The 72,089-nt window shown below is 44.7% G+C and overlaps 1 pseudogene; it reads left to right on the top strand.

The window, feature by feature from the left end:
• Window positions 1-16,182: 16,182 nt before the first annotated feature.
• Window positions 16,183-43,316, top strand: LOC142814442 (sorting nexin-13-like; annotated as a pseudogene).
• The last annotated feature ends 28,773 nt before the right edge of the window (window positions 43,317-72,089 follow it).

Genomic DNA, 72,089 nt, shown 5'->3' on the forward strand with positions numbered 1-72,089 from the left:
TGAGGGGTGACGACTTGAGCTACAGGCAAGAGTGTGTGTTTACCGCTATCGAGCGAAGACGCGTGGCAACAGCTGCGGGTGTGAAGCCGACGTGTTTCCGGCGAAGAAGTTTGAAGCTTGGAGAGTGGCCAATTGAAGACGTGAGGTTTCCTGGAAGAGAAACTTCGGCGAAGTTTCCTGGAAGAGAAACTTCGGGGGCTGCGGAACGACAACAACGCGAGACTTTGAGTGAGCGATTCTCGGAAGAGTGGACCGGATAGGTTTTCTATCTCTTTAGTCTTTAAGTGTCTTGGTTGTTCAATGCATGCGACTGCATTGTAGTGCGTATCGTTGTCTTTGTTCGTTGTTTCGAGTGTGGCTGATTGTACTGTGTAGTACGTTGTTTGATTGGTGACATATTGTACTCAAACATTCTGGAGTGTGCATACTTGTGTATTGTTTTTCGATCTGCCATTATTGAGAATATAATTTTGTTTGTTTATCAATTCTCGGCTCTGACTTGTTATTTGGGCCACTGCCGGCGTTCGCTGGCACGCCAAGAAGGACCACTGCTAAATTGTCCACGCTTTCGTGGTGCGGTTCGGGGGGCCGATACTTCGGCCCTTGGAATTAGCCCAGCGATCGCCTCCCTAATTAACGGGACTGTGTGACAAAGTAGTAGTAGTACTAGTAGTAGTAGTAGTAGTAGTAGTAGTTGTAGAATGTAGCCACCTCCACTGCCGCACTAGAGAGTGGCACGCGTGCACTCACTTATATTGAAGAGGAAATGTACGCACGGTAATCATAAACAAAAAGATCGTTGTTTCTCATTAAATAAGTATCGTTGACTACTTCTGCAACAAAAATTGCCTTCAATTTGATGCTTGATAAAAAAAACTAGTATCACAAGACGCACTTTGAGCACTGTCAAGTAATATTTGTCCTCATGGACTCATTAGGTGTGAGCCCCACGGGACGGGCCTATGCTCTCCCAAAGTATGGTACCAAGTACTCTAAATCATGAACCACCTTTTCTAAACAAAAGATTTTAAGTTTCCAGTTGCTTGTTATTTACAGCATGCTACCCATTGCACAGAATGCAGCCATATGTGAAAGCTTCGCTGAAACTAGTCATTTTAAACTTAATCGGTTGCGTTGTAGGAATCTTCAATCTCAACTTCTCGAGTAACATCATACATCATAAAGTATGCACGAACGGCTTGAAGTACGCACTAGGGACAACATGTTGTCACCGCGTTGAGCTATTAAAGAAAATTATTAAGGGGTCCTTCGATTTTTTTGTGTTTGTCTGCTATTTCATCCCAGTATTTCTTTCCATATCTTTCCATGTTTTTTTGTGAGTTGCTTACTTTCTATCTCTAACATTTTTCTTTGGTCCTGTCTATCTTCTTTTTTTGCTTCGACTTATTTATTTTTTTCTTATTCAGCCTGTTTTTTTTATTTCTGACTTTTCAGTGTTTGTCTCTCTTTATCTTTGTTTGGCTTTCTCATTTTTACATATTCTCATTTCTTGCAATGCTACCAATTGCTTTCAATTTTTTCTCTATCTTTCTTTTTTTCTTTCTCTCTACATGACACAAGTCTGAGATACTTTGCTTCACGAAATAGAATTTTGGTTCAAAGCTTGCATAGGCAGACTCACGAGAATTTTCCTCAACCGGAGCCGACTCCTTAAGTTGTTAGAGCAAAGCTCTTTAAGGACGAGGCTTCTTCGTTGTCCAGCCGTGTCGAACGCCGTAGCCGCGCCTGTCGATGATGACGAAGATATTAGCGCGTTCCAGCCACACGTTTTCTTTCTTCCATTATGGCACAGGACATGCAAGGCACCCGCTAAGTACACGCCATGACGATGACGATCACGGGCAACGACTGGCGTGTGCAATATATGATGTCTCGATACGCTCTACGATCCATATCGTATGACTGGAAACAACCAACAACGACTAGCGGACGTACCTAGACCTCGTCTTTACCAACTACCGGCTAGAAACATATCACAAGAGAGTAATAATGAAAGTAAAACGAAATCCGCAACTCAACACAACGTACTATTTTTCACCAAGAAACACTGTATATATGTATACACCGCTTAGCACTCATTTAAATGCGCCAGTTGTGAATAAGAACGGTGCCTTACTGTAGCACCTGAATGATTCCGCTGCTTAGCCCACTCGTCATCATTCACTTCGGGAATGTTCTGTGTTTCCTTTTTTCGTCAAACAAACTCTCTCGAATTCAAGCTCACCAAAGTAAACTCATTAAGTGACATAAAAAACTGGGTTAGTTGGTTAAAGTTCATTGTGGCTAAAAGCTCATAACACAGAGGAAGACGAGAAGTACACATGGCACTGAGCTTTCAGTTTTTTTCTCGTTTCAATTTTAGCAGTACTTCTATGTCGACTTGGCAGTGCTCGGGTGCTCAGTTTCTTTTTTTTTTTTAGAACGCCGAAAACCGCGTCAGATACAAGGTGTTATGTTCGTGTGGTATATATTGCGTTTGTTTTCAATAAAACTTACCTCTAAGTCAGCGCTCTCCCGGGTTCCTCGTCTTCGTCTGTGTTTTTCGCTCTCTAGCCTACATGATAGTAAACTCACCAGTCCGAACTCACACTTAAGCTCATGACACGATCTAAGTCTGAGAGCGTCCATTTGAGTCGACTCATGAGTTATTCAGCTGATCTGTGGGTATCCTTTGTCTACCTCACAGGTGTTCTTGTCAACATTGCTAAGCAGTGCGTATACGCTTGATAAAGTTGGGATCGCACTGGAATCCTCAGCAATGCACAGTAAAACTTCAGCCTGTTAAATGCCAGCACAGCTCGGTGCTTCGTGATTGCCAGCTTATTGGGTCATGCAATGTGACGAAAATGCCTTCACTGTCTTAACGAGTAGGCTTTTACTGCTTTCACACATAAGGCTGGCCTGCTGTTTTGGTACAATGAAATTTGAAAAAAAAAAGATGTGGTGTTGAGGCAGTTACATAAGGCAATTTATTTCAGAGAGCCTTGGCGCGAATTGAGCATTTGAATAATGTTTCTAAAGGGTGTCTTCAAAGGTCGCATTGTACGAGATACTGCGAGTCAACATTGCGAGAAACAGGATTGAAGTATAAAGACAAACAACACAAGCGCTCACAAAGAGTTGTGCGCAAGTCTATTGCAAAAAAAAAAATAATTGCAAAAATATAAGTGCTCGAAAAATAAAAAAAGAACAAACAAAAAGAAGAAGTAAATATGAACTGCGACATGGTAAGTCAGATTTTTCTGCTGACTGTTTATAATTACTTAACGTTAACGACTTAAAACTCACAATGACTTTTCTCGCCGTTTTCGTGTAGATAGAAACTGTCGATTAAATGTGCTACATATATACCGACCCATAGTACATGCATTTTGCCACGCGTGGAAGCAGGAAAGGGTTTGACGACGTACACGACGGTATTGTCACATTCTTCGGTTCCGGTTTACCCCAAGATTTGGTCTACCCCAACCAATTTTGGTTTACACGAAGGTAAAGGGGTGGCGTGCTGAAGATAGACATACTGAAAGTGCCTACAGTACGCAAAAAAATGCTTCGCAATTAAAACAAGACAATTTGAATTCTGGGTACATCTTGCCCAAACAGAGATCAGGTGATAATTGCGGCATATCTCAATAGATTGGAAGAGGCCTACGCACCAATGACTCTGGTCATTTTCATTTTAGCACCATCAAATAATCTCAAATGCTGAAGCACGCATCGTTTCAAAAAATTCATTAAAAAACAACAAACAATGTAGTCTTGCTTCTGTGGTGACTGTCTAACTGACAGTTAACTATCGGTGGAAGACTCAAATATATTGCATTATTCATAATCGAAACAAACGCAAGACAAATCCTATTATATACTAATAAGACTCTTTCTGAAACAGAAACATGAAGCTCGGTAAGACAAATCGTGAACAACCACAAAGCGAGAAAAGATGAAGATATGCGAAAAAAAATGAATAAAGAAAAACAAATACCATAAGGAAACTATACAGCCGAACGGCCGAAAAAAAATCTGTGAAAACTGACTGGAACAAGACGTATTGCAAAAAATCTAAAGAATACGCCGACAGGAACAGACCACACATTCGCAGCATCACAATTCGAATCCATTTCGCTGCTTGAAGGCCCTACGTCGTGCAAAGCAGTGACTGTGTCTACAGGTTAGCCCCACAAATTTCAATGCTTCCCTCGTTCAGCAACGTTCACTGCATCGCTGAAGTCACCAACCTTGCACTACTGTCCCCTGAAGTATCGATTTCTCAGTCGCACTTCATCGGGAACGACGCCCTCCTTTGGTCAAGCATGCTCGTTGGCAGACGAGATGGCCGCAGAGCATTTGTATATAAATATAACTGCATATGCTAGCAGAATTGTTTTTCACGTTCTTAATTGTGTTTGTTGTTTCGGACGAGAACGGCCACCAGCTGGTGCCAACCATTGCGGCCGCAGCCGGGTGGACGTCCATGTGAGCCGTTCCGTTGTTGCGCTGCGCGGATATCTCACCGTCGATGCTCAACGCACACCCTTTTCGTAGCTGTACGAACTCTACACAAGAGTGAAGCTCTGCCCCTGAAATGACCGAATCTAACACAGCTAGTCTCCGTTGATGCGCGTATTCGCGACTCGCTCTCGCCCTCAGCTGTATCAATCATACGATGTGCTTCTAAACAGGAGCCGGGTTTTCGACGCTGCGCCACGCTATGTCACAGCTCTGCTCCTCCCCATACTCTTCTCCTTTCTCTATTCCTCCTTTGCTCAAGCCGTATTCGGTCCGTAATTGTTCGCGGTTTTCACACAACTTATTTCTCCCATGTTTGTGCATTTGAGCTTTTGAACGTACGGTCACACGAATACTTCTCACTGCATTCTACGAGTATCGGTCCGCAGTGTTCCGCTGCTTTCTTTCACTTCATTTACACTCGCTCGAATCCTCATTGTTCCTTCCTACGCAGATATGGTGCCCCCCCCTCAATTTCTCTCACTATTCTCTTTCAATTTTTTGTATCTTTCTTCAGCCCCGCACACGGCCATCCCGTACAAGCTACGCTGGTTGGTGGGGATGCAGCATGGCAGATCACGGTGATCATTCGTGAAAGGATTCACAAAGTGCATAACTTAACGCAGCCCTAACGATCGCTGTAGCAAGCAGAATGCAATTACTGACTTCGTGGAGGATGAAGAAGAACTCCCATCCCAGTAATTGACGTTCGCCTCGTGCTTCTTCGCTTGCACATGCCCTCTCACAGCGGTACGCTGGGTACATCGTAATCTCTCCATTCCCAACTCCCCTGATGTTCTTGATGGCCCTTTCGTGTTACAGCGAAGTGCGCCTTCTATTTATACAACTTGATGGGAATAAAACTATAACACCCTGCACAGCGGAGGTTCGGCGCACTTGAGTTCGTCGACATTCAAATGCCAAGGAGCGGGAAAAAAACAACACAGAGAAATATTTCATCAGTGTAGCACGAAATAAAAAAAAGGAAATAGATGCAAATGAGCTACCATTCTTGATGAGTGTTAAGAATTATGGGGGGATACTTAGAATATAATTGATAAGATTACTTAGTAGCCTAGAATGCGCTAGTTTTGAAGATCGGTCTTTTTTATGTTTTACACATAAACCCTTGATCACCGTTTTTTTTGCGATAGCCTTCGAAACGAGGACCCTTACCCGTAATCGTTCATAGCTTATGTTCTATTGTGAGAATTGAGAATATGGGTGTTTGGTATACATGAGAGCAGTGAATATTTTTATCCAAAGTTGGAAAATATGCATCGTGGTATTTCCATGCAAAAGAAAAGCCCCTCATGTTCAACCTTGTTTACATCGCTCAACCTTGTTAGCTCGACGAAGATCACAAAGTGTCGCAAAACGAATTCTTTCAGCAATTATCTATGACCACACCTTATTGGAAGCAAAGGAATTGTACAGTAATTATGCAGAACTGGGGTAGAGCTGTGTTCATTACGTTAGGTTTCTCATGCTTTAGAAATAGATCCTGCACGAGCGATCCGAGCAGGTTCTTTTACTTGGCACTGTGTTATTTCACAATGAGCACGTTAGCCGGCAGTTACTAAGAATGGCTAGCTGTGCCTTTACGAGTCCCAAAGTATCAATTTTTTCGTACCATGGGTGGAAACTATACAAAATATATTGAATTCGAAGAGCATCTTCGCGTACTGCAACCACTTTCTGCGCCTATCTATCTATCTATCTATCTATCTATCTATCTATCTATCTATCTATCTATCTATCTATCTATCTATCTATCTATCTATCTATCTATCTATCTATCTATCTATCTATCTGTCTGTCTATCTATCTATCTATCTATCTATCTATCTATCTATCTATCTATCTATCTATCTATCTATCTATCTATCTATCTATCTATCTATCTATCTATCTGCTTGTCTGTCTTTCTGTCGTTCTGTCTGTCTGTCTGTCTGTCTGTGTGTTTGTCTGTCCATTTATGTCTGGGTGTCCTAGTAATCCCCTCCCCCCTCTTACCTTGGGGCAAAACCAAATAAGTGTGGGAGGGTAAGATGGTTGGACAAACACGACTCGCTGGTTATGATATGAATAATGTCACAATACCGTAGCACACATAAGTCAAGACTTCCCGAAAAACAGTGGCACACACCTGGAGGCGGGTATACCACTGGTATGAGAGTAAGTACCACAGGTGATGGAAGGATGGATTGATGAAAAATTTATTTGGGTCCTGCATCATTTCACCCCCGTTTTTAGGTGTAGGATTGCGGACCGCTCCCACGTTGGGACGGGAGGGCCTAGCCTAGACAATTTATATCTACCCAAGGGCGGCGAGAATACACCTGAGTTGCTTTAGCTCTTTAGCGTTAAGAAGAAGCTCCCATAGGCAGCGTTGACCATACAAAAGCAAGCAATCAATGTTCATGCTTCAGCAGGAATCAAACCCAAGCATTTTTCGTGGAAATGAAGTATTCTACCACAAAGCCGCGCCAGGCGTCGGATATAATTTTCAAAGAGACCATAATGTTCGTGTAATGCTAATTATGGTTGCAGTACTAACCATTCGATTTTAGAAACATTAAATATTGTGACTATGTAGGATCAACAATGAACTGGAGGACGACAGACAAATTGGCTTTTCAGACTCTTGTTCTTTTTCTTGTTGCGCTTGTACTTGTGGCTCATACCCATTGTGGGGGATCAGGCAATAATTGAGTGGTCTTATAGAGTTTCAGTCTATTCTAGAGCAAAGGAACTTACAAATAGAAAACGTTACAACTTTTAGAATGACAATTTGATGATCGCTGATCTCTACTTGCTATAAAGTTTTTGTAATAGTAATAGATAATAACCTATTTCAAACCTAGCTTCAAAAAAGAAATAAAAAGAGAGAAGTTGTGCGTACGTCGACGCAGAAGAACAATATTAGTTTGTTAGTACTTTCGTTTCATTCAGGTCATTCCGCACTACCTCGAAAGCTTTCGCTCTGGCAAACCCAGAAATACAGGTTCCAAAGATCAGAATGACTGGTATGGATACATTCAATCCAGTAGCACATAAAGGGTTTTCTAACTTGGACCTTCGAGCTGTAGTAGATCGTCTACATGTCAAAAAGTAATGATTCATAGTTTCTGGCTCACCACAGAAAGCGCACATTGGAGAAAGAGCCTTACCAGACCTGTGTTGGTAGAAATATATTTTATGCAACCTGCAGCGCATGCAGCCTCGTAATTGCGACTTTTAGTTTACGTGTGTCACATCAGGATCGGCGCCAGGAATATAAGTGCCGATATTCAATCGAATTTGTGAGTGATGTACCTGTGGAGCTTTTCATAATGGTACGCCTGCGAAATCGCGCAGCTGTTACATAAGCGGACGGTGGATAACACGGTAAAATTGGCCCACTTATTGCTGTCTTCGCTAAATAATCGGCCATTTTGTTTAAGAGCAACCCTTTATGGCCCGGCGCCCAAACTAATCTAAATTTTGTAAAATGGGGGGGGGGGGGCTTTCAATACACGATACGTCTTTAACATGTGCGATTCAGCATCAATCGAAAGTGCAGCGCAAAGAGACAGAGAATCTGTAATTATAACAGCCGATGAAACTTCCGCGTTTAACTTTCGCAGGGCCAGTACCACTGCCAGAAACTCAGCCACAAAAACGGGTATGAAATTGCGTAGTTGCAGTGAATAGGACCAATCCAAGTTCGAGATGAATATACCAACAGCTGACTTTTCATCACCCTGAGATGGATCTGTAGCAATAATTAAACTGTTCTATTGCTCTGCAAGTGTTCCTGCAATAAAACATCTAGAGAGTGATGGGAGAGAAATTTAGCATTAGAAAAAAATGTCGTCAAATTAATTATCCACATGGGGTGAATTATCGTCAGTCGGCCTTATCTCGCCGATACTTACATTCACCGGGTCCAGTATTCGTTGTACAAATACAATTTGTGAGGTGTGAAACCCTGGACATCTAACACCAAAAAATAAATCCGGAGAGGATATCAATACCACCTGCGACGGCTGGAGTGGTGACTAATAAATTCTTAAAAATGTCTGAATGGTCAAGATACGAAATCTGCACGAAAGAGAAGGAACTCTCGATTCCAGGTATAAAACGCAGTTAGCAACTGTTTTGGGGAGATGAAGGCATAAGCGTAGCAATTCTCTTTTTAAAAAAATGAGAGACCGGACTTTGTATGCTGGAGCACCAGTAAATAGCACGCATCCAAATTCCAGAATAGGATGAACATACATTTGATATATGATTACTAGTGTATCTTCTCTCATGCCTCTTTGGTAGTTGCTTATCCAACGTAACATGCCGACGGCTCCTGCACCCTTTCCAGCAGTGTATTCATTGTGTTGGCGCTAGTTCAAAGATGCATTAAAAAGTACAAGAAGATTTTTAATAGATTCCACCTGCGGCGTGTCCTAACTATAGTAACATAAAGAGATGTGCACGGGATGTTTCAGGGGAAGACAAGAAGAGCACATTTACTCAGATTTAGTAAAAAGTGATTGTCATCAAGCCAGTACTCCTAGGTGTTTAAGATAAGACTACAGGCGGTCGTATAGTGTCAGAGTGGTGTCTGCCGTGGCAAAGAAGGCGATATCGTCTGCATGAACAGAAGTTGTTATGTCCTGGTTACTTGAAATGATGCTCATTATCACATTAAATAGCATCGGGGACAGCACTGAGCCTTGCGGTACTCCTCTCGTTTGTGTGTGCACCGTCTATGAAATGCCGCCTTTGAAGAATTAGAACATTCTGTCCAAAAGAAGTTTGTGAATCCACGTTACTATGTATGACGGAAAATTGAGGGATTCCAGTGGATATATCAGAATACCATACTCTACAATATCGTATGCTTTAGCGATATCTAAAGTAACTAAATTTGCATATTTGTTGTCCCGTTTGGCTAACTGTATACGACTTTCTAAATTCACATGAGCATTCTATATGGAACACCAAGCCCTGAACCAGATTTGACAGGGGCTTAGAATTGACCTTTTGTCAGTAAATCTATTGATTCGAGTATAGATAATTCTCTCAATCAATTTCATGAGATTTGATGTCGAGGCAATTGGCCTTATGTTGTCCAATGTGGACATGCCGTCTTGTTTCTTCAGCAACAGTATAATTTTAGCCAGCTTTCATCTTTGCGGTATCCAAGAGCTCTTCAACGGATAGTTCACAATATTTAAAAGACCATTAGCTGATTCTTGAAGGAAAGCTTTTAACATAGAATTTGTAATTCTATCTGGCCCAGGGACAGTAATTGGTAAACAAAGTACAGTTTCAGTTAATTCAGATACGAAACTTTCGCTGAAATCATGCATAGATATCGGCATGTTGCGAATGGTCGTGATATCTGCCCTTAAGCGACGTTCTAAACCTTTAGCTATCTCTTCCAGAGAGACAGTCATCTCTTGCGGGTTCAAGATAGATGATTCTAAAGTTAAAGGTGTTGGCACTACTTTCCTAGACCGCAGATATGCAAACAAAGCACGCTTATTGTTTGATTTGGAAAGATAATCGAAATATCGACTGTCATATTCTTTCGCACGTTTAACAGTGCTCCTAAATACGCCGGCACAAAAAACTGATAGTCTTTCTAATTTGTCGGGCAATGATTGAGCAGAACCTTCTTCCAAGCGGCTTTCCGTTTTTTGTAATCGCGCGTGCATTCATCAATTCACCAACGGGAGTATGGCCGTTTACTCAAAGGAATAACGAACTCTGAATTTTTCCCACATCCCTCTAGTATGGAGCGGATCTTATATGCGATTTCCTGACTACTGTCATTCCGAAGCTTTGCAACGACCGAACGCAGACAGGTTTGAAATTTTGTATGGTTGACATATACTCACGGTTGTTGCTCTCAAGTTGTTATTTTACATACAATGTCAAAAACTATCGGGAGATGGTCGCTGTTAGTTGCAGAGTCAACCATTGACCATGACAAGCATTAATCGCACTGTTACAAAAAGTCAAATGTAACACTGATTTAGTCTGACCTAGACAAATGTTACTTGCCCTTTATTTATACATGCCCCGCCGCGGTGGTCTAGTAGCTAAGGTAGTCGGCTGCTTACCCTCAGGTCGGGGGATCAAATCCCGGCTGCGGCGGCTGCATTTCCGATGGAGGCGGAAATGTTGTAGGCCCGTGTGCTCAGATTTGGGTGCACGTTAAAGAACCCCAGGTAGTCAAAATTTCCGGAGCCCTCCACTACGGCGTCTCCCATAATCATATAGTGGTTTTGTGAGGTTAAACTCTACGAATCAATCAATCAATCTTTATTTATACATGAGAAATTTTGGTCAATGGTTCACTCCCACAGCTATCTACCACACAGGTCTGTCTTTCTGCTCTAAGAAAAAAGATTAGAAATAAAGTCACCTGTGAGCACCATTTCTTTTTGACAGGCTGCCAAAGTGCTGCTAAGGTGACTTGTACTTTGTACACCAGAGGGGAAATAACAATTCAAAATTGAAAAAAGTGGTATCCTGGAATATACAAATCTAACGCTATTATTTTACTATCAGAGTCCGACATTCTTGATGAAATTTTCGCTTTATGGCATAATTTACTTGATGTTAGTATCATTAAACCACCCCCACGTGTTTGGCGATCTAATCTAAATCCTGTAAAATAATACTGTAAGCCAAGTTTCTTGTAGAATTACAATATCGAGGTTTAGTTGGTTATAGAGGTAATGAGTGTCGGTTGTGACTGAGAATAAAGAACGGCAGTTCCACTGAAGTAACTTTTGGGGACCCATGGTGCTGAGCGCACCGCAGAGGCGCATGCCTTGTCCTTCTTGGTATCTTTTCTCGCAATAAACAACAATTTTTTTTTTGACTTTAAGTCCTCAGAGATAGGCAATCGTATACGTTTGTTAGCTCGGATCTTGATTTCCGCTTCTGTTGCTTTACTTGTGCTTCGCTGAGGTGTACAATGGTCTGGCTGCACCTGTGGTAGAAGTTGTTTCAGCTGTGGTACAAGTTGTTCAGCCTTATGAACAAATTCGGACAATTTATCCAGCATCATACTATGTTGTTCAGTGGCATCAATGGTGTCTGATTGTCGAGAAACTGTTGGAGCCTGAGCTTGCACTCCTTGCATCATCTGAGTTAAAAGGATTTGCGTTAAACAATCCCTGAGGTTAGATAATAACATACCCATTGCCTTAGCCACTGCCTTTCCGACGGCGTATTCAATGGCTTGTGAAAGGTTGCAGTCTAGACTAGACATGTGTCGTACTGCTGCACCAGAATATCCGCAGGCCCTGTCTTTAACTACATCATTAGCTTCCCTGTGCGAACAGTGACAGTGGTCTAGAATCTGTATTTGTATTTCCTGAGAGCGAGAAGAGCATTCGGAATGGTCTGCGGAGTCACTCCCTTCACAAAGGCAGCACTTTTATTATGTTGCTGAGCATTCTCTTAAGGAGTAGCTTTCGCCGCAGACGACGCAACGAAGATTCGACTTGGATCCTCCCGCACTATGGCCGAATGTTAAGCAGTTTTCACATTGTACAGAACGGGAAGCGAGAGGCTCTACGCGAAAGATAAGAAGCCATAGTTTTATTTCTGATGGGCAAAATGTGCCCACAAATGTAGCAATGACGGATTTGGTTGGTGTCCTCTCTTTATTAATCAGGCGACTGCAAGGTAAACGCACATTATGCCAGCTCCCGGAAGCCTGTCTAGGGTCACTTTTGGACTCAGCTTGGAATCGACGCCCCTTACGAGGCCTTTAGTACTCGCAAGGTGAGGCAGAATAAAAGCACTTACCGGGGTGGACGCGAGTAAAGTACACTTAAGCACATCGTGCACACAGGTCTGGTCCGGTGACCTACAAACTACGCCAACTTGTCCAAATTGGCGCACGTTGGTGATGGTCTGAAAGTGGTTCGATGTGGCTTTCAGTTCTTTTTGGACAGCCTGGGGGTTCGTGAGCCTGATGAAACCTCCATTTGGAGGCACCAGTGCGACTGGAATGTTGCTGACCCCACCGCGAAAGAATAACTCTAACAGCAATTCATTAGATTACAGTGACGCTGACCAGGTGGTTCGCGCCTGGCCAGGAGAATTGGTAGACACCCGCACAACAGATTTGGGTAGATTCAAAAGCAAAGAAAATCAACTAGATACTGTAAAAAAAACTTAGAAATAAGACCACTCAACACTTAGCCAAAAACCTCACAGTGGAACCCGGCCACAGCAAGAGCAACAGGTGATCACAGTGGCCCAGAGAAAGCACCCGATCCTGGCCCAGCCGCTTGAAATGTTCGACCTCCGTGACAGCAAGGGCTTCTTTTCTAGAAAAACTCTCTAGAAACTTTGATTTGCTATCCTAGATACATGGCACGTGCCCACTTTGGGTGATTGGCCAAGAATGCAGCGTGTAGACTCCTAAATGTTATTTTAGCTCAACTATAAAATTTATAACCAAACATAAGGAACTGAAATGGCAATTATACATAAAATATTCAATTTAACTACAAGTAATATGCCTTTGAGCCTGTATTTCTGACTGTCGTAATAACCTGACGGGAATAAATTTGAAAACCTAAATTTTAACCTAATGAAATGATGAAGAATTTTATATACCGGGTTAAAATGGCACTCGTTCAGTATTTATAATGAAATTACACTCGGCATCAAAGGCATCCTTGGGGCAGTATCCCGCGCCTGAGGCACCGAAGCTTAACAAATTTTCCTCCGATAAGTACAAGCCAATTTTTGTAAAAGGAGTAATTAGAGATCGAGTTATCATACGAGAATATCTTGCACATGTCAAAAAGTAATGTACGATATTTTCAAGTCTCTGCAGAATTGGCAGAGGGGTGATATCGTCAGACCAGCCCTGTACCAGTAAAAGTTTAATGAGGGGCACGTCATTGAAATCTGGTTATCGTCACTTCTGATTGTCGATTTCCGTGAATATTTCAGGTAATTATATTCCGTCCACGTGGTTATTGCTTCCATCCTATCTTTGTGGATAACTGATCTTCTAAACCTGATTGCGGTTAAGTATTCTACCACCAGGAGAACCTGAATTATTGGAAGATTCAGGGATGAGCGGGCTAAGGCGTCGGCCATTTCATTTAATGTTAACCCACAGTGACCTGGTACCCATACTAATTTCAGGTACTTCTTCAGCTGAGACAGAGCTAAAGAGCGTAACGTCGTGATAGCATGAGAGCTGCAAACACGCAATCTATGGCCACAACCCCCCAAACCGAGTACCCGCTTCGGAATAGCACGTGGACGGACCACTCTGCGTTTGAAATCTTCTTCTTTTTCCAGAAAGCAGGCACGTCTTCTTCGTCCTTGTCCAGACCAATTCATGATGATGTTGATGCCTCCACTATGGCTCTTGCTCACTCAGGGGGATTGGCCAAGAATTTGTTCTCGAGCTACTTCTTTGTCCTCACTACTGGCACATACGCGCATCACTATTCCCTTTAAAAAACAAAGCATCTTAAAAATTATTTCCTTAAAAAAACAAAACTATAGTCACTGAAGCAATGGCTTCATTCGAAGCACGTGAACGATTTCTGGCGAATGTCTTCGGTGCTTTGGACACTGACGGCTGTCGGGAACCATCTCGTATTTAACCTCACTGATGCGTCAGAGAAGTTTGCAAGGGCTGAAGTATCTCCGTAACATTTTTTTTGGAGAGGCCACGACAACGAATGGGTCTCGAGGCCCACACTTCGTCACCCACATTGTATGTGACGAGTCTAGGCCGGAGATTGAGTGCCAGGCGTCACCGCCCTGTTGGTCGATTATCCGCAACCAGGCAAGTTGCCGAGCTTCTTTTGCATGAAAACATTAGCTTCCATCTCATGGGTGTTGATTTCATGGGGTAGCATTGCGTCTAGCGTTGTTGTAACATCGTGGCCGTAAACGAGACTAAACTGCTTCTTCTGAGTGGTGTCATGACGAGCTGTGTGGTATGCTTATGTGACGGAATCACATTCGTGAAGTCAATCCACTTCCTTTATTCTACGTCTACGTACATGCTGGTCATGTCACCTAGGCTGCTGTCGGCCTGGTTAAGACGTTCAGTCAGCCCATTGGTCTGGGGATGGTATGCAAGTTTCTTCCTGTGTGCGGTGCCATTTAGTTGCAAAACCATGCCCAAAAGTTCGGCCATGAAAGCAGTAACTCTGGTGGTGATAATTACTGCGGGAGCTCTATCCATTATTAAGATGGCGTCGACAAAGAATGGTGCCACTTCAGTAATCGTTGCCCGTCGCTGAGCTCCTGTATCGGCGTATTGAGTGAGGCAATCGGTGGTGACAATTATCCTCCTGTTTCCACCGGTAGACGTTGAAAGGGGACCCAGGCAATCCATACCCATTTGTGATAATGGGGTTGTTGGCACATGAACAGGCTGAAACAGACCGGCTGGCTTAACAGGTGGTCGTTTGCGGCGCTGACAGTTCAAACATGTCTGCACTCAAGTTTTCACAACCATGGCAATTTTCGGCCAGTTGTAGTTCTGCCTTATCCTTTGCTATGTCAAGGTGTAGCCTAAATAACACGCAATCGGCTTCTGGCAGGCTTAGAGGATTTCTCGTTGAAGCGACGATGAAACAACTTTGCAAGTAGGTGGAAGTGGGCAGTTATATCTCTTCGCTCACGCGCTTAGTGATTTTGTTTAGTTTGCATACAAGCCGCTTGTATTGAATGAACTTCTGCTAATTAGACTTGAAAAATGCACTCTGGGTGACAAATGAGCAAATGTTCATTAAAAGTAAACAGTTTGCTGCTGTGTAATTTGTTCGAAAAGTCATGCCTACGCACATGGAAACTGGTAGCAACGAAAAAAATTCTGACTTGCTCAGAGAATGGACACACACGCTTGCTTTTACACCGTCGGGGTGGGGGGGGGGCGGCACTTTTTACCTGATGAAACTGTTACGGTATTGCCCGGCACGAGCTGTGCCTCAATGTATTCGAAGCCAAGACCTTTTATGCCGAAGGCCCTGCAATGTCACCACTGCATGAAGCTTGTTCATGTCAGTAGCGTATGCGAACACGAGCGAGTATGTTCTCGCTGCGCTGAATTGCATTCTGCAAACAGCTTTAAAGGCAGTGTTCTGAATTGTTCCTATTCAGAACACTCGTTTCCCAAATGTATAAGGCTCTTGAAGCGGCGCCCTTTGTGCAGATGCATCGTGGTACAGCTGCCTCGGATATGCGAAATTTATGCTACTTGTTGTTTGAAGAGTAGCACGACTCAACTGAACCAAATCAATGCTGAAAGCTGTTCGGAAGCATGAGTGAGTTGGGTGTGTTGGAGTTGACTTGCCTCGTGCAGAAATATCACTGGAGCAAAAGGAGCCCATCCAGCCTAGTGGCACAGCCGGCATTAGACGGCGACCAGGCAACCACCTTGAGTTCATCGCTGAATGTACTCCATATGCTAAGTTCTGGATGAGAACACACCCTTTTCTTGCCCAAGCGATGTTCGAGGCATTGACAAGACACTAGCTTCGTACATAACAGAGCATTTAGATTGCCTTGGGCAGCGTTCGGGCTGTCTTTGGGGTACAGTGGTCTTTCCTCTTCAAAGTACTCTCAGTGGATGCACCACTCTCCGTACAGGCGCATCCAGACAAGGTGATGGCCAAGAAGCTGTACGAGGCACGTCCAGACCTGTACCTGGACTCTAACCACAAGCCTTAGATTGATATTGCCCTGACGGGCTTCGAGGCTTTCTGCTGCTAACACCCTCTACAAGAAATCACGTCCGGGTCCCCACTGTTGCGTCCGAGGGAAGGAGAGAGACGCGAGAAGACGTCGTGTATAGGCGGCCGACGGGGCCGTGCCGATTCTCGCCACTTCATTACCCTCGGGGCAATGTTCAGCAGCGGCAAATTCCAGCGTCGTCCGACACGCCTGGTCGTATTGAGACAAATGGCGAGAGACCAATAAAGGCACCGCGAGGCCGCCCCAACCGTCAAAAATTTCTGCAGAATAGCGGAGAGCGGTTACCTAGTTTCATTTTGAAGAGTACTCCAAGGGATTATCCATTAAAGCAGGCAATAACAGATTTCCGTCAACGTATGATGCAACAGCTATAGTTGAGGTACGAATGTTTGTGTACGGTACTTTGTGGCAAGTTAGTGCTTCAAACGGTTGTCATGTGGCTCGAAAGTGCAACTTTAGTTGCTACAGATGATGCGGAAATTGGCTTTGGTCAATCGCTTCGCTGCACTTCGCTTCGTATCATTGCCATTGTCAACGTGCCACCACAACCTAAGCAGGCGAATAACACCGGCGCCATCATCGGGCACCGGTGACTTCTTTTTAATGAATGAGCTCTGACCAACAAGAAGTTTCTTTCCTTTAGTTACTATTTGAGTATATAATCTGGCGTTTTTTTAAAGCCCTTCGTCACATGGTTTGACGCTAGCTGTTTCTTGAATTGCACGTCATGAGAGTGAAACGTAGTTTCAGTCGAACGGCTTCTGCGTATCTGCGTAGGACCGGTCATTTCGAATGCGCCCTTTTCCGTTTTTAGATGTTCTAAGACTAACGCGGCCGTAATATTGCTATTAATGAAGGAGGTCTGCCGCTGGAAATTGGCATAACATAAGTCTGTGAATACACTGAGTGAAGTATAACGGGCCCCTTAATTCTGGTGTTCACATTCAAGGTCACACCAAAAAGGTAAACCTGTTCGTTTCTTGTAGGGTGTTGCATATATATATATATATGTATATATATATATATATATATATATATATATATATATATATATATATATATATATATATATATATATATATATATATTGTGGGCATTTAGTATGATAATCCAAACCAAGACTTCATTATATATATATATATATATATATATATATATATATATATATATATATATATATATATATATATATATATATATATATATATATATATATGTGTGTGTACTCCAACTCCAAGCAGATACAGAAGAAAGTACTGTGACAAAATAGGCTCAGTTTTTTCTCTGCGTCCACCGGAAAGAAAACAATCTGATGAGTTTTCGGGCGTAGGTAGAGCGATGTTACATATGTCGCTGAGAGCCTTGGGGTTGGCCATAGTTTTTTTTCTGGTCAACATGTAGATTTTGGCCTGCTGTTTACTCCCCCTAGGCATTTTTGTAGCTACCTTAGACAGCATAATATTGGGCTACATGACCGACTATCAGCAGCAGCTAGAGCCATCCCATGACCCTGTTTTACCACACATTCGTGAAAACCACTGCGTCGAAAACCTGCCTCAAGTTACAACAGCTTTTTTAAAGCCACCGAAGAAGAATTTTTATGCAAGGTATTTGACCTGGCATCCAACCATAGATGACTCATTATCAGAGGTTTTGAACTACTTTCTTCGTGACTACGTGTACAGTTGGTATCTCAGCCTATAAAATGATGAGGCGCTCACGAACCACAATTGTTACCTTGTTCATCAAGTCATTGTCAATTTATCAATGAGCGCCAAAAATGTAGATTGGGTCCAGTCGCTCACCACTCAGCTAGCCGCCGATTTTGCGTTTCATCTGCGTCTTTTTCGTCAAGCGCAGTCTAGGCTAAAGCATAAAATACATGATGATCTTGGAACGAAAAGCCAAGATTTTCATACGCTGTTCTTCAGTTTAGAAACCACCATTGAGCGTAGCATGTGCCGTGATGTAGTCTGCATTTTGAAAGAACGGGAATTGGAGTACCTCCAACAAGTCAGAGAAACGCTTTTTTACATCGTTTTGCCGCCAGAAGACTTTCAAAAGGAAGTCGTGAAGATATTCCTAAGAGAGCATCTTGTACACGCAGTGCTGCTGCCTGCGAAAGACTTTGTCTCAGACCCTGACTATGTTAATCCAACCATTGTCTGGATGTGTTCCAACTACATTCCCACAAGTGATGAGTTCCTGACTGTGTTGAAGTGCACTGACAACATTTAGTCAGCTGAAAGCCGTCAAGGAAATCGTCCTTCAGTAAATTGCCATTCAATGCTCAAAATACAATGAAGGCGATGAGATGATTGTGATGAAAAAGAAAATTGGCAGATCCCACGTAGAGTGGAAATTGATGATATGCGAATCATGAATCAGGGGCTGAATTCATTAAGCCTCCTCTTGGCTACGCATTTTCTTAGCCCAGAATTCTCTTATCTGGAGGAATTACTATAGCGCAGGCACGAATTTAAATTATTCGGCACTTAGAAGGGCAAGGAGGACACACGATAGCCGATGAAACGACAAGGAAAGAAAAAACTGTGTGCCGATTATATTAGGGTAGCACGCAAAGCTTCTAGCATCGAGAGTAGATGATGATAGCCTATGATTTGCTGCATCTAAGTTTTGGTTCCGCGAGCGTCTGCTATAGCGCTTACGGGATTCCACGTACGTTGTAATAGACGTCTTGGTGTGCTGTGCAAAGCCAAGCACTCACCTTTCATCAACAACGTTAGCTAAAAAAAAGTGCTTGATGGCCTTAAGCCATCGAGCAATTCATGCACTATCTCACCAAGTACAAGTAAACAACACTCCGGGTGCACCACATCAATGAAACCACGCATAAATCGGTGCATGCAATGTCTGAAAGTTCGCCTCAAATGTATTCTCCTGTTTAACGCGACCAGTTACCTCATAGTTTAATAAAGCTTTGCCTGTACACAACTAATTCGGTGTAATCGAGCATGGTATAGTGGTGAACGTAAGGGTGTTTTGTACTTAGACGTAAGAGGTTGCCTTTCTTACAGTATTCTTATTACAAGACACAGGAGCGACTTATGTGCCTGCGGACGAATTGTGCAGAAATAGAGAACAGCAGTAATCAAATGAAATTGTGAGCGTAATTTCGCTGGTTCCATGCACCACAGCATCATTATAAAGCCGGAATGCGAGAGCGTGCATACGCTTACGCTTAGATATGTGTCTACGTGAAACGAGGGAGACTCGTCGGGAGGTGTTTTATTGCTAATGTTTTTCACGAGACATGGCGAAATATTTCGTCCAGCGTTGTTTGGGTAGGCAAACAAAGCAAGGGACGTGTATACGAGTATTGAAGTCGAGAGACGTTATCATACGTGCAAAAAAGATGAAAAGAGAGAGAGAGACCTCTCGTTTTGTCTCCGCGAAAGATTGAAGCTGATAGATAATAAAGACAATTTTCTTGCCCAGCAGATAGGGCCTTTGCTTCTGGTTCCGTGTGCAAGGAAGCTTTGAGAATTCTCGCTCACAAGGAACTCACGCACCACACAATTATTTGGTTCCCTGCTCACCTCGGCTTAAGGGTCGGAGGCCTTCCCAATGTCAACGAGCTAGCCCACTCCAAGGCGCGACGCTTCACTTACCGCGCCGGGACTTGTGCTTCTCAGACAGAGGAGTCAGCCACCAGTCTTCATTTTAGGGACATTTTGACTACCTTCAACGAGATCACGAAGCATTATCAATTAGGCCATAGGTCATTTCCATTGCCACACGAAAAGTTGTCTAGGCCACAGGCAATCTCTCTTCGCATGCTTCAGACGGGAACATACCCTAGCCTCGTAACCTATAGCCATACTCCGATATTTCAGAACTTTGTCCGGACTGCCAGAATCGCAGTGATTTTAACCATATGCTCTGGAGGTGCCCCTCTTTACAAAGAAAAAGTGAAGAATTTTCTGAGAACTCCTTTCATGTAATGCTCACGAGTCCGGTTCTCATACAACCACTCAAGGCTGTCCAGAAGGCCCACGATGCGGCGGTGAGGCTGGGCCTCCCCGTCCCAACGTGGGAGCGGCCCGCGATCCTACCCCTATAAAACGGTGGTGGAATCCTTCAGGACCCCAATAAAAGTTTTTCCTCCATCTATGCATTCATTGCCCAGCAGACGTATGGGAAAGTTTCCGCAAAGACACGTTGGATGCTTCGAAGAAAAAAAGTGAAGTACACCGTTTATGGGAGCGACAGCCAAACAGAAAACGAGATGAAGTGTGACTGTCTTCAGATGTGAGAATCAATGCTAATTATGATAGTTGTGAGTTAATGAGCCAAATCCTTCCTAAATAACTTTAACGGAAACAAACTGAGTATTCATCTATTGAAAGTGACACTATAGTGAGAATGAATTCATAATAGTTGATAAGCGTTGTCAGAGGCCGATATACATTTTAATTTTATATATATATATATATATATATATATATATATATATATATATATATATATATATATATATATATATATATATATATATATATATATATATATATATGGCAAACTATGAGAAGGTAGCGTACGTTAGAGCCAGCTATCGCAACAGCATGACAGTAATGTACAAGACAAATAGTGTACGGTTATACAGCCACACGTGGCGGTTTCTATTTCTAGGAACATCGGGCAAACGCATTCCCACAATTTTTTCTATATTTGGCCAAGTTTCACCGGACCTTTTTGCATTTGGCGTCATTTGAAGCATTGACGATATATCAGCAATAGGGTGAACGCAAGCACTGCTGCAGTGGACGAGCGGTTGCAGCGCTAAGCTATAATCTAGGAGGTACTAGGTTCGATGTGCAGTGTCACTGAGCACTTTTTTTAAGAGGTTGCCTGGCCTGAGAATATGCGTGGCAGCGGGTAATAATTATTTAAGAAGGCGGCTCTCGTGCTTTCTTGTTTCACTCTCCTTTTGACCCAAAAGTGCGGTGCGTTCTCCTTCATAAACTACATAATGCAGGATTCATAATATTTTCCTCCATTCTCTCTTATCGCAAAAGTGCCCAGTGCCGAAATACCAATATATACCTGGTGTATTATTTTTCACGTGTTTGCATATTCGACCAGCAATCAGTCGTCACGTTACTTTGAAGAAAAACTAGACATGCAGTGAGGTAACTGCTTGCGGCCAAGTTGGCTGCCCTTGTCGGGACACGTTTTCGTGTTAATTTGGTGGGCATCATTACATGCAGCAAGGCCAAAGAGCACGGACAGTTAGAGAAAACACAAACAGAGTGATCAGTTTGTGTCTTCTCTCCCGCTATGTGTCATGCTGCGCGCTTCACTGTAATTTCACTAACAAGGGTTCAAATGAACTATAGCAGTTAATCAATTTCTGCTGGGAGGGTCCACTATTGTCCAGAGTGGAACAGAACAATGGCAATTTAATTTGTGTCATAGAGAGATACTCTGCTTCTGGTAACTACAATAAATTTTTAAACCGAAGTTTTTTTTTATTAACAACAATTCCAGTACAGATGAAAGATGCATGGACAAAATTCATGTATTCAGCTTGAATAGGTTTGTGACCTTAATAGTTATTGCCAACCGGTATTACGATATGCATAAATATCACACACATACACAACAGCGGGTGATAGCTTGTATATTCTGATAAAAATTCATATGTTGAAATCAACATATTCAACCAAGGCAATGTGTACAAGATTTGCCATATAGAGTAGGCACGCTCTAAACTAATCTTCACTGGTTGCTTTCATTTTACTCAATTTTTTGCTCACGACCAGTTGGCAAATAAAACAACTCCTGTTAATGCACAAGTTTTCTGTAAGGTTACTTTTATTTTTATGCACTAAAAACAAAACGAAATGTGTAATGGCTCAGAAGAAAAAGAACTAGAAACAAATTAAGCCAATTGCCAAACCTACTCATCAATGATAAATGGATTCTCATTTAAAAGATACACACACACATACATACACCGAGGTGTAAATAATAAGTAACTTACGAAAGAAATCCAGCAGCACTGTTATGTCAGCACTCGGTGTTTGTCGAACCATCTCAGAAAAGCTTGATGCATAGTTTCTGCTCCTGCCCAGTGACAAGCAGTTTTTATAAAAAACAGAAGAATAAAACCCTTGACAATGTCCTAATGAAAAGGGCTGTGCATCAATAGGTCGTACATGTCTGCAATATCACTCTGTTTATTTACATAGCTTGGCTCATTCACAACACAATAACAAAGCATGTTTGGACACTTGGGCTGAAAGTCGGCACAGCGCCAAAGAATTTTAGACGATGCATGAATAAAACAATTATTCTAAGCTACTAATCTCCTTGGTGCAAACAGTGTTTATATTGACAGCTATAGACCCCATTTCATTTACCGAAGATACTCCTGAAAAAGACTTCAATGATAGCACATCAACCCAGTTCCCATACAGCTGTCTGTAAGTCTGCATGAAAAAAAAATCACTTCACTGGTGGGCAAGGACTGTACACTAATTAGGTGAGGTGATGCTCCAGTGCACTGCATGTATGTCTTGATGCTAGCCTCAACTACGATGTTGCTCAGTACGTATGTGTAAAATCATTACTAATACTACGCCACTGCAAAGTAGTTATGTGTCATTTGCATGAAACAGAGACGACAATAAATGAACATTTACCTTTACACAGTTTAGAAAATGTAAATACATTTTAATAGAGTTTTCACAGCTTATCCTAGAATAATAATAATGATTATAAACACATTGTTACTTCCACTAACGAACTATTTTAAGATGCCAGCTTCAATATTAGAGTTTACCAGTACCTTTGTAGGGCTAAACAATTGAACAGGCACCTAAAAAAAGATAAGTAAGTGCATGCTATAGCTACATATAAATGAAATAAATACTTTTATTTTTAGTGTGAGTAAAGCTGCGTAAATGATAAGTCACTTGCATGGTACACAATTAAATTATGAACAAACCTATTCGAGCAAAGTATACAATAAAAAAGTTACACTTGCGCAGTAGAAACAGAGAAGTAAACTGTTGAAGGATGGACAGGCAGTGAGATAACAATACACAATCACTAGAATCTACTGTTAGATATACTAGGAGTGATGATCCTCTTCCTTCCAAATAAAATAATCCACATAGATTCCCTTCCCAGAGCTTATGCAGACATGGCATCATTTGTGCTACACAAATGAGAGTATACTTAAGGATTATATCGACTAAGTATAAGATTACCGCATCCATGGCTTTACTTCTTGTACACCAAAGAATGCAAACACAGTTACCATTGTCGACGATGGATGCTGTGATTTATGGCAGTTAAATGCAGAGACACGCAGTTACTTTGATTAACTTGCATGTTAAAAACTTCAGCTCAAAATTATTTGCCCACTAATGCTACAGCAGCCTTTACATTAGTGTCACAGTTTGGTATCTTCCAGGCAAAATTCAAATAACTTAGAATCCAAGCAAAGGAACTGTTGATTATAGCACTGCTAAGAAGGTAAACTGCAGCTGCACAGAATGTTAGTACGTATACACTTCAAACTGCTTCTGACATTGCTCTTTGTGCTGTTGTAAAGTTTGAGCCGGAGAACAGTTACTGGCAGTCCTTTTCTACTTGTAAGTCTTCTGTGCTCTGTTCTTGATATATTGTGCATGACCGTGGAGCACCGGATTCCTTGTTACTGCTGAAACTTGGCAAAATACATATCATTGTTACAACCATGCTACATGCAAAAGTGTATAGTTGTTAATCATCTGCTCATATTTACAGATGTAGTATTTTCAAAAGTCAATGACAAGCCTCAACACCCACACACACAATGAAGTCTGAAAATGTATGTTATCATTATACAAGAGCAAGACTGCAATGTTATAGATGAGGGCATAAAACTTCTGCCACGCATAATAAGCCAATAAAGTTTCATAATAAGCCAATAAGTTCACTAAGAAACGCAAGTTAGACTGCATTACAACACAACAGGTAATGTTTATAACTTCATGGCTGTCTAACGTAGCCAGCTCACCATACCGTGTATAGGATCAAATGGGCAGTCTAGAAGACACAAAGTATTTGTGGATTATGAGTGTGCTTGTTGCTCACATCTGTTATTCCATATAAAGAAAACCATTCAAAAATGCACTTCATCAGGAGAAAAATCATACGCAACAAACACAACGTGCTCCTACAGGTGCCACCAACACTCACCATTATTGTTTATATCAGAGTCTTGCCAGATGGATATGCTGTGTTCTGCACAGAACACCAAATGAGCGCTCTATGACTTGGCTTGCATGTGTGCTGGCTGCATCGCACTGCTGCTGTGTAGGCTAGCCACAGACAGATCAAAAGCCATGGCTTTAAAACACACTGGACGTCCCCTTTAGAGATCAACAATGCATAATTAGGTCAGGTACAATTTGTAGATAAAATATATCAATATTCAATTGTAGTGAACACGTTCGGCTGAAACACAACATGCCCCAGCACTGCGAGAGAAAAAGCTACTACATCATGTGAAAGATGCAGTTACTGGCCCTATGTCGTCTGAGACTTGTTCAATAGGTAATTCTCCATTCAAGTTGTGAACAGTCAAGTGATTTTCACCCACTTGCTATTTCCTTCCAGACCACTTGATTCACACAGTGAGTCACAAGCTCGAGAGCTCAATAAAGAATCAAAGTATTTGTGCTCGTTCAAAACGCATGAGCTTTTGAGCCTCAGATGATTGAAGTTTCATTCATAAGCTGCAGGCTTTCAACTTTCAACATTCTCAATTATCTCGCAATTTAGTTTTATTAACGTTCAATAAGCATTATGTGTGAGAATAATACAGGTATCCACTGCAAAGAACTATGCTTGGCTTTTCAATTTGTGCACAGTAAGTGGTGTTCACTTAATCGTATGTATTAAAGAAAAACTAGCCTTGCTGCCAGATGTTAGGCAGTTTTGTGCCCTCGAAGCTCCAAAGCAGATCGTAGTCCTTCCAGATGAGGCTGCGATGCATGCTTCCAGGCCACATGCAGGTCTGCTGAATGATCACAGTCCCAGCGGTGACATAGACTGGCACAGTTAGGGAGCACGTGTCCTTTATATTTTTGTACAGGTGCTCCATGTCGTGATGAGACTTGATGTGCCAGTGTGTGCAATCGACGCATCGCAGGACCTTAACAAACTAATCTCTGCGATCTGTGAAGTACCAAAAACGAGATATTTAAAAACAATCAATAAAAGCACTCGCTTCTAATACTTATTTGACGAAGCTATCACTTCGTGAAAGTGACCAAATCTGCTGTATTCGCTTTGAAACAAACTGAAGCCTCACGTAAAATATACGTACCGCATTATATATGTCCTGGTGAAGTATAGTGCTACCACAGTGGTAATCATTTATAGAACTATTTTTTCAAACTAACAAATTCCTCAAGCGCAACCTGGCTTCTGGAAAATAAATTCACATTAACTTTCCTGCTATAAAACGTGGTAATTCAACAGGCCTATCCTAATAATGAAACAAGAGCTCACATAATATATCACAAAAAAACTGATGTATTTGCCCGCCTTTCCATAATATATGTATGTATATACCAGTAGTATTAAACTTTCCACGCTTAACCTAACATAGGGAAACATAACATCTGATCGGCTTAAAAACTCACACACATTATAGTACTGTCTGAATAGGAAAAAATTTTGTTCTGCAAGGTCAACGCACCGATGGCAGCATTTAGTATCCGTCAGTGTCATGGGGAACCAAGAGTGCTCGAGGGCCAACAGGCAGAGGACATCTGCAGACTGGAACCTACCGATGACAGCAATGAAGGGCACGCCAGGCATGCACGTCACTTGATATAGTGTAAGAACTGGCCATAACCGGCTGTTGTCAAGGCTCTAGTGCCGTGAAAAATGATGGCCAGACGAACTCGGAAACTTGTAGTTAGCCGGTACAGGCCAACAACTTCACCTAAAGCAAGGCACCGGTAAAATCTTTGCTCTTTCTGGGGGCTGGAGGGAAGCGTGACGTTCTTAGGCTCTCGCCGCCACATAGAACTCTCAAGTTCTTAATGAAGAAAAGTCTAAGTGCGCTGCCAAAGTAACACGATCCACAACAGAATGTAGCATCTCGCAGCTTTGGTTCATCACAACACAGCTCTATAACTATGGTTACCGCAAAAAGGAGAAGTGGCAAGTTAACAAACAAAAGCACCAAGCTCCACCACCGCAACTTCACAGGGCAAATTAGTTATCAACGCTGTCTTTCGATTTTTGGTCACACGAGCACAGTTTCTTCACAAGTCTTGGAAACTTCAACACAGCACCACTACTCAAAACTAACATCGTTTCACTCCCGAACACTAGATTGCTCGCAAGAAAATAGAAGCGTACAGGCTAACCAGTAGCGAAGCAAGAACCGAACAGAGCGCGTAGTTCATACGTTTCGGTACGTACTTGGGGTCACTAAAGTAACGTGCCAAAACGCGGTCAATGCAAAATGTTGCACAGCAACCAAATGAGAGGCTGGAAAGTCAAGCAAACGAACTATTACCAGCCCACAAACACACATTGGAGGCGTCTCGAGTGCTAGTTGCCGTCGATAACGCGGCGCCGATCCCCGCTTGATAAACACACCGACGCACAGGCTTCGCTGCGTTTCACCGTACACCATTGCACTGCCGCAGCTTTCCGCACTGCTTACACGCACCGAAAGAGCTGCCGTAATCACAAAGCGTCTGGTTGAACGCTGAAGTAACTCGTAGGAGAAGCGTTTGCTGAAATTCGCACCGACCGATATGCTGTTCATGATGCCATGTTGTTTTCGACGACTGCGCAGCACGTAAAAGAGCTCTTAGAAAGTACTTGCACTTTTTTCATGGCTGAAAAAACTTGCTCTTAGGAGCGAGGGGCCGATATGACGAACACGACAGGCGTGCCAGATGAAAGAAGTGTTTTGGCAACGTCAAGGAGTGACATGATGTTTAGGGTATTGCTTCACAACCAATCACAAGCGGTGCCTGTCGGCCAAGCCATCGTCTGCTCGCGTCTGTCGTCTGCTTCGATCAGAGCATGCGGTGGGGGATTCGCCTTCGCAACGCAAATATTCGCAGGTCAAGTGGCCGCTGCGTCGCACAAAATATATGTCAGTGGCTCGCTCTATCTTTGAACGATGTTCGTGTGCCAAGTTAAACGGCCGGTAATTGTCGCAAGGACGAATTCATCCAAGGTTTGCTCCAGAATATTGAGGGTTTGCGTATTTGCGTATTTGCGGTGTCATTTAAAGTTACTAGGGTCATTTTACCCAACTGCTTGCCATATTATCACGGTCCATATCAGTTTCTGAACAGTGAAGGTGCAAATGCTTGATTTGTTTGTAGTTCCATGCGTAATCACGCACACCCCCAATATGCTTCGGTTTACAAAGTACGCGCCGTTCCAGATCGTCCCAAAGTCTATCGACAGCTGTATTTCAGAGATCGCACCCAGCCGACAGTTAGAGCCAATCGAAGTCCACTATAGTACAAGCTTTATCAACCACTCAAAAAAAGTTTCTCTCATTTGTATTTCCAATAGCGTGCAAGGATAGCGTGCTCTCTTTAACATATCTGGTGGTAATTGCCACTAATGAGGCAAGAATCTCGAGTCATACGTTTAATTGCATGAGATGGGGCGCAACACAACAACATAACAAATAACATTGATCCTATGCCGTGCCGCGTTCGAATGCACCGACCATTCACGTAGCACATTGGCTTTTTTTTTCCACAAATCTCTACATGCATAATTTCTCGCCATTGACGCGACTTTACTGCGACTTTTACTGCGACTTTACTGCGACTTAGTGTAACGCGACTTTACTGCCATTACTGCGACTTCGAACTGCGACTTCGAACTGCGACTTTGAACTTATTGGACGACGGTGGTTGTCAAAACCATCCACTACGTAGAAGTGAAACAACACACAAAACTCAAAGCACCGAAAGAAATAAAAATGCACCAGCAGTCATGAGGCACCCCTTCATGGGCGTGAATTAACTCAAAACCAGCCAGGGCACCAAAGTATACTGCCGCAGCGGCAGGTTCCAAGTAGCCACACTGTTCCGAAGAATGTTTTGGAGCACTCTTAAAATTTTTTTTGCCACGCTATTTTTGCGCAAAATTTTGCTTCGCGAATTTACTTATGATCACTTTTCGGTGACGTAAGCAAATATAGCAACTGCATCACTATCACTTACATGTTCCCGGACGGTCCGAGCACGCTTTATTTCAGCGGCCGATGTCACAACCATGGCCTCTTACGACGTTTTTTTCGTTTCGTGAATCGACTTACGCAACAAAATTTCTCTTGCGCAAAATTGTTTTCGTAAGAGAGTTTTGTGAATTCAGCCCCTTAAATGTTAATATGTCTATTTGAGATCAGCACAACGTTACGAGGTGGAGATAAATGATGCGTACATGACTTTTGTTTCAAGATTACCATGTTTGGACAAGTCATTTACATCACGTGATAACAAATTTAGTATATGTGGAGCTAGCGAAACGGCCGTGAGCACGCTGTGAGTGTGGTATGTTGTAATGTTCTTACATGACACGCTTGGCAGCAAGATCATGTTTGCACCAGTAATATATTTCATCATCCATTGACGTCACGTAACATCGAATTCGGGATAAGCAGAGCTAGCAAAACGACCGTGAGCACATCATGAAGGGCCCAATATGTTCCAATGTTGCGTTGATGCGCGTGAATGTTGGGCTCAGCAACGCTACTTTACAAAACGCGAGTACTCAATTGTCTGACACCAGGCATGATTAGCGTCCGTCGGCGTGGCCCAACGGCAACCGGCGCAAAATGCAACATGCTGCATTTCATGCCGATGCCATAGAGTAACATTACTCGATGCTGATGCGTTACCTAGGTAACACTGCGTCTCCCTCTTTTCGTGACAGAGGGATGCTGGACGCGCTGAAACTCGCATGCGTCGAAGCAATGCAGAAAGGCGCGCGCCTACGAGTATATGGCAGGACCGGCGCCTGGCGTTGGCTTGATGCGAGAAAATGAACGCCGGTGAGAGCACGCACCGCGTCATGTCGAAATGTATTGGCGCCTTGACTGTGGAATGTAGTCATGCTCTCACATGACACGCATCTCATGAATAATATGTTTGTACCAGTCACATACTTTCGTCATACATTGGTCTGACATAATATCAAATCAAGCATATGTGCAGATTGGGAAATGGCCGCGTGCGATTCATGAGTGTGGTACAGTCATGTTGTTACATGACACGCATCTCATGTTTATCATGTTTACACCAGAATCATACTTTCGTCATGCATTCACGTCGCGTAATAACAAATTTGGTATAGGTGAAGCGAGCGAAACGGCCGCCAGCGTATTATGAGCGTGGCATGTAGTCATGTTGTTACATCACATGCATTTCATGAATATCATGTTTGTACCAGTCACATACCTTCGTCATCCATTCATGTACCGTAATACCAACTTTGGTATACGTGACACTACCGAAGTGCCCGTGAGCGCATCATGAGCGTGGCATTTAATCATGTTGGTACATGACACGCATGTCATGATTTTCATGTCAGGGTCTGTCACTTGTGTGCAATCGTGCAATCATGTCGTAGTATACCAGGTTTACAACTGCACATGTGAGCGAAGCCACAGCAAGAGCTGCAGGATCATGCAATGGAAATCAAAACATTGATAACAAGCATGTAATGATTTTCATGTTATGTCTAGCGAAATATGTTCTTCATACAGTAAAGTTATGCCATACAAAGTTTGGTATTGATACCATTATCGAAACGTCCAGGAGAGCTAAAAGTCGTAGGCGCCTAGATAGATAGATAGATAGATAGATAGATAGATAGATAGATAGATAGATAGATAGATAGATAGATAGATAGATAGATAGATAGATAGATAGATACGCTCCAAGTCGCCGAAGTTCCCTAAAAATTGCTTTGAATTTAAAAGCCACTGAACAGCTTGCACTACGTAAAAAAGCTTGTCACGAAAAGGCTGCCGCGTCTCGATGATGGAAGCCTTGACACCGATTCCACGGGCCCGCCTTCGCAAATTGACTGGAATAAGCTGACCACTCCAGGATTGAAGGTATTCCAATCGCCCTTTGCTGTTGTCCTGGCTAATATTGCATTATCAAATTTCATTCACTACATGACCGGTATTGAAGCACAAAAAATGGCAGCATATCCACGAAGTGAATGATGGAGATTGGGCCGAAGCATTCGTCCGTGAATTCGTTCTTGCTTCCGTCCGTCTATGCGTCCGTCTTTTGTGTGACCGTCCATGCGTTCATCCGCCTGGTCGTGCGTGCGTCTGTTCGTGCGTTCGTCCCTGCATTCTTCCATGCATCCGCCCCTGCGTCCGCTCTTGCGTCCATCCACTGTTCTTGTGTCCGTTTGTTCATCTATTCAAATATCGAAGTACCACCATCTCGCATCCTTTCATTATATAATCCCCATATAGAAGCACCGCCATCCAGCGGACATTCCAAGGACTAAACGAGAGGTGGCACACGCACACTTTCTTATGGCTTGCGCTTTGGGTCTACTTCCCACCTTTAACCTCCTCGAGTTCATGGTATATACTATTTCACTGTATTCATGGCACTGCGGCCCAACGCTCGCTAAACCTTTCTAAAACCAAAAAGGTTACGCCCAGGGAGTATAACGTAGCAACTTTTTCCTGTCAGATAGTGCTCAATGTACATGCCAATGACTGCTAATGGGGAATGAGAGACAGAAGAATTCGGCTTTTACTTTCTTACGGCTTGCGCTTCGTATCTACATCCTAAATTTAACCACCACGAGTTCATCCATGGTATACACTAGTTCACTGTATTCATGGTACTGCGGCTCAATGCTCGCTAAATCTTCCTAAAACTAAGCAGGTTACACCCAGCGAGTATAACGTAGCAACCCTTTCTTGTCAGATAAAGCTCAATGTATATGCCAACGGCTGCTAATGGGGATCTTAGCGTGCGCGTTAACTAAAGCCGAATGCTCCCTCTCTCAATTCCAATTAGCAGCCATTGGCACGTACATTGAGCACTATTTTTTATTGTTCAACAACGCACAGAAGAAATCTCTCACTGGCACTGCCTTGGAGACGAAAATGTTATACTTGTTACATACTACAACGGCTACGAGGGACGAACAGGTGCCGTTATAAGGAGCTTCGCCCCTAATATACATTTATTCTACCTCCATGCTGAGGGTTTTAAAGTGTCAGCGTAGCAGCTGCTAAGCCAAACCCATACTGACAATATAAACACATTTTTTTTTAGTTTCTCAGGGAGCCCGCTGCGAACATCTACGACACGTATATCTCAGAGACGGCCACAGGCCACATCAAGAATCAACGTTAAAGAAGTACTGGCTAAGAAGCTGCTTGGAAAACTTCGAGTGGAGACACCAGATAAGTTCTGGTTTGATGATATCCAGCAGAAGGTGGCTCAGATCGTGCAGCAGGAGCAACATTTTCCTAGTTTCATGAAGTCCTAGGGCTACATCAAGTTGCTAGCTGAGCTTGCACTCCTGAAAGATTTTGGGTCCAAGCCAGATGAAGAAGATTCCTTCAGTGGAATCAAGTCCACAGGGAGTGGGGATGTCTGTGGGAGTCTCAACTCCCTTGAACCGAAGGAAGAGCGTAGTGAATTTCTTAACAAGAATATGCCCCCATCAGCACCTGTCCTAGCCGCCAACATCAAAACAGCAGAGTGCCTGCGTTATTGCCAGCATATACAACACAGGAATTTAGCGGCAGTCCAGCACGGTTCATGCTATTCATGCAATATCCGCGACACGCCGGGAACCGCAGATCACGGAAGAGCGTTATTGCGTCTTCAGGAGGTGCAGCTTCTCTGACCACTTTTGTAATCTTGTCTTGGAAAAGTTTCCAAAGTTGTATAAGTTGCCTTTCCCTGGAAAGAATACCTTATCAACCTGAGTCGTCAGGTCTTAGAGCAGAGGCAATCACAGCTGAACGAGTTTTTCCAGCAGATCCTGCAGCCTGATGTTTTAACGTCTAATACAGGTCTTCGCAACTCAGTGTGGCATTTCCTTGAGCCAGACACCTATGAAAATAGAAAGAAGCAGTTCGCAAGAACAATGGGCTCTCTAGTCTAGTCGTGGGCACGAAGAATGCGCAAGAAGATGAAAAACGCCCCTGAGAACATGCTCGACGGTCTGCGCGACAGCATCATAGATGTTTTGCACAGTCGACCCACCGCTTCACCCATGGAAGCCATACAGGGCAGTGGGAAAGTGGCTGCTGGCATTGACGCTGAGACACAAGACAACATTCCTCTGAGATTCATACAGCTGCTCATGGACGAAGTTGGTGCAGAAAACTGAGGCGCAAAAAACATATCGTGAAGCAGGAAGAGCAAAAGAGAAGAAAGGACAGTGCCATTCTTCTGCTCTTCCTGCTTTATGATATGTTTTTTTGTGCCTCAGTCGTCTGCACCAAGTGTGCACCAACTAACCCAAAAACAAGTCCTCATAGACGAAGTGTTTGATCTAAAGAGCAAGAACCAATGGCTTAGGTGACGAATTGTGGTCATCCTAAGGGAGATAATCAAAGCCACATTTGAAGACACCATAAACAGAAAAATTGTCAACAATTTGGAATGGATGTCATCTACTGAAAAAATCGCTGAATACATCACACCATTCAAGAACGACCTGTGACCCAACGGCTTTGCGGCTGAGATAAGACCAGAGAGGGACCAGAACAACAAGATGAAAACGAGGGTGGCAGCCAAGATGATCATGCTGTGCAGCTTCACAGACGAGCTGAAGCACGTAATCGGGAGTGACATGACGCGGAAAGCTATGCTGTGCGTGTTTGAGATGTTCCAGCATGCACGACTCAATGAGAGGCTCACCTATGTCCTGCTGGAGGACTTCCTGGCAACCCTGTTCCCATAAAACCGCTTCACCGAGTTGTTCCGCAAGATGCACGCTGAGTCACCCACAATATCGACTACCTCGCTGTCTTCCACATCCGATCGGGACGTCATCAGCATCGGCGCCAGGCGCATCGAGGTTCAGCGACGTCTATGCCACATTACTGTACGTCGGTCGACGGCATTAGTTGTTACTCTCTACGACCCTCGTTTCCCCTGAATCTCTCTTGGCTTCCACCAATCTCTTTGTTGCTCATTTAATATCACCGTACAATTCGTTTCTTTGTTTTTTTTCTTCTCATACGGCGTTGTTGTCGGCAAGCAGAAAAGCCGTGTTTACCCGGCTATGCGCGAGTGTGGATTGAAATTTGTGATAGCTCACGCGCACCTTTTGTAGCGAGCCCTAAATATGAATCCGCCTTGGTGTGAGGCCTTGCCTCCATTCTTACGTTGCTCCAGGATGAGAAGCGTGCCTCTCACTTCGTTGTCTTGCAAACATTGGCAATAGTTTAGTCACTGACTTTGCTGGAACTGTGAACTGACAAGAGTCAACAGTGACGCAGCACCATTAATTATTTTTTTTCTTTAGACACTTGGAAGTACAAATCACGGTTCTCTCGTTTATTAGAGGCGAAGCTCCTTAGGGTGTGGGTCTGTCCTTCCTCCATTGTTTTCGTACGTAACCACCGGTGGCACGTACCTTCTCTAAAGCGGGTATGTGCAACAGGGGATGCGAAATGGGAGATAGCGGTACTTGAAGTGTTCACTAGCTGGACGCACGGACGGACGCATGGACGGACAGAGAGACCAGCGGACGAACGGACGAACGAACGTATGGGTGGACGCGCGGATCGGCTATGTGCCACAGGGGTTGCGAGACGATGGTAGTTCGAGTGTCGACTGGATGGACGTACGGACGGACGGACAGACGTACTAAAATACGGACGAACAGATGGGCGGACGCGTGGACGTTAGGTCGAATGGAAGCAAAAACAGATGTATGGACTCGCAGACAGACACACGGACAGACGAACGGACGCATAGATGAACGCACAGATGGTCGCGCGGACAGACGGAAGCAAGAACGAACGGATGGACGGAAGCACGGACGGGCTGATGGACGCTTTGCCCCACTCATCGTCATTCACTCTGTAGATATTCTGTGATTTTTCACGCGTGAAGGTTTTTAGGGTGTGGGTCCATCCTCACTCCGTTATTGTCGTACGTAGCCAACAATGGCACATACCCGCTCTAGAGCATGTATGTGCCCCAGTGGATGCGAGATGGCAGATGGTAGTATTTGCATGGACAGACGCTGGACTGACGGAGAGACAGGCTAGCAGACAGACAGATGTATGGACGGACGCGCGGAGTAGGTATGCGCCACAGGGGATGCGAGATGCGAGATTGTGGTACATTCAGTGTTCACGAGATGGACGCACGGACGGTCCGACAGACATCTAAAAGCCGGACGGACAGATGGACGGACGTGTGGACATACGGACGGATGGACGCAAGAACGGACGGACATAGGAATGGATGGACTCAAGGATGGACGCACGGACAGACGGACGGACGTACGGACAGACGGATGGATGCATGAATGAACGCACGGATGGTCACGTGGATGGTCAGAAGAGCGAACGGGCTGACGCACACTTCGCCCGACTCATCATCATTCACTCCGTGGATATGCTGTGATTTCTTTTGCTTCTCGTGAATATATAAAACGAACTTGTATCGTGAATGGCTGTTGCGCGGTAGACCCCAAAACGTTTTGGCATGTTCCGGCGCCTGATGGTTTCTACGAGAACAGTGCACACGTTTTTTTTCTTATGGAAAAGATTGTTTGGCTCTGAGGCAACCTCGGGCTCGGAGTGGTTGTTGGCGTAGCCTAAAAATCAGCAGGTAAAAAGATTTTTAAATGGGAAGCCGTTTCTTAGTCGGTCTATGTCAGGCATCTGGCGTGTACCGCGGGGGCGTCCGCGCGCGCTTATCATAGCCCCTAGCAATGGGAGCATGTGGTGCGAGAGTGTTGAGTAGGGTAGGTTGAGTGCTTCACCACTTCTCTTACCGTTTGCTCTCTCTCCTCCCTGCGGCCCACTATCCTGTCCGCTCGCGCCTCGCTCTCTACCATTTCCCGGCTGTGCATTTATTATCTGCAGAACGCTCAACGCATGGCAACCATCGTGGCACGCTAATGGCCACACTCTCGAAAGGGCGCCGCCGTGACTTGCGCCTAGCAGCGGCCGCCGTGCCTCATGACGAAATACTGTCGTTCTCGGAGTGTGCCCTGAAGGAATCCATAATGGCTGTTGATTTTAGTACAAGATGGGAAAAGCTTGCCTCGTTTTGTTTAATGCACTCGTGCCCCGTGGAATTTTCGTCTCCGCCTGTGCACCGTGGACTGCTCTCGCGTTCACTGAGAAAAAGGTGGTTGGCGTGGGGTTCGACAAATTTTTGGTCTTGCATAGTCCCCTTTCCCCCATATGAACTATATGAAGAGTAGGAACTGCAGTGATAAGCTTCGGTCCACAATACCAACTTTTAACATTGTGCCGATTCTAGGAAGTATCTGAGAGAGTGCCTCTTTACTCCCTCCGGTTTGGCTGATACAAAAGCAATTGATTGGCTGAATATTTAGTAAAATTGTCTCACTAACCAATTACTATGCCAGTAAACTAACTGGTTATATCCTCTTTTCTTGGAATTTGGAAAGCCATCGAATTTTCTGCACAAAGTTGGAGCTTAAACAAGTAATAGCTGATGGTCACTGCTAATCGAAATGCAGAGCTTGTGCAGGCTGTACAACTGTGATCCCTTGTTCAAATTTCAAATGTTGTGGCAAGCCTCTAAGATGAGTCTACGGTAGCCAATATAGCTTTGCATCAAGATTGGCATTTTCCGTGATTTATTTATCCTAATGATGTCATTGCAGTCACTGACCAAGTGAAAATAAAAACACACTAGAGACACCCTGAGATCTGTAAGAGCCTTTTGATTACTACTAAGAACCTGTACTAGTCTCGAAGCGTCTCTCGTATGTTATCGCCTAAACTTGTTGATAAGCTGAAACTTCACTATCATCTTTTCTCGCCACCTGAACTCTCGTCAAACTCTCACCTACAAGCTGACAATGTCCTTATAGTGCATTGGTCATGCATGGAGTTAATTTATTGAGTGCGTTATTAGCAGTTTTGTTGTGTTATTTCTTACAGATTCCACCTATGAAGAACTGTCTGTAAATTCGTCTAATTGCTACAACATGATTTCAAGGCTGTGTATATTCTATTACAGCAACATTAAATTTATATTACATTGATTTTTGTATTTTATAGCAGTTATTGAGATTAAGCTTTCATTAAATATCTTGTTATTCTAAACACATTCATATTTGGTTTTTGTATATATACAATGAAATATGAGACTAGAAATATAGTGGAAATCGGCTTCTCATTTTTGACATTAAAATTATATATATATCGTTGTGGATCCAGTGGAGTACCACATCTAACGACTCGTCGACATTGGTAGTGCTTCCAGAAAAGTGATTATCTGCAACAGTATGGTCAAAACTGAAGTTAAATGAGACAAGTTTATTAGGAATGAGGTTAATTGTTTCATGTAAACCTCAAGGTATCTTGCATTTTTTAAGCCCCTAGTTGACACAACTAGCAAAAACAAGTGATGTACACAGTTGTGTACAAAGCGTCTAAAAGGGTTATACACAATTTAAGAGGATTTGTGCAGGCAACTAGTAAGTGCTCATGTAACTGATCTATTTGTCCTTTGATCACATGGCATTTGCAGGCAATGCAGATCACTTTCGTTGTTGCTAATGTCACTGAAATTCTAAATTCTTACTGCTTTGCAGGATGGTGTTCCACAAAATATGGCACTGCAAAAAGTAAAGCATGAAAGATCATTTGGTGAGGCTGCAGCACACTGCCCAGCTAAAATTGTCCTCAAGATCTGGAAGGTGTACAGAAGGTCAACATCCAGTGCGTTGCAAGAGTGCTGCACTGACCGACCGGCTACGCTTTTGCGCCCGGCACCCTATCACGTGACATGAACCACCCCTGGCCCTTCAAAAAGAGAGCGGCAACGCCTCCCTCGATCACTTGGCAGCAGGGACAGCATACGACGGGGATGCTCATTGCTGTTGTTTTCCCAGGTTAGGCATTTGCCCTCCTGTTTTGTATAGTTCATTCGCAATCCTAGTGCTGTCTCTGTTGCCTATTTCAAAGTTCGTACTTGTTTGCCCACTGTTGAATCTGTGAACTGGCCTTTTAATCATGGATACTGAGTTCGCGGACTTCAAACGCGACATTAGGAAAGAAATCAGAGAGTTCTAAATAAAAATATAAAACAACAGTGTGCTGAAATTAGAAAGGAAAACGCTGCTCTCAGGGCGCCCCAAGAGGCAAAGCGATGTGAGATAGACCGTTTGAGAAAGGTGGTGCAGAAAAATCCCAGGCGTCTAACTGCTCAGGATCTATACTCTCGAAACAAAAATATTGAAATTAAAGGGATACCACGTGCCCCTAATGAAAACCTTGTGAAATGGCTTGCCAAAGTTGGTGACGTCTTGGGGGAGCCAATAAGTGAACAGGACATAGAAATATTTCACCGTTTGCCAGCGAGGAGTGCCGCTTCGCAAAGTAACACGGCACCAGACACAGGTGTTGCAAAGAACAACGAGGTACGCCCTCGTGCAAGCGCTGTTATCGATCGGGCTAGCAGAGCAGGCACTGACGCCCCCCTGAACGAAAACATTGTGGTTGTTTTCAATCGCCGAGCTAAGAGAAATGTCATCGTTAAGAAAGCACAGAGAACTCAATTTACAGCTGAGGAACTGGACTTCATAACTAAATAGTCTGCTTTCGTAAATGAGAACCTTTGTCCCCAACTAAAAAAGATTGCTGGGCATGACGATTGCTCAGAAACAGGAAATGAACATGCGCTTCGCGTGGGCAAGTAGTGGCAAAATATTTGCGCGTAAAACTGAAATATCTCATGCAGTTCGAATCACAAGTGAAGAAAGCTCCATAGCTTTAAGCACCAGTCGCGCCATAGCTTTAAGCATCTATGTCGCATCACCCGCCACAAAACTGCAGTTCGCGCATGTACTAAAGATGAACATTATCTGAACACACTCTATGTTGACGGCGGAGAGTGTTTACACCTGAATCATTTTTTGTATTGTGGTGTGTACTAGGAGAGGAGCACCTACAGAATTTGAAAAGTGCTAGCATTTCAACGTCAACAAAACTGTCCTACGTTTATAGCACTCTCATGTAAGAGATCCCTTTAAAAGAACAGTGAAAAACAAAGGAAACTCTTAGGCAGGTTTGGGTTCAAATATCAGCCCCCCCCCCCCCCCCCGTCCCGAATACAAGTGCCTTACCACCAGTCTATATGCGCACATGCTAGATGAACTTGAATATATGAAACTCAACTATGCGAATTAGTTTTACCCATGGTCCAAAACAACGGTAAACGAACACTTCCTGATAAGACATTACTAAATTTCATGAAAGTGGAATAAAAGCCTTCTGTATGAAATCATATATATTCTGCCTGGAAAACGGCACACATCAGGAAAATTTAGACTGTAAAAATGTGATGCTGCGAAACTTATTCAGTGCTTCTTGGGGGCACGTTTTAAAAGCCCATTCATGACACTGAAAGGAACATGAAGCAAGATAACAGATGGCATTCTGAGGCTGCCAAAGATAACATTATAGAGAAGGCTGCAACTATGTAACAAAAATCTACGCTTACATATCACATACGCAACTCTTAAAAAAAGATTGCAAGCAGAACTTTTTTAGAGACTGAATAAATGTGTATGTGACTGAATAAATGTGTGAATAGAAGATACGAATATATTTTTAACAGGAAAATCAGTGAACGAATTATTAACACATGCAAATATACTGCTGATTAGATTAGAAAAATGGACAAGAGAAAATGGTCTAAAAATAAATGTTGCAAAGACTAAGGCTATGGTATTTCATGCTAAAAATAAAGCAGAAATTGTAAAACAAACGATCTTTTTAAATTCCACCCCTGTCGAGATAGTCCGTTCTCTTAAAATATTAGGAGTAGTATTTCAAGAAACATTATCATGGGATCACCACATACACTTCTTAGCTACGAAGGTCTCTCAGGTAGTCGGCCTTGTGTACCGAAACAAGCACTTGCTTCCTCGGAATATTTTGTTGTTAATTTACAATACCTAATTTTTATCAAGAATCAATTACTGCCATCTAGTTTGGGCTCTAACTTCTAAAGAAAACATAAACAAACTTCATATGTTGCAAAAAAGGTTTGTACGGGCGGTAGAGAACGTGCCACGTACTTATCATAATCGTTCTTTATTTGAAAAATACAACCTAATGCCAGTAATAAAAATGTATGATTTTCTTCTGTCCAAGAAATATAAGCAAGACATAAAAAACTCTAACCCGTTTCTAAAGCAGTTGGCAGATTTAATACTCAACCAGCCTAAGTATTATACCCGGAAAAATGAAGTGTGGACTGTTCGAACCTTTAGAACCACATACGGTCTTCAATTGTTGGGAAATAAACTTCCAAGGTTACTAAATGAACTTAGGGATAACGAAATTGACTTAGAAAAAATCACCTCTAAACAACTGCGGAATCATTTCCTCCAGACGTCATGATCACTCGTTTCTGTTACTTGTAATTTTCTAAAGAATGTATTTTTGTATTTTGTTTTTGTTGACGTGTATTTTGTATACTGCTTTGTGTTTTTTTCACGATATGTTTTTTGGTGTCTTATTTGTTTTTTCTATTTTAGGAAGTGAGTATGCATTTGTGGTGTTGCCAAAGCAATAAATTAGGCATATTTCTTTTATGATGCTTTTTTCTGTGTTTTGCAAGGCAAATGCGCCTGTATTTCACATTTGCGAAATTATTTGTTTATAGCATTATATGTACCAATATGGTACACCTGTACAGTGTTGATTGCTCATTTTTGTCGTATACACGTTTGTATGCTTCACTCGGATGTATTACGCAAATGTTTCCTTTTTTTAAGGCAAATGCGCCAACATTTTTTGCATCTTTTGAAATAGATTTTTTGTTGTTGTTGTTTAAGCATTAGACGTTTCGTTTTATCACACATGTACAGTGATGATTTCTTTCTTGTCATAGACCTGTTTTTTTTTACGCGTATGATCCCGAATGTTTTTACGAAAGTGTTACCGCTGCTGCGATGTGTTCGGGGATGGGGAAGGGGGGCCTGTGGCCTTGTCAAGCTGGCATCACGCCAGCTTTTTCTGCAGGTCTCCTGCATCATGTATCCTTGATGCGAAATAAAGTCATTATTATTATTATTGTTTAGGACATTTCAAATGTATACTGGTATTTATCGGAACACTACGAAAATGATGATGTAGGTAGTTGTATTAAACATGTGCCTTGAATTACCTTTCCCAGATTATGTATGCGGATAGCCCCGAAAAGCTGGAAGAGGCTATGAAGAACCTCGAAGACAGCTGTATTACAGCATACGTATCACGTGTGCAAACATTTTTACCCCAGAAGGAGGAATGGGTGCTTCTGTATCGCACGAAATTAAGAACACGCGGCCACAATACAAACTATTTTGCAGAAGCCTTCATTAGAGTTTTAAAAGACATTGTGGTATCTAGAACTAAAGCATTTAGAGCTGTTGCGCTGATCGAAACTATTTCGGATGTGTGGGAACCATACTTTAGGAACGGCATCTTAAAACATGCGACAGCCATGTCCTCGCACACCAGCTGCTATATGACAGTTTAATCAAGAAGACACCTAAAGACAGTGAAGCGTGTGTGATTTCTCATGAAGAGAACTGTCTTTCAGTGCGATGTTTCGAGAATAATGGCGAAACGTATGAAGTGTGCGGTGACATAGGCGCATGCACTTGTCCATCTGGAGGCACAGGTGCCTTTTGCAAGCACCAAGCACTTGTGCACAAGGTATTTGGTGGAATTTTCCCCACTTGCCTTGTGCTAGCAACACATGACCACCATAAATTGGGAAAGCCCTTGGAGATGCGAGCCCAAGCGTAGAGTTTTTTGCAAACTCCAGGGATACCGTCAATGCACAAGGTGAGCAACACGACCCAGTGCCTCAAGATAATATGACTGCTGCTGCTCCACCCAAGGATGAAGAGATTACAGACTCTGAGCATGTTCTTTACACAAAGTCATGTGTGTCAATTTCCCACCTTCAACAGCAAGAAAATGAGGTACGTGTGAGCTTCCAAGCTCAAGTAAAGTAATTGTGTGTGTGAGGTTCATACATCACTGTAATCTGTATAGGAAGCTAGACGCAACTGGCTTAGTGGTAAGTAATTGAGACCTGCTTGGAACTCCTGACATACAAGAACTGCATAAACTGATTTGTACAAAAATGTGCGATAGCTACTACCTTGTGCATGTGTATAAATTGCAGGGATAGACGATCTACTGAAACCTCTATTTTATGCACATTGTCTCAGCTTCTGCTTATAAAGCCATACACATGACGAGGATGTGCTGTGGATTTTTATATGCAAAGCAGCTTAAGGTCGAGCTCAATTCGGCGTGCCGCGTGATATCTCTTACTATACCAGTGCGTCCACCCACCTCTCTATCCTCTATGCATCCCTCCCCGCGGTGTTTACACTACCTTTGTGCATGCGCCCCCCTCCTACGCTCCCCCTCTCTCGCTATGCAACACCGATGTAGGCAGTGCCTGCTAGTGAGTTTCTTGATTGGAAAAAAAATGACATGCTTGCGTTGCGCAACTGTTCACGGGCCACTGATATATGTAGCCACTGGTACTGCAAGGTAGTTGCAGTGGGAGATTTCTCCTGTGCGTTGTTGAACAATAAAAGTTTGCCCTGTCGGTAATAACCGTAAAAGCGAATTGCAGGTTGTTTTTCCAGTCAAAATCTTCTGTCTCTCAATACTTATTAGTAGCGGTTGGCATGTTATAGTAGGAAACACCCGTTTTTCACTGCATGCTTTGTGTCTCCTCAGGTTTCTCGCCTGTACAATGACGCCATGAGCGCCACCATGAACGTCGCCACTATTGTAAGCTTAGAGCTCGCTGCTTCGCATCTAAACAATTCCCTTTAGTGAGAGATGGTATAAGTTTTTTTTATAGCAATATTTATGCAGTTCAGTTAGTGAGTGTAGCGAGCAAATATACTTACTGTGGAAAAGTGGGTTTAAGGCAAACACTTCATGAATTGAATTTCTCGCAGCAAGGAAGCAATCTTTTTCTCGCAAGTGATCTCCAACAGCCACATTTAAGACTTTTTATGCGCATAATTAATCTACAAACATCGCTCACTAAAGGCAGCCAAGAAGCGCCATTTATGACGGCTTGCCCAAATGCAGTGGCATTTCGAAGCTGCTTGTGCATGTTAAATGTTGAAAATAGGTGTACTGCTGCAACTGTTTTTGAGTATAAGGCAAGTATAAGATGTATACAATGGAACAGATAATTTACAAAATATGCGTGTGACTTAACCAATTTACCTGAAATAAACTAGTGGCTTGACAAGGTTTAGTGCTGGATGGTTGCGTAAGTATGATAAGTCTCGCTACATTTTATGGGAAGTGAACTGAGTGTACAAATACTGTGTGCCAACTGGCCCCATTTATCATTTATTTACTAATAATTTTTAAAGGAGTGCTGACAATTATTTATAATAGTTTCTGGCTTTTAAACAAAAACATTTCTGTTGAGAACTCCAAATAGAGTGTTAAAGTACCTAGGAATGCAATGAATTTATTTTAATACTGCAGCTACTGCAACCTTAAACAAGGATTTTGATTGTGGCATTGTGAGGGCAGCTTTGCATGAACATGTCAACAGACGCTGCCACAAAAAGATTGCGGCTCGCAACATAGTAGCAGCTGCTTTCATTCTGCTGTCAAATGCACAAGTTCACCTAAAGAATAAATAAGTTGTCATCCAAAGACTCTGATAGCGAATTCTCCTATTTAAGCTGCTAAAAAAACGTTGGCTTTGCAAACTCAGTGACTGTGTTTTCCTGTGATAATGTCTGCTGCGCAGAGACTGGCTTAGAGATGCTGGACAATAAACACTTTGAAATGAAGTTTAAATATTTCATTCATGTCGCCTGGCTCTGGTGTGCGGAGAGTGTTAATAGCGCACACCATATAAATGAAAAATGTTCTTTTTCGGAGTCTTAAAATTGTGTGCGTACTCCTTTACTGCTTACAATTGTAAATTATTATGTAATAATTGCTCCTGAATTTAGGCGGTCTATCTTGATACAAAAGGTATTTTCAGTGTTCTTAATAAGTACTGAAGTGTGTACTGAGAGACTATTGAGAAAATACTGGGCTTCCAGTATTAGAAAGCTTATATTTCGAAGCTATACCTAATAAAGTGACGATTGTGATAGGATGTGCACAACAGCCTTGCAGCGCTTCTTGAGTAGTTTCGGCGAGTTCACACAGAGGAGAAAAGCACTGCAGCATACAGAAGGCACCTCCGCAATGGCACTAAGCGCCTTCGAAGACTACAGGAGCAGAATCATGGTGTTGGTTCCATGATGGCAATGCATGCTGCTTTTGGTCAGGAGTTACATTGTGGACGATGTATGAAAGTGCAGCCTACAGCAATTTCGAGACGACGTCCAGGACTAACTAGAGGCTCCAAGCGAGTAGCCACAGGACGACCAGCGAGTGGCCCTTCACTCAAGCGGGCAAAGAAGAGGCGCCATGTGCCGCAGCATATTGTAAGCCAGAACATCCCCCATGTGAAGCTACATGGCTATGGTCATTGATGTGAAGTTCTAGTGAGAATACCTAATGACTACTCGGGGTAGAATATTTTGTGTGTGTGTGTGTGTGTGTGTGTGTGTCTGTGTGTGTGTCCTTGTGTGATAATGCGTGAGCGTGGCATTTCTGGCTGAGGCTGAATGCTCCCATGGATGCATATGGTCATGATCATGCTTTGACAAGACAGCAGCCCATGGTCCAACCTTGCAGGGTTTTCCCATCTTGCAGGCCATATACAGTAGACTCTCATTGAATAGAGCCTGAAGGGGCCAGGAAAACGTGTTTCATTTAACAGGAGTTCTGTTTACTGAGAGATGAAGTGGGTTGCAGCATTCCAGTATTAAACCAATCATATCAAAGAAAGTTGTTCCATTTAGGCAGCAGATCTGTTTTACAAGATATCCGTTTGCTTAGAGTCTAGCGTATGCTAAAAACGACAGAAAATCAGGCATGAAGGCAACCTCAGTACAAGTTCAACATCTTTCCCACCAGCCTACGGAAGAAGGCACTCAAGTCGGCCAGCCTCTCAGATTTGTTTCTGAACTATTCCAACAGCCTTTTCTTTTGTCAACTCGCCTGCAGGCACATTTTACCAATACATTAGAATGAATGAATGAATAAACTTTATTTAAAATAAAGTCTGGCAGTTTCACCGGGTGGGGGAAGTTGAGCACTTTCTTTTTGTCTAGGTTGTCGCCCTGGTGAAGGAATTCTGCCGCCCTGTCACTGATGCCCACAGGATTAGCAATAAATGGGTCGTCTTTGAAGAGCTGTAACAGACACCATGACAGCAGCCTAATGGTTGTATGGTGTTTTATGCGCAATTGCTGGTTGCTAACCACTTTCTAGAGTGACTCCTCTAGTTGACTCCTCAGGCTTGTCGATCACTATTTCTGATGCCTGCTGGTACGGAATTTTCTCCCATATTTCGTGGCTGCTTCTTTTCTTGCACGTATTCATTGTGCATCAGTTTCTTGAGGAGCCTATTGTTCTTCATTGAACTGGTGCTGTACCTTGGGCACCAAGGAGGACGATGTTTTCTCTATGTCATTATAATTTTTGTTTTCTAATACATTGTACTACTTTTAAGGACTGTCCTCGATTTATTCTAGGCTATCTGGGCAAATGGGTCTTGCGCTAATTTTATGAAGGCTCAGCAGTTTCTTAGTGGTGATAACAAATAACCCTTTATCTTAGTCAGCTAGGGTCAGAAAAGTTTACTCATGTGACACTCGCTTGTTTAAGTTCATTAATTATATTTGCTTTAATATGGGCATGAAGCATCTTCCCAATTACCCCTTCTTTTATTTCACTGTGCGCCGAATAGTTAAACTAAATACCATTTGATTAATACATTGTATGTCCTTTGTATTCATTCATTACCACCATCTTGGCTACAAAAACTTTCATTTTTGATGGCCAGCTACATCTCGTTTAATGTTTTCGACATCACGTGCTATGTTGCCCAAGGCAGTGTGCTAAGTCGTTTACAGTTTGTAATACATTGTTATGAGTGATTGTGTTTATTTACAGATCAGGTGAAATGGCGTTGGGAAAGAGCAGCGTACTTCTTAGACCTATTCACCCAACCACACAGTCCAAGCTTGCTTGCTTGCTTGTTTGTTCCTTTCTTTTGTGGCTCTCCCCCACTAAGGCGGATTGGCCAAAAAGCCGGTGGTTAATGCAAGTCAATACCTATAGATTTTTTTGATTAGGGGAATATGATTACTGTGTTTTGAATGTGAAAACAGTCCAAGCGCCGCTCCACTACTCTTCTTCTTCTGCGCCCCGTAGGCTCGCGCATCTTTGTTGCATTTCCCTCGGCGGAATACAAAGCTCGCCGAGCGAGTTAGATGTGCTTATAATGGTAGTGTTTGAGGCTGGCTACGTGAACAATTTGCGTAACGCGTGAACGCCGGTTATTGGCTGTGACTCGGGTGACATCGTATTTCACGTCACTGAGACGAGTGACTATCACAAATGGGCCGTAATAGTTCTGGAAACTTCCAGTACAATACTTTTGTACGAACAGCAGCCCACAGCCAAACGTAGTCGCCAAGAGAAAACTCTACGGGGATATTCTTGGCATCGTTGCGACTCGTGCTGTGTTATTGGGAAGACAATGTTCGAAGGCACGCTAGTTGAGCTACTTCTTCAGCACGACACAATGTTCGAGCAATGTAAAGATCTTTGTGATGCGAGAAAGGTAAGAGAGTGTCCAGAAAACTGTGTGGGTTTCTTGCGTAAGACATAAAAAGGGTGAATATTCAGTAACTTTATGCTTGGCGGTGTTATATGTAACATATGTATATTAACATAATATATATGTGTTATGTATAAGTAACAAACGATAGGACGGCGTCCCAGTTCCTGTGGTGAGTATCAACGTACATCGATAGCATATTCGTAAGAGTTTGATTCATTCTCTCAGTGAGACTGTTATTTTGCGGATGGTAAGGGGTGGAGTGGCGATAAGAGGAGCCACAGAGGTGCAAAATTTCTTCATCCACATCAGCGATAAATTGCCGTTCACAGTCACTGATGACAACCCGTGGAGCACCGTGATGCAATATGATCCGTTGTAACAGAACAGAGGAAACAGCGGTTGCTGTGGCCGATGTCAGTGCGACCATTTCCATATAACGAGTTAAGTATTCTACGCACACTTTAACATATCGGTGGCCTGATGGGGTCTTAGGAAGGGGTCCGAGCAATTCAATTCCGGCTTTTTCCAAAGGGGATGTTGGTGGAGAGATAGGTTGAAAATAACCTGCCGGAGCAGTGGTGTATTGCTTGTGGCGCTGACATATAGTGCAGCTTGCGACGTAGTGTTTTGTGGTCTTCCACATTTTTGGCCAGTAGAACTTCTCACGCAGTCAATGTAGCGTACGTGTGAATCCGAGGTGACCGGATGTTATGTCGTCGTGCATAGAACGAACGACGACGCGCAGGCTTTCCGTCACCACTAGAAGCAACGGGAGGCCGTCGGCTGAATAGTTTCTCTTGTACAGCAAGCCGTTTGAAATTGTAAAGTGCTTGTCGGCAGAGTTATGTGCAGCTTCGAGCAAGAGTTTGAGGGTAGGGTCATGTTGTTGCTCACGTTTGAAGCTGCTGGTATCTGGGAAGTCAGACAAGACAGAATCTAAATTGTCATCAATGTCATCATCGTTAGCATTAGTGTGTACTGAAGGAAGGCGGGATAAGAAGTTGGCATCCGTGTGACATCATCCGCTCATATAGGTCACAGAAAAGCATTACTCTTGGAGGCGCAACGCCCAACAAGCCAGCCGGTCAGACGGGTCATGAAGTCCCACAAGCCAGCATAGTGAGTTATCATCAGTCGCTATTGTTAACTCGCGACCATGAAGATATGGTTCAAACTTCTGAATCGCTTCTTTGACTGAACTACTGAACTTCTGAAGTTAAGTCAAAGCGCCAGAATCAAAATGCTTCAGGATGGGTTCTGAACTCAATAAAAGCTTCAGTTTTTGAAATGCATCCTCACATTTATGATTCCACAAGTACAGTGTGTCTATGAAAAAGGGACATCAGTAGGGGGGTAAGTTGTGCCAGGTTCGTAATAACTCGGCGGAAATATGAGCACGTTCTTCACTGTTCGTGGTTGCTCAAAGTTGCGGACTACTCTGGTCTTCTCCGGGTCATGGCGTACACTTTCTTTATCCACGAGAAAGCCTTATACGAGGGCTTGTGGTTCTCCAAAATGGCAATACTTTGAGTTTAAAGGAAAGCCAGCTTCACGTAACTATTCAAACACAAGTGACAAGCAGTGGTTATGCTCTTGAAAAGTCTTTCCGCAGATAATCACGTCATCTAAATGGCACATGCAAATTTTCCGTTTTATACCACGGAGTACTGTATCTATAAATCTCTCGAATGTTGCTGGAGCATTGCACAAACCAAAAAGCATAGACTATAAACTCAAAACGACTGTCTGGTGTTACGAAGACTGTCTTCTCTTTATCTGAGGGATGCATTAGAATTTACCTATACCCAGAACGCAAGTCAACAGAAGAAAAATAGGAGGTAAAATACAAGCAGTCGACGGCGTCTTCTATACGTAGCAAAGGGTAGATCTCTTTTCTTACGGGCGAAGCTTCTTAAGGCGTGGGCTGTGCGTCCCCTGTACGTAGCCACCTCTCGTTTAGTTCTTGCAGTGTTCACTAGATTGCGGTACTTGTAGCTGACGATCATAAGATGCACGGTGTTATAAACTAGACGGAAGTACTTGTAGCTGATGATGAAAAATGCGAGATGATATAAAATAGGAATGATGTCACATAAGGCGCGCGTCATTGGTGGAAGGCAATTGTTCGATTTGGTGCGGTGACGTACGCTAGGGGGAGCGATGTAATAAAATTGAGTGGGGAAAATGTACGGATGTTTCATGGTTTATTAGGTTTTCTACCGGAGCTTCGCCCACTCATCATCATTCACATCGTGGACATGGCGGCACTTTTTGTGATGGCATTTAGGCGACGATAGCTACGCAGAATCTCGATGAATTATCCTTCTTCCTGACCAGATTGACAGGAGCTGCCCACGGACTACTCATTTCCTGTATTACGCTCTTCGCTAGCATGTATTTAACTTGCTCTGTGATGGCTTTCCTTCCTGAAGACGATATGCGATAGGGTTTCTGGCGTACTGGTCGTGCTTGGTTTCTATAGATGTGGGGTCGCGTACGTGAAGACGGTGGCGTAACGTTAGACGTCTCGTTTGGGCAAAGTCAAAGACTGAGGCGTAGCCTGGGATCACCTCCTACAGCAGAGACCGTTCAGTTGAAGGAAGTGACTTGTTGATCATACGGTCAATGCTGGCAGAAAAGTAGGGGTATGAATTGGCGTAACTTTTTATATCCACCGACCGTTCAAGTGACTGTAGGGTAAGAGTACTTCACTCTTGAAAGCTTGCCAATTCAAGTCCTGCAGGCAGACATACGGGTTACGCGGAAACGTTCACAATCCACAAATCGGCGCAACCACTGATGGTGAGCACGAGTCAACAAGGCACAATAACATTTTTCTTAAGTGCTTCACTGAAGTTCGGCTCGGCTAAACCGTAGTAAAAACCCGCACAAGAACGTGAAGAGTTTAGGTGCACAAACATTGTCGTATGCGGAGCCAAGCAGACGTCTTGAGGCACGGAAAACACGTCCAAGCTATTATCAGCGGTAGCTTGCGTCAACAGAGAGGGCAACACAGTACGAAAATGGGAAAGAGGGCAACACAGTACGAATGCCTTATGTGCTTTCAATATCATCATCATCATCATCAGCCTGACTACGTCCACTGCAGGACAAAGGCCTCTCCCATGTTCCGCCAGTTAACCCGGTCCTGTGCTTGCTGCTTCCAATTTATACCCGCAAACTTCTTAATCTCATCTGCCCACCTAACCTTCTGTCTCCCCCTAACCCGCTTCCCTTCTCTGGGAATCCAGTCAGTTACCCTTAATGACCAGCGGTTATCCTGTCTACGCGCTACATGCCCTGCCCATGTCCATTTCTTCTTCTTGATTTCAGCTATGATATCCTTAACCCCCGTTTGTTCCCTAATCCACTCTGCTCTCTTCTTGTCTCTTAAGGTTACACCTACCATTTTTCTTTCCATTGCTCGCTGCGTCGTCCTCAATTTAAGCTGAACCCTCTTTGTAAGTCTCCAGGTTTCTGCTCCGTAGCTAAGTACAGGCAAGATACAGCTGTTATATACCTTCCTCTTGAGGGATAGTGGCAATCTACCTGTCATAATTTGAGAGTGCTTGCCGAATGTGCTCCACCCCATTCTTATTCTTCTAGTTACTTCAATCTCGTGGTTCGGCTCTACGGTTATTACCTGCCCTAAGTAGACATAGTCTTTTACAACTTCAAGTGCACTATTACCTATCTCGAAGCGCTGCTCTTTGCCGAGGTTGTTGTACATTACTTTCGTTTTCTGCAGATTAATTTTAAGACCCACTTTTCTGCTCTCCTTGTCTAACTCCGTAATCATGAGTTGCAATTCGTCCCCCGAGTTACTCAGCAATGCAATGTCATCGGCGAAGCGCAGGTTACTAAGGTATTCTCCATTGACTCTTATCCCTAACTGTTCCCATTCTAGGCTTCTGAAAACCTCCTGTAAGCACGCGGTAAACAGCATTGGGGAAATTGTGTCCCCCTGCCTTACACCCTTCTTGATTGGTATTCTGTTGCTTTCTCTATGAAGCACTATGGTAGCAGTTGATCCCCTGTAGATTTCTTCCAGAATGTTTATATATACTTCATCTACGCCCTGATTCCGCAGTTTTTGCATGACGGCTGATATTTCTACTGAATCAAACGCCTTCTCGTAATCTATGAAGGCTATGTATAGTGGTTGGTTATACTCTGAGCATTTCTCTATTACCTGATTGATAGTATGAATGTGGTCAATTGTTGAGTAGCCTGTTCAAAATCCTGTTTGTTCCTTTGGTTGATTGAATTCTAATGTTTTCTTTGCTCTGTTAGCAATTACCTTTGTAAATAGCTTGTATACTACAGAGAGCAAGCTGATCGGCCTGTAATTCTTCAAGTCCTTGTCATCTCCTTTCTTATGTATTAAGATGATGTTAGCGTTCTTCCAAGACTTTGGTACTCTTCCCGCCAGGAGACACCTCGTAAACAGGGTGGCTAGTTTTTCTAACACAATCTGTCCTCCATCTTTCAGCAGATCTGATGTTACTTGATCCTCACCAGCAGCTTTGCCCCTTTGCATGCTCTCCAAAGCTTTTCTGACTTCTTCTATCATTACTGGTGGGGTGTAATCTAGGTTACTGCTAGTTCTTATAGTATTAAGGTCGTGGTTGTCTCGGCTACTGTACAGATCCTTGTAAAACTCCTCAGCTATCTCAACTATCCTATCCATATTGGTAGTTATTTTGCCTTCTTTGTCCCTTAGTGCATACATCCGACTTTTGCCTATCCCAAGTTTCCTCTTCAATGCTTTGACACTTCCTCCGTTTTTCAGAGTGTGTTCAATTCTCTCCATGTTGTACCTTCTTACATCGCATACTTTACGTCTATTAATCAACTTCGAAAGCTCTGCCAGTTCTATTTTGTCTGTTGTACTTGACACTTTCATGATTTGACGCTTCTTAATTAGGTTCTTCGTTTCCTGTGAAAGCTTGCCAGTGTCCTGTCTAACTACCCTGCCTCCAACTTCCTCTGCACACTCCATAATGATACTCGTCAGATTATCATTCATTGTATCTACGCTAAGGTTGGTTTCCTCACTGAGAGCCGAGTACCTGTTCTGCAGTGACACTCTGAATTCCTGTACTTTCCCTCTCAGTGCTAGCTGATTGATTGGCTTCTTGCGTATCAAGTTCTGTCGTTCCTTCTTCAAGTCTAGGCGAATTCGAGACCGTACCATTCTATGGTCACTGCATCGTACCTTGCCAATCACTTCCACATCCTTCACGATTCCAGGGTGTGCACTCATTATAAAGTCTATTTCGTTCTTATTTTCGCCATTAGGGCTCCTCCATGTCCACTTGCGGTTTTCTCGTTTTCGGTAGAAGGTATTCAAAATACGTAAATTATTGCGTTCTGCGAATTCTACTAGTAGCTCTCCTCTGGCGTTTCTAGTACCGATGCCATAATCTCCTACTGCCTGGTCTCCAGCCTGCTTCTTCCCTACTTTTGCATTAAAGTCGCCCATCATTGTAGTATACTGTGTTTTTACCTTACTCATTGCCGATTCCACGTCTTCATAGAAGCTTTCAACTGAAGCGTAATCATGGCTGGATGTAGGCGCGTAAGCCTGTACTACCTTCATCTTGTATCTTTTATTCAGTTTAATTACGATACCTACCACCCTTTCATTAATGCTATAGTATTCCTCTATGTTGCCAGCTATGTTTCTGTGAATGAGGAACCCCACTCCCAGTTCTCTTCTGTCTGCCAAGCCCCTGTAGCAAAGGACGTGCCCATTCTGTAGCACCGTATAGGCCTCATCTGTCCTCCTAACCTCACTGAGCCCTATTATATCCCATTTAACACCCTCTAGCTCCTCGAATAGTACAGCTAGACTTCCCTCACTAGATAAGGTTCTAGCGTTAAACGTTGCCAAGTTCAGGTTCCAATGGCGGCCTGTCCGGATCCAGAGATTCTTAGCACCCTCTGCTGCGTTGCAGATCTGACCGCCGCCGTGGTCAGTTGCTTCGCAGCTGCTGGGGACTGAGGGCCGTGAGTTATTTGACGTAATCATGTGGGAGGTAGTGACCAGATACTGCACCAGGGTGGCCAATCCTTCTCTGGTGAGGGAGTGCGTTCTCGGCGGTGTTTGCCGGTGAGGCCGCACCCCACTTCCTCTTAATGCAGTTCCATCAACACGCGGATTTTTTTTTTAAATCCGGTTGGGAACTGCGCGGTACCGGGATTTGAACCACGGACCTCTTGCATGCGAGGCGGATGCTCTAACCACTACGCCATCGCAAGATGGGTAACTCGATAGGCCACAAAGCACCGCTGCCTTTTCCATCTCGTCCAGGCACGCTCGTCGATATGCTCACGAATTCCTTCGGATACCGAACGCACATGTTTCGGCACAGTGGTGAAGGCACGCGATCTTCACCTTTGCGGCTTCGCGCAGTACATTACGCCTTTACGCTGGGCGGCGAAGCGAAGCAGTTTTCCCGAAGGTATACGCATTCCGCGGAGTGCACGCCTCCTCGCCTGCCTGGGCGAACTTTTCTTTCGCCAAGGCGGTAAATAGCCGCTTGCCCCAATATAAGACGGCCAGCAATACACGTTAGCTTCGCTATTATTGGCTCAGCTGCATACCGGGAATGATGCCACCGCTGCTTTTCCAGCGAGGTAGGATGGTGAGGCGAGAAAGAATGTTCGCACAAACGCCCAAGTTACGAGGCTCTTAAAGAAATCATGAAACACTTTTTTTTGTTACAGCATCAAATAGAAAGAAAATACTGTTCCGCCACGACGCGTAGGCACCGCAGCTTCTGCAGACGTTCGAGTGTTACGACTCAATTCGTACATGGGAAAAGATAACGGGCTTTTACGCGTGCAGGCTGCTTCGCTTACCGTACATATACATCGACCATCAGCGATTGACGCGCCGTCTGCTCTCGACACATCCAAGTAATGTAATCATCAGCACCCGGCCTCATTCAATATATATCCCCTCCAGAGCGATTGGACTACCTTCATGACAAATCTCCAACTCTTTTCCATTTTTCTTTAAATTCTCGTGATCTTTGACCAGTCGGTTATTGCCACACCTAAATATTCAGCGGAGAATTGCCAGCACTGTCCTCGGGTTTGTTCGTGCTTAAATTTAGCTGCAACCATTCGTCATGCCGAGATGCAAACCATTCGAATGAAACTCGTGCTCGTATCGCCGCCACGGGTGTGTTCCTGCTTAGGACAACACGATGATACCCACAAACAGAGGACGCGCCCAACCTCGTCCGTCTCCTGGCTCTCGCAGCGAACTCAAAACCTGTCGTCGAAGAAGCGCCGGTGATGATGCGGAGACAGGAAATCGCGCCTTTGCCTTATGCAGTCTCTCCCCCCCCCCCTCTCTCTCTCTGCGTAGCGCCGTCGACCATGACGACCACATCGGGACCACGGTGATCGGGCACAGACGGCAAGCGATGGGAAAGGGATCCGAATGCTCCCACGAGAGGGAGACGAACCTGGCGCGTCGATTGCCTCTACCCGCCGAAGCGAACGCAAAAACCAAATCGAATCCGGGGCACACGGCGCGCCCGATACGTGGCCGTGAAAAGCAGCGCCTCTGCGGGAGAGGGCGCCACTGCGGGAAACGCGGAAGCGGCGCGGTGCTTCCACGAACCTGTCATTCACCCTTCGACGACGGCCCCTCATGCAACAGATATCGGCTTCATGTTGATAATAAAACAGTTTCATTGCTCGTCTCTGTGAGTCTTCAACTAGTGCCTTCTCTGTCCGTTCCTTATAATCATCGCACACTCTGGGCAGGCAGGCACGTTGCAGGTAGCTTCGAAAACACCCCACACACATAGCCATACTTTGGGCAAAATTTGTGGATGCATACACGTGGAATACAGCCGCGTTTTTAAAGGCGGGCACGATACGGGAGTGAACTCTCAGCTCCCCGTAAGAACCCAGCAGAAACAGCAAAGAGAATAAATTCAAAGAAAGGCAGGCAGGTTAACCAGATTTGTATCATCCGGTTTGCTACCCTGCGCCAGGGGAAAGTAGAAAAGGAAAAAAAAGGATTAGAAGGCGTGCGGACAAAAAAGTTGAGCGGAAAAAAAAAACCGCCACGGTGGTCTAGTGGCTAAGGTACCGCGGCTGTGGCGGCTGCATTTCCGATGGAGGCGGAAATGTTGTAGGGCCAGTGTGCTCAGATTTTGGTGCACGTTAAAGAACGCCTGGTGGTCAAAATTTCCGGAGCCCTCCACTACGGCGTTTCTCATAATCATATGGTGGTTTTGAGACGTTCAACCCCACATATCAATCAATCAATCAGCGAAAAACAATCGGGGGTGCTATAGCCTACTCAATAGGTCACTACCACGCAAATAGTTCGATAAGCCCCCGACTGATTTTCTGTGCGAAGACAGAACGTGTCGCCTTTCGAGCACTGACTGTTCTGACAAGGGTCTGTCGTCAACGCGGGCCAACGTAACGCAGCAGCGAGCGACAGTGCAGCTGCGATGAAACGACAAAGCACATTCTGTGTCACTGCCCTCGCGCACAGAAACAGTAGATGTAGTTATCAGGCAGCCAAACTTTCTTCAAAAAAGAGGGGAAGTCCACCATACTTTGAGCGTATTCGTGCGTGCATTTGAGCGAGTGCGTCGATATACTACACACATGCAAAATTTTCGAAAAATTCGGGGGTAAGGAGGCGCTTCAATACCCCTACCGCTGGCTACGCCACTGCTAGGCATGTCTAAAATCTAATTGCTCAGCAAGACTCCAAGTTACAGATACGATTAAACACTGCGCCGCTGAAACGAAGTCACGTTATCACGTAGTTAAGTATGCCCTCAAGTATTTGCAGTATGTCACCAGAGAGGTATAGAGTACTCAGACCAAAAAAAAAAATGGAAGCTGCGTTCTATCCCTGACCCCGCGGTCGGTTTTAGGCTGGCAAACTGAAGCCACGGGTTGCCAATTGTCGTCAAGACTCCCAATTGGGTGCCCTCCTTGAATATTTTGCCCGCATTCATTGAAACGAGTAGGAAAAAATTGCAAATTAGAAGTCGCAGAAATGTGACGATTTGGAGCGCACCTTTACAGAACAATCGTGTTACGAGTTTCTTTTTTTTTTTTGATGACCACGTATCACTATTCAAGAAATGTGCGTGTGAGCCAGAAATGTTCGCAATCGTTTTTGAACTGCACAGACGACGTGAACAGTTAATTCCTGGACTTGCTCGAGGGCATCGATTATACGCTGTAACGTACGACCATAGACGTGCACAGAAGCAGACTCGTTTCACCGACGATCAGGTTGACGTAGAATATGCTATCAGTCTATACCGCTCGGACTGCGGCTGTTCTGGCTGCACAACGGAACCACTGCCCAATCACCAAAATCCTCACCGCTTGCACCACTCGGTTTTTCACCGTCACGTGAGAATACAGATTTGTATAAGGGAGCACAAAACCAAACACAGACAACGTTGTGTCGGTTCATTCTTGTCGCTGCTATTTAGTATTGCGCTTGCTAAAAAACACCGCCAGGCCTGCACGGAATGCGAAGCACAGTCACAGCGAAAGCTAGAAAGAGCAGCCGTTCATAGCCCTTTCTAAACACTCTTTGCGTAACTGCTGCAAGCACACTTGCTGAGTACCCACTACGCCATAAATAATCATAACTTTTGCGCAGTAGGCCGGCATTCACTATGCTACCCTTCACCATTATTCAAAGAAGCTATAGTATACACACGTGTAAGCAGTTTTATTCAATTTTTTTTATGCAGTAGCTGACGACGATGAAGAATTAGCACGTTAAAGAACCCCAGGTGGTCAAAATTTCCGGAGCCCTCCACTACGGCGTCTCTCATAATCAAATGGTGGTTTTGGGACGTTAAACACCACAAATCAATCAATCAACGATGAAGAATTATGCCTGAAGTGGGTATGCGCCACAACTTATATCTGAACAAAAACAAGCTTTTGTAATGGGCTGGAGCAGTGGGCGACCCACTCGTTACGCGATTCGCACTGTGTGACACCTGGTGGTTCTTTTGCTGTTCTAAAACGCTTTGTTACTCATATTAAAGCGATTTATTTCCCTATAGGCAAGTTTTCAATAGAGTTTCAAGCACCGGCGTGGCTCTGCTTTAGAATACTGGGATCACACACAAGAGACCCGGGTTCGAATCCCACTGTGTTCTTGGTGCTTTCAGGATGACTGCCAGATGGGCATGTTGGTATGAGAAAACAATAATCAGTACACGCGAAAAGAGCAGTCAAGTTGAGGGATAAAGAAGCGGGCGGTAGTCGTCTGCACAGCATTTTACGTCGGTTGAAAAAAGTTGCGTTAAGGTATGGCGCACGGGTTGTTTTTTCAAAATGAAAAAAAAAGCTGTAAACAAATTGTCGAAGATTTGCCCGGCCGTAGAAAGGTCAGCCAAAAATACCAACGCCGGCTCTTCCAGTGCGCGGTGGGGTCTGACATATCCCAAGGAACCCCGCCGACATCCTCTGAACCAGTCTCTCTGGTCCCCTCCATCCTCTTTTTTTTTTCTGAGAAAAATAAAGATACCACCACCGCCAAAAAGAAAAGCACATACGAGAAAACAGATAGATGTAGCATAAAACATGGCAAAAGGTATGTTGAGTGCAAAAAAAAAAAAAGATATCGTGTACAAAATTCCTTGATTGATTGATTGATTGATTGATTGATATGTGGGGTTTAACGCTCCAAAACCACCATACGATTATGAGAGACGCCGTAGCGGAGGGCTCCGGAAATTTAGACCACCTGGGGTTCCCCAACGTGCACCCAAATCCGAGCACAGAGGCCCACAACATTTCCGCCTCCATCGGAAATGCAGCCGCCGCAGCCGGGATTCGAACCCGCGCCCTGCGAGTCAGCAGCCGAGTACCTTAGCCACTAGACCACCGCGGCGGGGCTACAAAATTCCTTTCATATGCGGAAAGGAACATGTCAGTCACACCGATTGTGCCTCAATGTGTACTTTCGCCAACATGAAAGTTTACCAAAAGGGGCCCCTATTACTTGAACTTGGCGATGCACTGGAAGGAGTGACCTTGCCAGCCGAAACTTTCTGACACACGAATAATTGAAAAGCACAAGCAAGAAGCTGACGAGGGCTGCGGCGGCTGCATTTCCGATGGAGGCGGAAATATTGCAGGCCCGTGTGCTCAGATTTGAGTGCACGTCAAAGAACCCCAGGTGGTCGAAATTTCCGGAGCCCTCCACTACGGCGTCTCTCACAATCATATGGCGGCCTTGGGACGTTAAACCCCACGTATCAATCAATCAAGAAGCTGACGAGAGAAATAATGGAAGCGTATCGAATTAAGAAAGGAGGTGACAAGTGCGTCAGCCAGGCGTCCGTTCTAACAGATTTGGAATTAGCTTTTTGGACGTGACATTACTTGGAGCATTTCTTTTCTTGTTTTTTTATGGGGTGGAAGGGGGCATAGCACGTGTTTTTTTTCGGTTGTATGCCATCAATTATGGGAGTGTTTTTTTTGTTATCTTACGTTGTTGGTGATAATATGGGCGTGTGGTCGTGACGCACATATGTGTTATGCATATGCAAGGTGCCCCACGTAACTTTAGGGAGAGAGAGAGAGAGAAAACCTTATTAAAAAGTCAGTCAATTGTTCAGGCATGGCCCGTCGCCCCTAGCTGTCGGCCGGAATCCCTTGGGACGCGGCAGCAGCAAGGGCTTGACTGATGATGTCGCGCTGGACGCTGGGATCTAGGCTGCAGAGCAGGGCCTCCCAGGATTCTATAGAGTGAGAACCATCGTTTTGACTTGGACATGTCCACACCATGTGGACCAAATTCGCTACCTCATCACAAAATTTACACTGGAACTGGAAAACTGCGGGGTGCCACTTGCTGTAAAGTGCGGGGTTTGGAAAAACCCGGTCTGTAATTTTCGCCACAAAACCTCGTTCTTCTTACTTAGGGAGTTGTCCGCTCTCGGGTATACTTGCCGATTCAGCCTGTAGTGTGCGACGATTTCATGGTATGTGCGCATATACTCGCTTCTTTGTGCGGTAACTTGGGAGGTTCCAGGGGTCGACCGGTTGGTGAGACCTCGGGCGACGGAATGAGCCTCCTCGTTCCCTCTAAGTCATTGGTGAGCTGGAGCCCAGACAAGCAGAACCTGCCCTTTGGGTTCTCCTACCATGTTTAATATACGGACGGCAGTCTCCGTCACCCTTCCCGATTCATAATTTCTCACAGCGTTTTTGGAGTCGCTGATGACCACCCTGATTCCCTTTTGGCTTATGGCCAAAGCTATGGCCACTTCCTCGGCCTCTACAGTCTCGACACCAAGGACTGTGCAGCACGCAATCAGGCCACCAACTTCCCTGACCGCCACTGCCGTGTGTGCCGCTTTGCTTTCATATTCCGCAGCGTCTGTATACGCGACGTCCTGTCGACCGGTGTACCTGGATTGTAATGCCTCTGCCCTGGCTTTACGCCTGCCTTCGTGAAAGGTAGGGTTCATATTTCTGGGTACCGGAGGTATCTTTATTCTGTCCCTGATCTGTATCGGTATGTCTTTTGAACGCGCCTGCTCACGCGTGGGCTCATAGCCTAATCTCTTTAATATTGCTCTCTCCGTTTTAGATCCGAGTAGTCTTTGATGTTGTGCAGTCACAGTAGCCTCAATTAGCTCATCGAGTGTGTTAGATACCCCCAACTTCATAAGTCTGTCAGTTGACGTGTTTGGGGGAAGTCCAAGCGCGACTTTCACACTTTTCCTGATAATGGAGTCGAGTTTGCCCCGCTCCGCTTGGTTTAATTTTAAATAAAATGCCACGTACACTATCCTACTTATTATGAAGGTCTGCACTAATCTAAGAAGGTTCGTCTCCTTCATCTCAGCATGCCTGTTTGCTATTCGTCTGATGAGATGACAAGTCTGATCAGAACTGGCTTCCAACCTAGCAAGAGTTTCAGAACTCTTACGGTTCGCCTGAATCCTTAGTCCAAGGACACGGATACTGTCGACCGCGGGGATCTCTGCGCCGTTAACATACAAGTGGATGTCCACTTCAGGCCTGTTGTGGAGCCGCCGTTTTCCGGCGGGCATGAGGAAGAGTGCTTCCGACTTTTCGGCCGAGCATTTAAGTCCTTTGGGCTCCAGGTACTCCACGATTTTATCAATGGCGATTTGCAGAGAGCCTTCAATTTGGCCGTCACTGCCCTTGTTCATCCATAATGTTATGTCATCCGCGTAAATGGTGTGATTTAAATTCTCAATATCCTTTAACTGTTCTGGCAGTTTCAACATCACAATGTTGAAAAGGGTGGGTGATAACACCGAGCCCTGAGGTGTCCCCCTGTTGCCTAATTTAATGTCCTCGATGGATTCTTCCCCGATTTTTAAAGTGGCTGTCCTGTTCGAAAGGAAGTCCTTGACGTAGTCATAAACTCGCTTTCCGACGTTCAGGGAGCTCAGATTCTCCAAGATCGATACGTGCCTCACGTTGTCAAATGCTTTTGCCACATCTAACCCCACGATAACTTTTGTGTCTCGCGCTGGCTTGTCTATAATTTGGTCCTTGAGCTGTAGCATCACGTCGCACGCTAATAGTCGGGGTTGAAAACCGATCATGGTGTCCGGATACATACCATTGTCTTCCATGTACCTGTTGAGCCGCGTCTGAACGACATGCTCCATGAGCTTACCTACGCAAGACGTTAACGATATCGGCCTAAGATTCTCGAAACAGAGTTTTTTACCCGGTTTAGGAATGAAAATTACATTTGCGAGTTTCCACTCTTGCGGTATCGTCCCTTTTTCCCAACACTCCTGCATGTACATTGCTAGGTTAGCGATGGACCTATCGTCTAAGTTACGGAGCATTTTGTTAGTCACTCTGTCTGGCCCTGCCGCTGATCTAGTCCTTAGCCGACTAATCTCCGCTCGCACCTCAGACAGGGAGATAGGGGCATCTAAGGCTGCGTTTTCCCGTCCTCCATAATCTGGGAGAGGTTCGGATCCGGCGGGAATAATGAATCTGCTCCGAACTTCTTCTAAGAGTTCCTTTCTAGTGCCTTCAAATTGGTGCGCCATCCGTTCCAATTGCTGTTTAGACGCTGTCTTCGTGCTCTCCGGATCTAAAAGGTGACGAAGAAGTCGCCACGTCCCGGACGTACTTATATTCCTATCCATCTCCTGACAGACGTTGCCCCACCTTTGCTTCGTGAGCGTGATGGCGTGTTCTTAAATTTGCCTGTTTAAAGCCGCTATTTGTTTCCTGATACTCCGATTCCATCTCCTCTGTTGGAGTCGGTTTTCCAAAGTTTTCTTTTTCTTCCAAAGATTGACTAATCTCGTGTCTACCACTTCGTTGTCCTCCTCGGTTTCCACCACTTCAGTGGCTTCCTTAAGAGTACGTAACACCCCATCGCACCACTCGGCAATGTCGGAAATGGGAGTCGGGTCACCCCTGAGGTCCCTGAAAGAGTCCCAATTTACGGCCTCTACCCTTCGTTTCCGAGGTGTTGCCGGGCCTCCCTCTACCACTATTTCTATGATCATGTGATCACTGCCTAGGTCCTCTTGTGTTGCACCACGTGGCACTAGTGCCGCTCCCCGTCAGAGTAAGGTCGGGTGTGGTGTCAACCGCGACACTATTTCCTTTCCTCGTTGGCTGCAACGGGTCGGTTATTCGATCCAGATTATGAGTTTGCATGTCATCCCACAATTTCCTGCCCTTAATTGAAGCCTACTTATATCCCCATGCCGTGTGGTGAGCGTTAAAGTCACCGACAATCAGCAATGGGTTGTTCTTACTCTTACATCGCGTAGAAGCGAAGAGATCCCCAAAGTAGCATCGCCTTTGTCTGAGAGAGCTGTATATATTTAATACGAACAAGGTAGCATTTTTCTTTTTTTTGGGGTATTAATTCTATGAGAACATGGTCGATGTGTGCATTACCAATGTCATGCTGCACCGCCGTAACGTTTCGCCTGACCAGGGTGGCCTCCTGCGTACTCATGCCTTCGCTTACATAAGATTTATAACCCGCCAATGTCGCCTTTCTCCCACATTCCTGTAAAGCTATTCGATCCCCTTTCCTCAGGAATTCCTGCAGAACGACACGCTTGCGCATGAAGCCTCTACAGTTCCATTGCCAAACGGTGTTTTCACTGAATCTGTGAGCCATGATTGCCACTAAGATGATTCATCGGCCTGCCTAATACTTCTTGGGCGAGCTGTTCATACGCCCGATCCCTCTTCGCGAATTCTGTTTTAAGTTCCTCGGTAAGTTTATTATCCCGCTGATGCAACTGCTGGGTCAGATTTTGAAACATCTCGAACATTCGTTTCTCGAAGGCCTTACGCCATTCATCGTCCTCGGTAGATTTGGCTTCAATGTTTGCCTCCAGTTGCGCCATTTTCATGTCTATCACTGTCTCTACGTTCTCATCTATTACGGGCTTTACCGCTTCTTTGGCCTCTTTTTCGCTGGAGGCGGAGTAGCACTCTGCTCCTCCGGCCTTTTTATATTTTGATTCTGTGGCATTCGTGGTAGGGAAACCGGTGTTGTGTTAGACGACTTAATAGCTAATTGAAGCTCCTCTATTTGCCGACTCATCATCGCTAGCTGCTCTTTAAGCATGCGATTCTCTTCCTTAATGGTTAAAATTCTTCATCGCCTTTATCCTTGGAGGCCCTATCTCCCCAACCCACCTTGCGGTTCGGCGACGTGGGTCTCCCACTGTTGAGGACAGCACTGCCGGAAGTCCCCTCGTTTACTGGACCAGTCATTGGTGGCAGCTCTCCTTCTTGTCTTTCTGGTAGTCTTGGTAAGGAACCTGCTCTTCTCTTGACCCTCTCCGATGCTTTGACCGGCTCCTGGACCGTTCTTTGATCTCTTCCATTCTGCACGTTTGGGGATCGGCGTCTTTCGCCTTCCGCTCTTCTCCTTCCATATCATGATTATCATATTTATACTGGTTATTTACATTCGTTGTCTATTCCTGTCACATGATACCAAATTTGGTCTAATTGGAGCTAGCGAAATGACCACGAGCACATCATGAGTATGGTATGTAGTCATGTTTTTACATGAAAAGCATGTCGCTATTATCATGTTTGCACCAGTCCTATATCTTCATCACCTATTCACGTGAACGAATACTGAATTTGGCATATGGGAATCTATGGCAAAAATGGCCACGACCACGTCATGAGTGTGGCATGTAGTCATGTTGTTACATGGCACGCATCTCCTGATTATTATGTTTGAGCCAGTCACGTGCCTTCGTCACCCATTCACGTGCCGTAACACCCAATTTGGTATATCCGAAGCAAGAAAACGGCCGCGAACACATCATAAGGGTGGCATGTAGTCTTGTTGTACCGCGAGATGCATGTCATGAATTTCATGTTAGGGTAAGTCGCTTCTCAGTAGCGAAAATAATTGAACTATACTGGGTATTGCTTCATCTTTCAACTGAATAAGGGTGCGCACACTGACCGGCGCAATTCCCCGTTCCAGGTCTGTGCAATTTGCTGTTCTGGTGTGCGTACCTGTGTGTGCTCCTTTATCCAGTTAAAAGATCTGTTCCTTCTTCTGGCCATGGACACATGCCATAACATACCAGTTTTGCTACATGTAATGTGCATTGTGTAACTGGGTTTATTTGCAGCGCAGAACGCAGAAAGCGAAGCAGTCAGCAGCGTCTGGCCAAGCGCAGCAAGCACGAGCTTATACTGATGACGATGCCGCTGAAGGTCCTCTTCTTCACTACAATCGCCCTCCGCACAAAAAGACGCCATCCTGGCGGATTAGGGGGAACAAACGACTGATGGGTCGTAATATGGCTTGAGACGAGAGACGTGGACAGTGTCGCGGCCGTGGTAGCGTAGGTCTGTGGATGGGATGATGGGCTCCACGATATAGTTGACGAGTGACGTTTGCTCTACAACGCGGTATGGCCCGATGTATTTGGGAAGAAGTTTTTCGGAGCGGCCAGGCGCGGTAGCAGGTGCCCGAAGCCATACCAATGAACCAGGTGGAAAGTTTGGAGCCGAACGGTCCCCAGTCTGGCGGGATTGCTGCTGCCATTGGTACTCGGTAGAAAAAGAGCGGACAAGCTGGCGGCATTCTTCAGCATGTCGGGCAGCTTCGGACAGAGTTGTACTTTCGAACTCATAAGGTTTATATGGAAGAATAGTGTCTACTGTATTTGAAGGTTCTCGTCCGTACAAAAGAAAATATGGCGAAAACCCAGTAGTAGCTTGTACGGCAGTATTATACGCGTAGGTGACGAACGGCAGAACTTGGTCCCGATTTGAATGATCAGAGGCGACGTACATCGACAGCATACTGCCAAGAGTACGGTTGAAGCGCTCCGTCATGCCATTCGTCTGAGGGTGGTACGCTGTGCTTGTGCGGTGCACGATTCGGCATTCGTTGAGTAATGCCTTCAAGGCGTCAGAAAGGAAGGCACGGCCTCTGTCACTTAAGAGCTCGCGAGGGGCACCATGACGCAGAACCAAACGTTGCAACAGAAACGTTCCAACGTCACGGGCTGTGGCAGTCGGCAGCGCGGCTGTTTTGGCATAGCGTGTCAGATGGTCTATCGCAACAATAATCTAGCGATTACAAGCTAGAGTTGATGGTAGTTGTCCGTAAATGTCAATGCCGACGCGATCAAAAGGTCGACTAGGACAAGGAAGAGGCTGTGACGGATAGACTTGCCCGGGAGGTAACTTTTGTCGTTGGCACTGAGCACACGAGTGAATGAATTTCCGCACATAGTTATACATGCCACGCCAATAAAATCTGAGTCGAAGCCTAGCGTATGTCTTGAAGAGGCCTGCGTGGGCGCACTGTGGGTCCGCGTGAAAAGCTTCGCAGATAGCAGCTCGAACAGGGCGGGGTATCACAAGGAGACACTTGCGACGGTCAGAAAGGTAGTTGCGTCGATAAAGAAGATCATCCCTTAGGCAAAAGTTGCTAGCCTGGCGGCGGAGAGCGCGAGACAACGAAGGAGTGAGAGGATCAGAAAGAATGCTTATGAGGCCACTGATCCAGGGATCCTTTCGTTGTTTCACCGTCATGTTGCGCAAGGCGGATGACGCAAGTGCAGGCTCGAGGGAAGAGAGGCAAACACCTTCATCCGATATGGGTGAGCGAGAAAGGGCGTCGGCGTCCGTGTGCTTATGACCGGATCTGTAAATAACGCAGATGTCGTATTCCTGAAGTTTGAGCGCCCAGCGAGCAAGTCGTCCGGAAGGGTGTTTAAGTTTGGATAGCCAACAAAGGGCGTGGTGGTCAGTGACGACGTCGAAAGCGTGACCATACAGGTAGGGGCGAAATTTTGCAAGGGCCGAAATAATAGCTAAACACTCTTTCTCGGTCACGGAGTAGTTAGCTTCGGCTTTCGTTAAAGTTCGACTTGCGTAGTCGACGACATATTCACCAAAACCTGCCTTTCGTCGCCAAGTCCAACACAGCGCCAAGTCCAACACCGCTGGCATCAGTATGAACCTCCGTGGGAGCGGCAGGATCGTAGTGGCGGAGGATGGGTGGTGAAATCAGCAGGTGGCGTAATTTGGTGAATGCATCGTCGCATGCTGGTGACCAGGTGGAAAGGTCCTTGTCGCCGCTAAGAAGGTCCGTAAGGGGCGCACATACAGAAGCAAAATTTCTAATAAAGCGTCTGAAGTATGACGACAAGCCGACAAAACTTCTAAGTTCCTTCAAGTTCTTTGGCTTCAGAAAATCGGCGACTGCTCGAAACTTGGCGGGGTCAGGAAGTATGCCGTCCCGCGATACGACGTGGCCAAGAATGGTGAGCTACCGGGCACCAAAACGACACTTCTTGAGGTTGAGTTTAAGGCCGGCGTTGGTGAGACGTGTGAGGACGTGCTCGAGACGATTTAAGTGGGTGTCGAAATCGGTGGAAAAGACAACTACGTCATTGAGGTAGCATAAACATGTGTTCCACTTGAGGCCTCGTAAATTAGTGTCCATCATTCTTTCAAAAGTGGCTGGAGCGTTACAAAGGCCGAAAGGCATAACGGTAAACTCGTATAACCCATCAGGTGTGACAAATGCTGTTTTCGGTCGGTCAGATGCTTCCATAGGAACTTGCCCGTATCCAGACCGTAAATCCAACGAAGAGAAGTATTCTACTCCCTGCAAACAGTCAAGGGCGTCGTCTATTCACGGTAACGGGTAAACGTCCTTGCGGGTGATCTTGTTTAAACGTCGATAGTCCACACAGAACTGAATGGAGCCGTCCTTCTTCTTAACAAGAACGACCGGTGACGCCTAGAGAATGTTAGAAGGCTGTACAATACCCCGCTGGAGCATGTCAGCAACCTGGTCGTCAATACACGGCACTCCCACGCTGAGACTCGGTGGGGGCGCTGCCGTAGAGGCGTATGGCTTCCTGTGTCACTCTTGTGAAAGATGTTCGATGTGCGACTGAGGCCAGAAGCGTGGCTGTCAAAAGAAGTACGAAACTTTTCCAGCAGGTTCACTAACTGGCTTCGTTCTGAAGAAGACGTTGTGACATCGATGGAGCGGTGGGTAGCGTCAAGGAGTGAATGGTCAACAACAAAGTCAGAAATGAGTGCGCTGAGGTCCATAGAAAGTAAACTAGATGGAGCGTCAAAAATGCGACGGGCGTCGATCGGATGCACGTGACCGAGACATTCACCATAGAATAAAGGTAAAGGCCCTTCTAGCGTATCGTACACGAGCGTCTTCGTGACGCCATGGTGGAGAGTAAGGAGAGCAATGGGCAGTGGAGAACATTTGCGTTGAATGAACAGGGCAGAGGGCGTAAATAAAACATCACCGTCGGAAATAGCGTCACACGACACAGTCACCAGCAGAGAAGAGCGCGGTGGTACGGTGGTGTCGTTGGAAACAAACAGTTTAAAACACGGCAGGGAGGCTTCGACAGCGTCTACATCAGGAAGTGCAGATAGCTCAAGTTCAGGCGACAGCAGTCAATGACGGCATTATTATTCGCAAGGAAGTCCCAGCCGAGTACCATGTCATGGGATCACGAGGACAGCACTACGAATTCGACGATATACACAATCCCTTCGATGACGACTCGTGTGGTACAGGCTGCGAGAGGTGTTACACTTTGTGCGTTAGCCGTTTTAAAAGAGAGGCCGGATAATGGCGTCAGAACTTTGCGGAGTTTGCGGCACATGTTGATGGAAAGGAAGGATAGAGCGGCTCCGGTGTCGACAAGCGCCATGACGACGATACCACGGACTGACACTTCAATGACGTTAGCTGGACAAGGGCGAGGACTTGTGCATGGCGACGGGGACGCAGTTCGTGACTCGGGAACTGCGGCCGTTAGTTTTTCTGGTCGGTGGGTCCGGAACGGCGACACATAGGGGAAAGCGAACGTCGACGTGGAGATGGGGAGCGGCGGGTCGGGCCGTGTGGACGATCAGAAGGAAAGGAAGAGGAAGGAGGGCTTGAAGGCGTTGAAGAAAACTGAGGGTCGAAAGAGGGCATTCGTCGAATGTTCTGAGCAGCCTGGCGACGACGACAATAACGTGCCACGTGGCCAACACTACCACAAGAAAAACATATGGGATGGTTGTCGTAGGTCCGCCATTGGTCGCAGTAGACTCCGACTTGCGGCTGGGGGGCAGAAAACTGCGGCCGAGGTGGTATCGGCATATGCGGCGGTGAATAGGTCGGCGGCGAAAAGGGCGGCGGCCAAAAGGGCGGTGGCGAATACATAGGCACTGGCTGAAAGGCATTCTGTCTAGGTCGAGCAACGGCCTCGGCGTACGTGGGAGGTGCGGCGACTGGGGGCGGTTCACGGGCGGGAGGAAAAACTTGTGCGACCTGGTCTTGAATGAAGTCGCGGAGTGTAGATGTTAATCTGCGTGGTTGATCGGGTACGCAGGACATCAAAGAGAGCTGACGAGCGACCTCAGCGTGGATGAACTCTTGGATCTTGGAGAGAAGAGGGGCATGGTCTTCTCCTATGCCAAGGGTGGAAAGGCTGGACGAAGAGTCCTCGAGCACTGAGGGACGTCGGGTGGAAAGACGTTGCCTGCGCAACTTGTCAAAACTCTGGCATAACTCGGCCAGTTCTCGGACAGTCCGAGGACTCTTAGAAAGCAACATTTGGAAAGCGTCGTCCTCAATGCCCTTCATGATATGCTTGATCTTAAGCTCTTCGGACAACGACTCGTTGACTCGCTTACAAAGGTCCAGAACGTCCTCAATATATCTTGTGAAATTCTCACCAAGCTGCTGGGACCGAGTGTGTAAGCGTTGTTCGGCACGGCGTTTGCGTACCTCAGGCCGCCCGAAAACATGTGTGAGGCTCGTTCTGAAGACCGACCATGTAGGGAGTTCCGCTTCGTGGCTTATAAACCACAGCTTGGCCACGTCCGACAGGTAGAAGGAGACGTAGGCCAACTTGGCGGCGTCATCCAATTTGTTGTGAGTACTCACTCGCTCTTACATTGAAATCCAGTCGTCAACGCCCTTGTCTTCTGTGCCTGAGAAAACAGGGGGATCTCGCAGACGCAGAGAACCGGCGCAGAGAACAGTAGGCGGTGCCGGTGGAGGAGTTGGAGCGGCGCTTGCGTCGGTAGGAATAATAGATGGTAAAATGCGATTCCGAAGCTCCAGGGTGATCGAAACCCAGCAGAATCCACCACTTGTAACGGGGTTTATTTGCAGCGCAGAACGCAGAAAGCGAAGCAGTCAGCAGCGTTCGGCCAAGCGCAGCAAGCACGAGCTTATACTGATGACGATGCCGCTGAAGCTCCTCTTCTTCACTACAATTGATTGATTGTTATGTGGGGTATAACGGGCCAAAACTACCATATCAGTATGAGACGCCCTAGTGAAGGGCTCCGAAATTTCGACCACCTGGGGTTCTTTAACGTGCACCGAAATCTGAGCACACGGGCCTACAACATTTCCGCCTCCATCTGAAATGCAGCTGTTGAAGCCGGGATTCAATCCCGCGATCTACGGATCAGCAGCCGAGTACCTTAGCCACTAGACCACCACGGCGGGGCTATGTGATGTGGACAAACCAGCGCATGAGAAGAAATGTAAATCATGGCATTCATGAATCTTCACATACATGCCATAATTTTTTTGTTATGTGTAGTCACTTAAGCTCATTATGCAGTAGTGTTATGCCATACCAAATTTAGTATCGATATTATTACATATATAGCCAGGAGAGTTAAAATTGGTACGCGGATAGATAGATAAATAGATGGATAGATAGATACATACATACATACATACACACATACATACATACATACATACATACATACATACATACATACATACATACATACATACATACTGTAGTGGGGAAGAGGGAGAGAGACAGTATCTAGTTGGAGCAGCTGAAAGACGACTACGACGAAGAGCTGAGCTCGTGACAATGACTGACGCCTCTTGAACCAGGCAGTTGGTTTTATTCAATAAACCCCTTTTAATCTGGTGGAGGTGCGGGGTACCTTGGGTGGAGGGTTCTTCCGGCATCGCTGGCACTGCAGGTAAGGTGCGACTTCGTAGTTCCAGCTTCCAAGGTTTTATTCAATAAACCCCCTTATAATACATACATACATACATTCATACATACATACATACGTACACACGTACATACGTACATACATACATACATACATACATACATACATACATACATACATACATACATACATACATATATACATACGAGGACAGATGTCAAAAGTGCTTACTGTACGCAAAGAAATGTCTCGCATTTATTACACAAGACAACAAATACTTCTAATGTCAGTCACTAGCAAATCTATCTTTTTTTCTCTTTTGCACCGTCTCTGTTTTGTCCTTTTATACAGCTGGCTGTGAAAAAGTTCACGATTGATCCCAACCAACTGGCTCAGCTTACTGTCTTACGCTCAAAGTCGCTGAAATACGCTAAAAAATGCTTCGTATTTAATAGATAGGTAGGTAACTAGATAGATAAATAGATAGATAGATAGATAGATAGATAGATAGATAGATAGATAGATAGATAGATGGATAGATAGATAGATAGATACCCATACAGCTGTCAAAAGTGCTTACAGTAGGCAAAGAAATTGTTTGCATACACCAGTCAACAAATATTTTAATGTCAGTCAGAAGGGAATCCATTCGTTAGAAATAGCAGCTTTATAGTCACAGTTAAATTCATTCTTTTCAGCGGATCAAACTGAGAGCATTATTAAGGGATGGACATCCTGTAAATGAGCTAACTAGGGGTATAATATTTGACAGTGACAGGCTTAAATCGCAATAGTCTAATTTTCAATAAACTGTCAATGCACTTCAACTTGTTGGCTGAGTCTTCATTGTCCACAAGGTCCTAATGCCGTGGTAGAAAGCATGCGCTGTGAAGAATCTTCGAAATCTTGCGGACGTGTGTCGAAACATCGGTTGATGAACTATATCTTCAGGTCGGTTTGCCTTTTCAAACTCCATCTATAGAGCAAGCTGCAGTTTCCAACGCATATCTCACGTCATAGCGTAACTTTACTTGGAACACTAGAAAGATTGCATGAATTATTAGACTGACCATAATAAAAAGCACCACTTAACAGGTGGTTCTGAGTGCCTTTAACGAAAGTATTCTCTTTTCTCACAGGATTTAACTGAATGCAGGAACAGCGCAACCTAGAAGTAGTTACTTCGTAACTATGGAAGCGAAAAAACAAGGACAGAAAAGAGCCCTGCGCTCTTTTCTGTCCTGCCCCGCCGCGGTGGTCTAGTGGCTAAGGTACTCGGCTGCTGACCCACAGGTCGCGGGTTCGATTCCCGGCTGCGGCGGCTGCATTTCCGATGGAGGCGGAAATGTTGTAGGCCCGTGTGCTCAGATTTGGGCGCACGTTAAAGAACCCAAGGTGGTCAAAATTTCCGGAGCCCTCCACTACGGCGTCTCTCATAATCATATGGTGGTTTTGAGACGTTAAACCCCACAAATCAATCAATCTTTTCTGTCCTTGTTTTTTCGCTTCCGTAGTTACGAAGTAACTACTTCTAGGTTGCGCTGTTCCAGTATTCAGTTATGTCCTACCAACTTGCCCAAGCTTCCACGCTTCACAGGATTTATTCAGACAAACCTTCTGAAACAGTGAGGAAACAGTGGAGCACGCAATGCGTTTTCTCTATCGCACTGCATTGAATCAACAATACCAAGGGTCAGCAATCTGCGGCCCACGCGGAAGTGTTATGTGTCCACCAACGCGACTTCAACCTTTCCACCCTTTCTATTGACCATGCTCATACGAATGCTGACATAACAGTTCTGACCTCTATTGTGGTTTTTGTGTGTGAAATCGAACCACCTCTTTAGAAGCTGGAAACGAACTTCATCTTTGTACTATTTTTTAAGTATATAAAATAATTAACCAGCTATATAATATATCAGTATTTTGCTGTCTAATTATTGTATGTTTAACAATTTTTTTTCTTTCCTTACAAAGTCTAACCCGATTCTTAACTTCTTTTGCAGCCTGCCCCTCTTGTCAGCTTCGCGCCACACTGTCCCTCACCCTGAAATGATTGGCCACCCCAGAAAGAGCATTTCAGGGGCGAAGCACCTTATAGCGGCACCCATTCGTCTCTCGTAGTCGTAGTAGTATTGTGCAACCAGTCTTACATTTTGAGCTCCATGGCGCCAAGGTGCCGGTGGGAGATTTCTTCTGTGGTTTTTGAACAATAAAAAATTCGCAGCGTGCGCGTTACCTAAAATCCGAATAGTCCTCTCTCTTGTTCCCCCTTAGCAGCCATTGACGTGTACATTGAGCACTATTTGACAAGAAAGGGTTGCTACGTTATACTCGCTGGGCGTAACCTCCTTGGTTTATAAAGGTTTAGCGAGCGTTGGGCCACAGTGCCATGAATACAGTGAACTAGTATATACCATGAAGTCGAGGTGGTTAAAGGTGGGAAGTAGACAGGAAGCGCAAGCCGTAAGAAAGTGTGCGTGTGCCACCTCTCGTCTAGCCCTTGAAATGTCCGCTGGATGGCGGTGCTTCTATATGAGGAATATATCATGAAAAGATTCGAGATGGTGGTACTTGGAGTGTTGAATAGGTGGACGAACAGACACATAGACAGATACACGGACGGACGCACGGATGGCTGCACGAATGAATGGACGGAAGGACGAACGCAGGGAAGGACGCACAGATGGACGTGCGGTCGCACGAACAGACACATGCACGGACGGGCGGATGAACACACGGGCGGCCACACAGACGCGCGCATGGACGGACGGAAGCAAGAATGAATGAACGGACGGATGCTTCGCTCCACTCTCCATCATTCACTCAGTGGATACGCTGCTATTTTTTAATGGGACTAATTCTCCGACCATAGACTGCAGGCGTCGCAGGCTGGCAGGAAACGCGGGCGTAAATAATATCTTTAAAATTGGTGGGCTTTAGCGAGGCATACAAATTGTCCTTCTTGATAGCACATTGTTCTCTTTTTCTTCTTTCATTCTATCTTTTTCGCTTGAAGTGAGGTAGCGAATTGAACACCTTTTTGATGAAACACTCAGCCTTTCGTTTTTCTCACCTTCTGTCTCTTCCTTTTTTAGTTCAGGTTACTACTTGTCCTAAAAGGGTCTACCCGCAAGAAAAGTGGCAGTGCGAAAGCAATCATGGCAATGTGTCGTTTTATGTTTAGCTACTAAACTTGCACACTAAAGGTGTGCAGTGTCGATAATTAAAAAACTGTCATGTAGATGACAGACGTCAGTACGTCGTTGCAGTTTTTTTACACTCAAAACTCTGTAGTCTAAAAGCTGCGAAGGCAAACTTGTGCATAGG

This window comes from Rhipicephalus microplus, chromosome 4 (assembly GCF_043290135.1).
Source record: "Rhipicephalus microplus isolate Deutch F79 chromosome 4, USDA_Rmic, whole genome shotgun sequence".
In the NCBI taxonomy this organism is placed as follows: domain Eukaryota; kingdom Metazoa; phylum Arthropoda; class Arachnida; order Ixodida; family Ixodidae; genus Rhipicephalus; species Rhipicephalus microplus.